Consider the following 72,089-nt stretch of genomic DNA (forward strand, 5'->3'; position numbering starts at 1 on the left):
GAACATCAGACAATGAAGACAAAGTATTTCAACTTGAAAAGAACATAGACAGCTCAGCAAGTCTGCTAAGAAACCATGAACAGAACACCCAAGAAATATGGGATAACATTAAAAGACCAAACTTAAGAGTCATTGGGATACAGGAAGGCATAGAGCTCCAAACCAAAGGAATAAACAATCTATTCAATGAAATAATATGAGAAAACTTCCCAGACTTGAAGAATGAGACAGAATCCCAAATCCTAGAAGCCTACAGGACTCCGAATGTGCAAAATCATAAGAGATCCACACCTAGACACATTATAATGAAGATGTCCAACATACAGAATAAGGAGAGAATTTTAAAAGCTACAAGAGAAAGGAAGCAGATTACATTTAGGGGTAAACCAATCAGGATAACAGCTGATCTCTCAACACAGACTCTGAAAGCTAGAAGATCCTGGAATAACATATTTCAAACACTGAAAGGAAATGGGTTCCAACCAAGAATTGTGTATCAGGCGAAATTAAGCTTCAGGATGGAAGATGAAATTAAAACCTTCCACAATAAACAAAAGTTAAAAGAATTCGCAGCTAGAAAACCATCTCTTCAAAAAATCCTTGGCAAAACATTACAGGAAGAGGAAATGGAAAATAACATTGAAAACCAATAGTGGGAGGTAGGACAGTAAAGGGGGGAAAGTAATCAAAGAGGAAAACAAATCAGGTTTAGTAACATTAGTAAACAAATATGGCTAGAAGAACAAACCATATCTCAATAAAAACCCTAAATGTTAATGGCTTAAACTCACCAATAAAGAGACACAGGCTAAAAAAAAAAAAAAAAAAAAAAAAAAAAAAAAAAAAAAAAAAAAAAAAAAAAAAAAAAAAAAAACAACAACAACAACAATAAAAAAGACTAATAAATGCCATCTTAGAGTTTGATTAACTTCTCTTCCACTAGGTGGCGATGTGCCCCCCAGGTCAAGTCTTTCCCGTCAGTACGCAGGAACCAATCACTGTGCAGCAGCTCCTCCCAGACTGGGCGAGTCTCCAATCCTGAGTGCCTAGGGCCTCCTCTTGTGTCCAAACACTTCCACTTTTCCTCTAGCCAGGCCCCTCTCACCACAATACTGGCTACAGGCCAGGTCTGCTGCTCCCGGGAGCCCTGTTTTCATGAACGCCTGGGCTCACTCCTCCAGATTGCCATTCCCTCAGACCCTAAGCTTGTAGAGCTTGGTGCTGAGAATCCTCAGCAAATTTTGCTTGCGCTCCGGTAGCCACACCCCCGTAGCTGGTGCAAGAGACCTCAGCAGCCAGCCCTGGCTTGATTGGGGGTTTTTCTTTCATCTTCATTTTTCTATCTTGTTTTTTCTTTCTTTTCTCTTTTTTTTCTTCTTTCTCTTCTAATATCAATTTTGATTTTTTTAAATTATTATTAATATATTTTTTTAATTTTTGTTCTTTTTTAGTTCCTATTTCTTTCTTCTTTTTTCTTTTCATTTTTCTTATCCCCCCTTCCTTGAATTCTACCTGCCTACTCTCATTCTCCTTAGTGACTTCTTCCCTTCCCTTCTAATACCTTTCCTCCCTAGCATCAAATAAATTTATAGGAATAAACAGTAACCCAGCAGTCAACCAGAACAAGAAGCAACATGAGCAGCTTCAAGAAGCAAGGAAGAAGAGGAGTACAAGCAATGCAGGACAGCCTAAATATTCAGGAGGACCTAGCGTCATCAGAAAAATGGTCATATAAAGACCTCAAGGAACACCTTAGACAGATGGAATGGAACCTCAAAGAGGATACAAGACAGCAAATTCAAGCAGCGAAAGAACACATTGAGAATGAGTTACATAAACAGCTAAAAGAAGAAGTTAAGCATCTTTATAAGGAGATAGAGATTATAAAAAATAATCAAACAATAATTCTAGAAATGAAGGAAATGATAAACCAAATTAAAAACTCAATTGAGAGTATCACTAACAGAGTGGAACAAGTAGAAACCAGAACGTCAGATAATGAAGACAAAATATACCATCTTGAAAAGAGTCTAGCCAACTCAGAAAGGCTGGTAAAAAATCACGAGAAAATCATCCAAGAGTTATGCGATAACATAAACAAACCAAACTTACGAGTCATCGGGATAGAGGAAGGTACAGAGATTCACACCAAGGGAATGAGAAACCTGCTGAATGAAATAATTACAGAAAACTTTCCAGAAATAAAAAAGGAAACAGATATACAAATTGAAGATGCATACAGGACACCGAGCACACAAAATCACAGTAGACCAACGCCAAGACACATTGTTATGAAGATATCCAATATACAGAACAAAGAGAAAATATTAAAAGCTACAAGAGAAAGGAGACAGATTACATTTAGGGGTAAACCAATACGGTTAACAACGGACTTTTCATCACAGACACTAAAAGCAAGAAGGTCATGGAACAATGTATTTCAAACACTGAAAGACAATGGATGCCAACCAAGAATTCTGTATCCAGCAAAATTAAGCTTCAGGTATGACAACGAAATAAAGATCTTTCATGATAAACAAAAGTTAAAAGAATTTGCAGCCAGAAAACCTGCATTGCAAAGCATTTTGAGCAAAATACTACACGAGGAAGAAATGAAAAACAATAACCAAAACCATCAGTGGGAAGTGCCTCAGTAAAGACAGAGGGTGAGGGGAAAGATAATCACGGAAAAACAAACTAAATATTTAAAAAAAAAAAAAAAAGATAAGCATTCAAACATGGATGGAAGTTCAAACCATATATCAATAGTAACTCTGAATGTTAACGGCCTAAACTCTCCAATAAAGCGACATAGGCTGGTATCATGGATTAAAAAGACAAATCCAACAATATGCTGCCTCCAGGAGACACATCTGATTGGAAAAGACATACACAGGCTGAAGGTGAAAGGATGGGAAAAAATATACCACGCACACAGTTCTCGTAAGCAAGCAGGAGTGGCCATCCTCATATCGAATAAAATCGACTTCAAGACTAAGTTAATCAAAAGGGATAAAGAAGGTCATTATATACTGTTAAAAGGATCCATTCACCAACAAGACATAACAATTATCAATATTTATGCACCAAACAATGGTGCTGCGACATTCATAAAACAAACTCTCCTCAAGTTCAATAATCAAATAGACCACAACACAATAATTATGGGTGACTTCAACACTCCTCTTTCACCGTTGGACAGATCCTCCAAACAAAAATTGAATAAAGAAACTATAGAACTCAATATCACAATCAACAACCTAGACTTAACTGACATATATCATCAAATGGATATACCTTTTTCTCAGCAGCACATGGATCCTTCTCAAAAATAGACCATATATTATGCCATAGGGCAACCCTCAGTAAATATAAAGGGGTGGAGATAATACCATGCATTTTATCTGATCATAATGGAATGAAACTGGAAATCAATGATAAAAGAAGGAAGGAAAAATCCTACATCACATGGAAAATGAACAATATGTTACTGAATGATCAATGGGTTACAGAAGACATAAAGGAGGAAATTAAAAAATTCTTAGAGATAAATGAAAATACAGACACAACATATCGGAATCTATGGGACACAATGAAAGCAGTTTTAAGAGGAAAATTCATCGCCTGGTGGTCATTCCTCAAAAAAAGAAAAAAACAACAAATAAATGAGCTCACACTTCATCTCAAAGCCCTAGAAAAGGAAGAGCAAAACAACAGCAAATGTAGCAGAAGACTAGAAATAATTAAAATTAGAGCGGAAATCAATGAAATTGAAACAAAAGAAACTATTGAAAAAATTAACAAAACTTAAAGTTGGTTCTTCGAAAAAATAAATAAGATCGACAGACCTTTAGCCATGCTAACGAAGAGAAGAAGAGAGAGAACTCAAATTACTAACATACGGGATGAAAAAGGCAATATTACAACAGATCCTACAGAAATACAGAAGACAATTAGAAATTATTTTGAAAACCTATATTCCAACAAAATAGAAGATATTGAAGACATCGATAAATTTCTTAAGTCATATGATTTGCCCAGACTGAGTCAGGAGGATACACACAATTTGAACAGACCAATATCAATGGATGAAATTGAAGAAGCCATCAAAAGACTACCAACCAAGAAAAGCCCAGAACCGGATGGATATACAGCGAAGTTTTACAAAACCTTTAAAGAAGAATTAAAACCAATACTTTTCAAGTTATTTCAGGAAATAGAAAAAGAGGGAGCTCTTCCAAATTCATTCTATGAGGCCAACATCACCCTGATTCCGAAACCAGACAAAGACACCTCAAAGAAAGAAAACTACAGACCAATATCTCTAATGAACCTAGATGCAAAAATCCTCAATAAAATTCTGGCGAATCGAATACAAAAACACATCAAAAAAATTGTGCACCATGACCAAGTAGGATTCATCCCTGGGATGCAAGGATGGTTCAACATACGGAAATCAATAAATGTTATTCACCACATCAATAGACTTAAAGATAAGAACCATATGATCATCTCGATAGATGCAGAGAAAGCATTTGACAAAGTACAGCATCCCTTTATGTTCAAAACATTAGAAAAATTAGGGATAACAGGAACCTATCTTGACATTGTAAAAGCTATCTATGCTAAGCCTCAGGCTAGCATCATTCTGAATGGACAAAAGTTGAAGGCATTCCCTCTAAAATCCGGAACAAGACAGGGATGCCCTCTATCTCCACTTCTATTCAATATAGTTCTTGAAACACTGGCCAGAGCAATTAGACAGACGAAAGAAATTAAAGGCATAAAAATTGGAAAAGAAGAACTTAAATTATCACTATTTGCAGATGACATGATTCTATACCTAGAAGACCCAAAAGGGTCTACAAAGAAACTACTAGAACTAATAAATGAATTCAGCAAAGTGGCAGGATATAAAATCAACACGCATAAATCAAAGGCATTCCTGTATATCAGTGACAAATCTGAAATGGAAATGAGGAAAACCACCCGATTCACAATATCCTCAAAAACAAAAATAAAACACTTGGGAATCAACCTAACAAAAGAGGTGAAAGATTTATACAATGAAAACTACAGAACCCTAAAGAGAGAAATAGAAGAAGACCTTAGAAGATGGAAAAATATACCCTGTTCATGGATAGGCAGAACTAACATCATCAAAATGGCGATATTACCAAAAGTTCTCTATAAGTTCAATGCAATGCCAATCAAAATCCCAACAGCATTTCTTGTAGAAATAGATAAAACAATCATGAAATTCATATGGAATAATAAAAGAACCAGAATAGCAAAAACAATGCTAAGCCGGAAGTGTGAATCAGGCGGTATAGCCATACCAGACTTCAAACTATACTACAGAGCAATAGTAACAAAAACAGCATGGTACTGGTACCAAAACAGGCGGGTGGACCAATGGTACAGAATAGAGGACACAGTAACCAATCCACAAAACTACAACTATCTTATATTTGATAAAGGGGCTAAAAGCATGCAATGGAGGAAGGATAGCATCTTTAACAAATGGTGCTGGGAAAACTGGAAATCCATTTGCATCAAAATGAAACTGAATCCCTTTCTCTCGCCATGCACAAAAGTTAACTCAAATGGATCAAGGAGCTTGATATTAAATCAGAGACACGGCATCTGATAGAAGAAAAAGTTGGCTATGATCTACATACTGTGGGGTCGGGCTCCAAATTCCTCAATAGGACACCCATAGTGCAAGAGTTAACAACTAGAATCAACAAATGGGACTTACTCAAACTAAAAAGTTTTTTCTCAGCAAAAGAAACAATAAGAGAGATAAACAGGGAGCCTACATCCTGGGAACAAATCTTTACTCCACACACTTCAGATAGAGCCCTAATTTCCAGAGTATACAAAGAACTCAAAAAATTAGACAATAAGATAACAAATAACCCAATCAACAAATGGACCAAGGACCTGAACAGACACTTCTCAGAGGAGGACATACAATCAGTCAATAAGTACATGAAAAAATGCTCACCATCGCTAGCAATCAGAGAAATGCAAATCAAAACCACCCTAAGATACCATCTCACTCCAGTAAGATTGGCAGCCATTATGAAGTCCAACAACAACAAGTGCTGGAGAGGATGCGGGGAAAAGGGTACACTTGTTCATTGTTGGTGGGACTGCAAATTGGTGCAGCCAATTTGGAAAGCAGTATGGAGATTTCTTGGAAATCTGGGAATGGAACCACCATTTGACCCAGCTATTCCCCTTCTCGGTCTATTCCCTAAAGACCTAATAAGAGCATGCTGCAGGGACACTGCTACATCGATGTTCATAGCAGCACAATTCACGATAGCAAGATTGTGGAACCAACCTAGATGCCCTTCAATAGATGAATGGATAAAAAAAATGTGGCATTTATACACAATGGAGTATTACTCTGCATTAAAAAATGACAAAATCATAGAATTTGGAGGGAAATGGATGGCATTAGAGCAGATTATGCTAAGTGAAGCTAGCCAATCCTTAAAAACAAATGCCAAATGACTGCTTTGATATAAGGGGAGTAACCAAGGACAGGGTAGGGACGAAGAGCTTGAGAAGAAGATTAACATTAAACAGGGATGAGAGGCGGGAGGGAAAGGGAGTGAGAAGGGAAATCGCATGGAAATGGAAGGTGATCCTCAGGGTTATACAAAATTACATATAAGAGGAAAGGAGGGGTAAGAGAAGAATAATACAAGTGGAAGAAATGATTTACAGTAGAGGGGGTAGAGAGAGAAAAGGGGAGGGGAGGGGAGGGGAGGGGAGGGGGGATAGTAGAGAATAGGAAAGACAGCAGAATACATCAGACACTAGAATGGCAATATGTAAATCAATGAAAGTGTAACTGATGTGATACAGCAATCTGTATATGGGGTAAAAATGGGAGTTCATACCCCACTTGAATCAAACTGTGAAATATGATATATTAAGAACTATGTAATGTTTTGAACGACCAACAATAAAAAAATAAATAAAAATAAAGTTATTTATGGAACTGGCTATTGTTCCTTATTAGAGTATTTCAACAAAACTGTCTATTGCTGGTAGTGGGATTTCACTTTCAAATTAATATTTCACATTCAATGAAAAGCAATTAAGATTTAAATCAAAATATACTGTTTTGAATCATTCATAAACAATATCTCTCATACACTATGTGACACGTACAGTAATTAAAGTTGGCATTCCTGAAAGTATTGTTGGTAAGATAGACCTGAGGCACTAGCAGAGACATTGCCTCGTTGTTTCAGCCCATGGTCTGTTGGCATCAGTGCTCCTGGGCCTGTGGTGTGGCAGGGCATCTTGTCAGGGAGCACTTGGTGGAGGAGCCTCATCACCTCATGGCAGCCAGGAAGTGAGAGAGAAAAGGGCGGGCCTTGCTTGCTCCACCCCTCCAAGGGCACACCCCAGTGGCCCACCTCCCACCATCCCCACCCCTCACAGTAGTGCACAGGCAGGTGACAAAGGCCTCTCGGGACACACCCATGTAGGTCCATAGCCCTGGCCCCATAGCAGGGCTGGGATTTCAGGTTTCAATACAAAATGGTGTGTTTCTCGCACCTGCTTGGGTCCAACCTTGACTCTGCCAAGTGTTTATCTCAGAATGCGGAGCTTTATATACCATCTCCATTTTATACGATGAAGGTAGAGAGTTTATCATGCACAGATGTTTATGTTTTTAAAATGTTCAGATTAGACACATAGGAACTGTAGGTGATCCTGGGGTGGAAAATGAATAATGCTGTGTTTTCTTCTCTGAAAAACTGTTGTCATTGCCAAGAGATAAATATGGGTTGGGGGAACGTAAGGAAGCTGCTTGGATACTTCTGGAGTGTCGTGGGCCTCCCTTGCTCTATGGCCTGTTGGTCAAGGTGTCTTTGGCTGCTGTTGTGTTTTGGGGGTCCTATGTCTCTGTGCTGTTCACACAGTTGCAGAGACAGCCAGCTTCTGGTCTGACAGAGGCTCCTTGGCAGGCTGGACCTGCACTATGAAGGTTTCCCGTGGTTCTGGGTGGACGACCCTGAGCAACCCCACCTGTCTTCCATTCTCTGGGAGGCTGGGCTGCTGCCCTCACTCTGAGTTCTGGCAGAGCAGTTGGCCAGGCTCTGCTGCCCAGCAGAACTGGCGAGCTCTGCACTCGGGCCAAGCTGCTGGTGGGTACTGAAGTCACCTGATTTAACTCACAGGTGGAGTCCCTGTGTAGACGATGCAAACACCACACCAGTATGTGTTTTCTGGTGTTTTTTTTTTTAAGACCCACATGCTGCTTACAAGAGACTCTCCTTGCCTGTAAGGACGTGCTCAGACTGAAAGGGAAGCCAGGGGAAAAGACAGTCCACACAAACGGGAAACAGAAAGAAGCAGGAGGAGCCACACACATACCAGATTTAAAAAAAAATCTATAAAAACAGGTGAACTCTAAAACAGGACCAAGTTAAATATATAAAACTGTCAAACCAGCAAGAGGACAAAACAATTGTAAATGCATTATTCCTCTAAAATCAGAACACAAACAAAGCAAATATTAACAGGTCTGGAGGGAGTAGTAGAAACTAACTACAGACTTTTAACATGTACTTTTGGTGTGTAAAGATCATCCAGATAGCAAATAAATGAGGAAACATTCCACTTAATCTATATCAAAATCATCTACATATTCAATGTACTCATTATCAAAATGTTGATTGTATTAGTATTCAAGAGCTGGGAAAAACCTAAACTCCATGTCTAAACTCCAAGGCAAGTATAATCTTGTGAAAAAAACAACAAAGCTGAAAGCATAACATTTCCTGACTTCAAAACACGTTTCAAAGCTGTGCTAACCCACACAGCAGGATGCCAGGAAAAAATCAGGCACATGGACCAATGGACAGAACAGAGAATCCAGAAGTGAATCCACACATTTACAGCAACTGGTATTTGATAAAGTTGTCAAGGCCTCACAGAGAAAAGAATAGTTTCCTCAATAAATGGTACTGGGAAAACTGGTTATCCACACAGAGGGTGGAAATAGACCAGTAGCCATCATCATATGCAAAACCATCCCCCAATAGATGAAAGGGTTAAAACATAAGACCCCAAGCTATGAATCTACCAGGAGAAAACACAGAGAGAATCTCCATAATGTTGGTCTAGACAATGATTTTTGAGGGAAAGTGGCCTCAAGGAAACAAAGCAAAAAGAGAAAAAATGAAATCGCATCAAACTAAAAAGTGTACACACACAGAAAAGAAAACAGCAGAGTAAAGGGACAATTACAGAATAGGAGAAGAGCTTTTCAACTGTCCCTCCAACAAAGGGCTAGTGTATAAAAGGTACTTAAGTACTCGGTAGCAAGAAAGTACAGCACCTGACTAGAAATGAGCAAGACCTGCTTAGATGTTTCCCACAAGGAGTCAGATGAATGGCAAATAGGTCAATGTGAAGGTCTCCAGCAGCACTGACCATCAAGGAAATGCAAATCAAAACCCAAATGAGTATCTCTTCACTTCTTTTAGAGCGGCTGCTATTTACAGACAGCTAGGGCAGCGGGCGTGTGGAGGGAGGGGACCTTGCACACTGTTGGTGGGAAGGCACACACCTTCACGGAAGTTGGCATGGTTCTTCTTCCTAAAGTGGAAGTCAGGCTCCTGAGCCTGCAACCCCTGCGCTGATTCAAAATGAAATCAATCTTGCCAGTCCCAGACAAAATCATAACCAGAAGCTACGAAGGGGGCAATTTATTGCTGCCTATCTGAAATAAATACTTTCTCAAAGATTTTCTCCAACCCCATGAGAAATGCCTTCCTGTTCTATGTGCATCCTGTGCTCTGTGTGCCTTGTGTGATACACCTATTTCTGTCAGGATGTTCGTCTTTTATGTTCCTAAGATGCAGCCATTTGGACAGGACGCTCTGTGAGGAGCACTTGCCCAGCCATGGCACTAACGAGCATGGTCCCAGCATTTATGCCAACACTCTCTGCTTTGTGCTGCCAAGCATGTCCCGGCGGGCCTCAATCTCCCAGACCTTGAACCCAGTGCCTCTGGCACAGGTATTTCCACTTCGATGCTCTGCATTGTCAAGTTAATCTTTAGGGAATCTTTCTCTTCATGTTAGGTAGGTCTACATGATTTTGCATGTCAATAAAAGTAACATTCAAAAATATGTTGAGGCTTGGGGAAGGTGAGATACTAAAGAAAGAATAGTGCTATGGGCAGAATACTCACTGCGGTGACAGGAAAGAGAGGAGGAGCTAAGGGAACCTGCCTTACCCCAGGGTTTCTGTGGGGAAATCAACACTCCTCCTCGTGTGGGCTGACATGGAGCTAAATCAGCCAATACATTCTAGGATTTCCATGTTTTCCCGAGTATATTGAATGTTTTGCCAAATGGGTAACGTTTGTTAGTTTATTTATTTATTTATTTTGCCATGGGGGAGATCCTAGCCTCACTTTTTAGGTTTATGAATAAGTAAAACTTGTGTGCAAACTCTAAGTAATTAAATAGCTTTTTGAGAATTTAAAGAACTAGACAGTTTCAACACTAAATAAAATAGTCAATTATATTTTCAGTGCAATAGTAATTTCACTCTAAATGCTGTACAAGGAAGAAGGTAAGTTATGAATCTGGAGTTAAGTTCTGCAGATACCAAAATCAGCAGTCGCATGGGGGAAATAGACTCATCCTAGAAGTCAATATTTATTGCATCAGGAAAAAAATCATGGACTGATGAGTCCCATGAAGCACAAACACAGGGATTAAATGAGCCCTATCAAGGGACTCCACATCAGAAGCCCCATGTCCATCCTGATCCCAGCTAATGAGCCCCCCACTGCCTCCTTTCTCAGCCTAACAGACAGAACCTGCTGCATAATCAGCAAGGCTCCTGCGCTGTGTTTGGAATTGCACTAGGCCCAGGGAAACCCGAGTTCCTCTTGGATCTCACTGTCCCCAAGCTCCCCTGGAGTGAACTTGGGCTTCATTACTGTCCACAATGCTGGGGGAGCTGACTGGAACCCCAGGGATGCAACCGCCGTCGTCCTTCTCCTGAGATCCGTGCAGATGCAAGCGCTCGAAATTCCTTCTATTCAATTATAAGTTTTTAATTGCTACATTGTAACACTCTAACAAGTCCCTTGTCGCCTGCAGCAGAGGTGGAACTGGCAGGGATCCCAGACCCTGAAGTTGCCAAGTGAGGAAAACAAAGGCTGTCAGGTCACCCAACTCCTCTGTGTTCTACGAGGGACCATGTACCAGGTCGCTCCTCCCCACGTTTTTAATAAGCCCCAATCTTTGTTTAAAAAAAGTTCTGTCTTGGAGGCCCCTTGATGCTCCAGGTAGAGAAATGAGGCTGCCCGGTAACAGCGCTGTGGCCATGGTGTCCCCAGAACATAGCAGTAGGTGGCACACCAGTTAGAACCCGTGGGGACACTGCTGCTTGGCCCTGTATCCCTTTGGGAATGAGAACAAGACGAGACTGCCACATTACTTTCATATTATAAGATCATACAAATAATAAGATAGCATCCTGGAAAGACCAGCCCCGTCCCCCTACCCTGCCATCTTTGATATGGGCATACAGTACAAGCTATGTAAATCATGGATGTGTGGCTTTTCTGGAGTCTGTTCAAGTGGTCTGTGTGTCTACACAGCAATAATTTTGTTAGTGGCTCCTGGGTCATGAATGGAGAGCAGGAGGACAGTGCAGGGCCACTGAAAGCCATAGGGAGCCTCATCTGACAGGCAGGCACCTGGTGGACAGGCCTGGTGCGTCTGGCCTCCCCAGCCTTAATGGAGACAAACCACGTTTCCAGGACCATGTCAGGACCCTCCCTTTTCACCAAAACTATGTCACAGCCAAAACACCAAAACCCTCAATAAGAAAGCCCAATGGGGTTCTTCAAAGGGCTATGACTAAGGAGGCAGGAAATTGAGGCAAAAGAGGGGGAATCAATTTTCTTAAAAACTCCAGCTCTGGGGCCACACCACCCTCTCCTGGAGGAGGTCCATGCAGTGCCATGCTGTCAGGCAAGAGTCAAGAGGTGGACCAGGTAGGACTTCAAGGCCCCAGTGAAACTGGAAGGCAGAAGAGGCACTCTGTCCCTCTCCTTTCTGAGAGGACTCGCTCTCCTTGAGAGTGTCCTCTTTCCCCTGTCCCTTCAAAAAACTCGTGCCCGTCACTTTGAGCAATAGGTCTGAAGTCTGTCTGGGGGCCTTGGCCTGCCTCAGCAGTGCAGAGGTCCAGCCTGTAGCAAGTCCACCCACCACCCCCGGCACCCCGAGAGCTGGTCTTCAGTGCACTTTACCCCCTGCTTAGTTCTTCCTAACTGGACTCTCTAAGAACTGCTCCTTTCTTTGAGGATCTGGCTCTCAATGCAGAAAAACAAACTTAAGGAGTTTCAGCTAGATCTGCAGCTACGGAAAACTGGGGACAGAGATTTCTGATTTCCAGAATGTGAACTCCTCTGACCCACCACGTGGTATATTCTTCTATTTATCTAAGTCACCTTAAATTTCTCTCCATAATATTTTCCAGTTTTCCTAATACAGTTTGTATGTATCACTTGTTGGATTTCTTACAATTTTTGAAGGAATTCTAAATTATATCTCAAACTAAATTTTGTTTTCTCTTTATTTTTCTCAAATAATAATTTTACATTTCTCAGTTAAATTGATGATTTCTCAAGTATATTTTAAACTACATTTCATTTTGTTTCTTTCTCATATGACTATCTTAGTTTCTTCTCATAGTTATCTGTAGATTCATTTAGAAGTTCTACATTAAAAGTCATGTTGTCTATGAATAATGATGATTTTTTTCCTTCTGTTTTGCATCTTTAATGCTTTTATTTTTTATTCTTGCTTTATTGAAATTATTTCAACTTCCAACAAAATGCTGAATAGAAATAGAGACCAGGGGTGTCTTCATTTATTTCTCAAACTCTGGAGGAAGATGCTGCAATATGTCACCATTGTGTAAACTTCACTAAAGTTTTTAAAGGTATTCCTTATTATGCTCTCAAGATTTCTAAGGGTCTGTGTCATTAATAAGCGCTCGGATTTTGCGTTTTGAAGAGATGCTGACATACATGAAATTCCATGCTGAGGTACGGTTTCACTGTCTTAAATATCTTTATTAAGTTTAGGCAGGGGTTATTTTGGCTTCAGAAGAGAAGTGGAAGTGTTTTCTCATTTTTTATTCCATCTGTGAAAGATTGGAGTAATTTCTTGAACAATTCATTAAGGGTTTATAATTTAATCAATGTGTTCACATTTTACATAGCCATCAGAGGACACAACTTTGCTACATTTTTTTTGCAATTTTGATACTTTCTGTTACTTGAAAAGTTGATCCACATTGTCTGGGATGTAAAGTCTATTGTCATAGGCTTTTAATTTTAAATTTTTTTTTTTAGTTTTAGGTGGCACAGTACCTTTATTTTTGTTTTATTTGTATGTGAATCCAGGGCCCTACCTGTGCTAGGCAAGTGCTCTGCCACTGAGCCTCGCCCCGCCCTTCACCACAGGTTTTAACAACATCTTTTCATCAACTTTTTGATGACTAAAGTTTCCTTTTCTGGTTGTGTTACTTGCTATTTGTTGGTTTTCTCTGTCTTTTTAATCATCATGATTGGTTTATCAATTTTATTAATGTTCTAAAGGAGCCCAGCTTTTGTTCTATTGATATTATTTATTGTGATCTTGTGATTTTACTTGGTTTTTTTTTCTTTCTCTACGTTTTTGTGTTCTTCATGTGTTGTTGCTATTTTTTGGTATAATTTCTGCAGCATTTGCCACTTTAGATACCTAACATTCTTATAATTTGAGTAAATATATTTATAATTTATGCATTTTTGATTCAGTGACCATGTAAAAGTATATTGTTTAATTTCCCAGCAGGTGAGAATTTTGTTTTTAAATTACTGATTTCTGGATGAATTCCATTTGGGTCATTAAAACATGCTCTCCTAATCTCTCACCCTTTGAAAGCGTTGGGGGGTGTTACCATCCGTGGCTCAAGTCGAAGGCCCATTCTTTGTGTGGATCAACCTACTTTCTGGAGCATGGTGCGCGTTCTCCTCACCCTTGGGATCTCGACTGGCTCGTCCTTGTCCTTGACCCACCACAGGGCATTCAGGTCCCACCTTAGGTGTGGATTTGCTCATCTACTTCTCCTCTCTCTGCTTGTGGACACAGTTGGGGCTGTGTTGGGCTGTGCTGACCCTGTAGGCCCATCTGTTCTTGTCCAGCCCACTCATCTGCCCCTGCGCCTTCTTGGTCACACAGTAACCGACCCTGTGGGATTTTCCACATGGTGTCTCCATGGCTTGTCTTTTCCCATCCTTTTCCAACCAACCTTCTATGTCTTTATTTTGTGTAATTAAGAAAGGTCTCTTGTGAGAGGAGTGCAGTTGAGATTGACGCTCTCACTTGCTCTGGCAACCATGGACGCTTACGTGACAGGGTGGCTATCCCATGGCGTCTCTGTGTGTGTGCATGCGTGTGCATGTGCGTGTGCATGTGTGTGTGTGTGTGTGTGTACTATTTCCCTGCCTTATTTTGGGAAGCTCACGTTTACACTGTTTGATTGTGATCAATTCGTTCCTTGTACATCATCTGACATAATTCTAGAAAGTCTGCCGTTCACATTCCTGGGACAGGAAACATCGTCAGTTCCACTTGTATAACAGAATCAAAACTCATCTATTCAGCACTTAAAGACTCAAAGTTAGGCTGAAACAAAAGCCCTGTTTGGAAAAAGCTTGAACATAAAATCAGAGTAGAGCCAAAACCTTTCTCTGTGCATTAAAAACGTGTATGAATAAGAGCAAGAAGTCTGACATGTTGAACCCGAGGCTCTGTCCTGAAACGGAGCACCACAGACCTCCGCGTGTCAACAGTGCCTGGGATTTGCACCACGTGCTGTGTTGTAGAGCTGACTTCTAATTCACAAGTTTGCACATACGTAAGGACTAGTGTGATGGTGTGACGCGTGGACTCTGGGTGAGAGAACCCAGTCAGTCAGATGGACTAGCACATCCATCCCCTCCAGCGGGCATCAGGTCTTTGTGAGGAGGACATCGAATCCTTTCTTCCCACAGTACTGCACCATGGACGGTGCCGTAGAACCCCGGGGCCCATCCCTCCCAACTGCAGCGTTGTTGATTGACCAACCCCACCTTCCCCAGCCTCAGATTCGCCATTCCATTCTGTGAGATGACCTCATATAGAACGAGAGTGTGTGGTGTCTGTCCCTCTGTCTCTGCACAGTGCATTTTGCATACCATCCATAGGCCTATCCATCATCCAATCGACAGGACTTGGCTCCTTTTGGTGGCTGACCGGCATCCCACTTCGTGCACACAGCAGAACTTTAAAAGTCCCACGTGTGTCGGCTTCAGGGTGAGAGAGCAGTCGTTCTGCTCTGGGGTTGCGCAGCTTTCTAGCTCTCAGAACATCTTGGTGCCCTCCTGGTTAGCTGCTTTTTGTTACCACCTCTTCTAAAGTAGGTTAGGAGGATCACGGTTTCTGAAAATACATCAGCTCTGTGAGCAGAATGATTAGTCACTCAACACAGTACTCCAGGTTCAAATTCTTATCATCATTCTTCACAACACTTCTCTAATGTTACTGATATGGTTGACCTGGTTTGTTTGAAAGTGTTTGGAAAATTCTCTCAATTTCTGAAATTCTGTGGTTGTGTGTGTGTGTGGCATGGTCTACTGATATATTTTGACACTTTAAAGAACCTTTTAAGTCAGTCACGTGTCTACTGTTGTTTCTGAGTTAGGCCTGTTTTCAGATCTTTAAATATTTCCCCGTTTGCTTCCATGGGTTTCTGAGGGACGGATGTTACTATTTCCATTTCTGCACCAATGCTTCATATTTTCCCCTGTGGTGCTGGAGATGGAACTCGGGGCCTTACACATGCCAGGCAAATGCTCTGCCTCCGAGCCCCATCCAAGCCCCCAAAGCTTAAACGCAAAAAATCCCTCTTATGCTTGGTGCACCAAGAGCAGCCGGCACAGCATGGTGACAGGTGCCGGTGACAGATGCCAGTCCTTGTGCCTGTCCCCGTGACTCCGTGCCACCGTTCACTCCACAGGCCTTCCTGCTCCCTGTGAGCTTGTGCTCCCGGGCTGAGAGCCCTCTCCTCACCTGGAATTCCAGCCCAACACTGGCATGTTTACTTCTGGCCGTTCAGGCTTGATTCTGTTCACTGGTCTTTAAGTGTTTCTGTGTTGCTAGTTTGTCCTGGTGCATTGTAATCCCTCACGGCAGGGGACTTCACTGAGACACCTTCACACATATCACATGATCTGCTCCATTCACTGTGGTGGTTCTGTTTTGATGCTGAAGAAAGTAGAATTCTGAAATGTCCTCCATTAAGTTACAGGAGGGAGGAAAGAGACAAGAGGAGGCCCTTGGGTTAACCACAGCTTCAAGCTAAATCGATTTTTTTTTTAAAAGAGAGGAAAAAAGAAAAACTGCTCACATTCCTCTTCTGTATGCTGAAGATCACCATCAAGGCCACACTGCATTCTGGTTTTGCAGACAAATCTCCAAGAAGTGGCAGAAATGTCTCTGGGGACTGAACCCTATCCCAAGACGTCACCCCTTTGGCTGGAGTATGTGGGATCACTGAACTTTGGGACTTTCCAGTTCCCTGTAGGTTTTTTGGAATGTTGCAAAGCAGGAACAAAACCTCAAGACATCCTGAGGAAGGAGACTGAGCAGATGACATTAAGTGCATGTAGGAATAAGGCATAGGAACCGTACTATTAGGTCAAATTTTAATACACCAATAAATAGTTATAAAGTGTGGAAAGAAAAACAAAGAGAATGAGACCATCAACCTCCTGAGCATAGGGCCTCCCATTTGATTGGTCCATGACCCCCTGGCTCAGTCACCAGCTGGACCACCCCACCCCTGGACACAGACAGAGCCTACATACCAGACCAGGGTCCTGAGACTGAGAAGGCACGGCCTGGCTCAGAATGCCCATCCCCTTGGGATCACATATGTCCGACCTCGTGTGCACCCTAAGAAACCCAAGCCCAGCCTTCTTCCTGGACACTGAGACCTGAATCTTCCTTAAATTTTTTTCTGCAGTGAGTTAAGGACCTGAAAAGTCCAAGTACAGTCTTCTCTGCCTCTAGAGAGACTTCCTACCCCTGGAGGGTGATAAGAGGAACTAAGTTCTTCCGGCTTTGGACAACTGCTTATAGAAACCAGAGTCACTACAAAATAACAGCTGCCCAGCAGCCAGGGTTTTAAAGAGCTGAGCACAGACGTTACATGGCCAGTGTCTCCACTCTAACCTGCTAGAGTCTCAGCCATCCTTGTTGCCCACCACACTGGAGAGGTTGTGTGGCAGAGGGGACAGCCGCTCGCTGTCACAGCAAAGGAAGCCGCTAGTGTTCCTAGTCAGGCTTTCTACTGCCCAGTGCTCGAAGCTGTGTGACAGACGCACTTGCCCTCAGAGCTGATGTAGAAGAGAAGTCAACAGTGAATTTTGTAGCCTCAGCAGAACAGAAAAGGTGAAGCATTTTCCACACAACAGTAAGGAATGAGCAGTTCTTGTTCCACAGAGGACGGAAACTGGAAGCCAGACATCCTCTGCAAGCTGGGATGATGCCCAGAGATAGAGGCTGGCACGGCATGGTGAGGCTAGACCCAAGGGGTGCCCTTGGGACACCTTTGCATTCCAAAATGAGGTCACAAAACATTTTATGGTTTTCTCTTAAATTACTAAGAAGCTGGGACCCATTAATCTGTCTTTCAGAAAACCTCAATATAGCACTGAATGAATGGTGCAAGCTGTCAGGGGGTGAGTGATCAGCTAACAGCTTTGCTAGCAATTGACTCATTTATCCCCAATGGAGTCACACAAACCCATGGGTGAGCTTCCTGGATTAACTAGCACAGGAAACAAGCTTTGGTAAATTCCAAACTGCTGGGACGTGATCCTTAGTTTCACATCTAGAAAGAGTGAATATTTGCCATGTTCAGTTAACGTGCACGGGACTGTCACAGGCTGACCAATTGCTTGCCCTGATTCATGCAGAATTAATAACCTATTGGAATAGTGTAGCTTCAATACGGTGCAGGTGATCCTGGCAGCCCAGAAGTTAAAAGATGGACTTGGGACTCAGCAGTCTTGAAATGTGGATGGGGTTTAAGAAATTTGCTTTTAGGAGCAGCCCCATCTAACTTAAGTTTCTATCACTTGGTACTTGAGCAACTAAAATTAAAAAAAAAAAAAAGAAGTAAAGATGTTAGAGTCTGTAAACAAGTCTGGATGGCACCTGGCATATTGCCAGAGGGAGTGGTTTGTGAAGTAACGCCAGCGAGCCATTAAGTGTGGAGATTCCTTATTGGTTGACTCCTGTATCTAGGTTATGTTAATTAAGATAAGCTGTGTGGAATGTATAAATACCGCTCCTGTCCTACAATAAACGGCTCCCACTCCTGCTGTATCAATCTACACAAGTTCCTCGTCACCCCCTGGCTATTTTGCTGCAGCCGGACTGCGGCATAAAGAAAGAAGGGGAAGAAAAAAATGAGTCAAAATTTATAAAATAAATCACTTTTGATGTGGAGATTGTCATGGTGAGGCTACTGATGTGACCTAACTATGTGGGATACAGAGCATCCATTGGGATTGATCGAATCATCCGTTCACATTACAGTGGATTTATATGCAACAGATGTTTTAGATGGTGAACATGATAAGTGAATAAAGTTAGTGTAGCTTGATTTAAATAAAGGAATGATAGAACAGAGACAATGAAACTCCTGCCCTGCAGGGCAGAGCTGAGGGGTGCGCCTGGGTGAATTCTGGGTTGAGGCATTTGGGTCCAGGCACCTGCATTTCAAGGAGGAAGGGGACCTGGACACTTGGGGCGTCTCTTTACTGCCACGGTGCTGAGTTAGGGGCACCTCCTGAGAGGAAGGGAGGATGGTGGGCTTCTATTTCCAAACCCTGGTCACAGGGAAGTTGACCTTCCTCTTGTGTTGCCGGAAGCAGGGCTGGCAAGGGGTGGACCAGTGCATGCTGTGAAGCACTTGGGCAGACCCCGTCTCTGGTCCAGATGCCTTATTACCTGACGGGTAGCAGGACCAAAGTTGAACCTGTCACTTGGCTGCATGGAATCACTTCCTCCTGTGCCCTCCCAGGGCCCTGTCCCTGGAAGAAGCCTGAAGCCTGCATTGGGTTGGCATGGTCCCATTCACCTTCAAACCTCCAGATTTTTCCTGATTTTTTTTTTCTTTTAACTTTGTGTTTTTGGATTTAAATCAAGATTCTCAGACTTCTCCATTCTTGGTTACTGATTTTACTGAATATTTGAAAATGTTCCTGTCACCTCATTTCATGACTTAAATGTTTTCTGTTTCTTTCTCTTCCTTGCTCCCATCTGGGCTTGGTCCAGCGTCATTTTCTTCACCCTGATGTTCCCGAGGGCTTTACTGTGACGCAGTTGCCCTGTGTGCTTCTTGTCTAGCATAGCTGTGGAGTCCTGCACCTCTACCACAGTCAAGTTCAGAACTTTGTGTGACTTGCCAGAGAAACTCCACACCCAAGTCACCACCAGCTGGGTCCAGTGCTGATCCGATGCGGAGCAGAAGTTCTCTTGCCTTGCTGGTGAAGGAGGGAGGTCGCAGGCTGATGCTGCCCGAGGCTGCCCCCTAGTGCTGTTTTCCGGGAACTGTGAGAGGATGTACTCAGGGATGGTCCTCATCCGCAAGAGAGCAGTTGCCCATTTCCAGGTCTGCAGCTGGGCAGTAGGGTGGGCAGTGAGGGAAAGGACAGGCAGCTTGGCTCAGGACAGACAGAGGCTCACCTGCTCTCCCTGCAGCCATGAAGTGGGAAAGAGAGAACAGGAAGGGGCAATGTCCCCATGGGCAAGCAGCAAGGTTGACACTCAGACACAAAGTGGTGCCTGTTACACCCCTGGGCTAGTACTCCCAAGCCCTGGAGCCCACATTCTCCCAGTCCTAAGGTACGCTGGCCACACTGACCCTGAATGATCCCTCATGCCCAGTCGCTGGTGCTCTTTGTTTCTGTTTGTTTATTTTTTTGTATTTTGGTATCAGGTATTGAGTCCAGGGGGCACTTTAGCACTGAGCCACATCCCAGAACTTCTTATTTTTTTATTTTGAGACAGGGACTCACTGAATTGTTTAGGTCCTCATGGAATTGCTGAGGCTGGCCTTGAGACCCTCCTGCCTCAGCCTCCTGAGCTTCTGTGATGGCGAGGGTGCAACGTCATGCCCAGTGTTTGCTGGGGCTGTCTTGCAGCCACAGCTACTGCTCTCATCAGCTCAGGTCAGCTGACCTTGCCTGGCCCAATGGCCTGGCTTTCGTGTTCCCGGTCTGGGTGATAGGCCAGGCACAGCAGCAGCAGTGTCTCTTGCCCTGCCCAGCCCTCTCTGTGCCCATGTTTACTGCTGGGACTTGGGTGACCCCTCAGTCATGCCAAGAGCCACACTGGCCTCATGGCTCTTTAGTTAGCAGACTAGTGTCCACGGGGGTCTCGAGCATGCAGCAATGCTGGGCACTGCAGGTGTGTCTGGAAGATGGAGACCTCATATTCTAGGGGAAAAGTGGGAAATAAATGCTGGGATCATGGAGTCGGTGAGGCAGTGTCAAGGGCCCACAGGAGTGTGGGGGTGAGGCGTTGGTGAGGAAGGCCTCGGCGGCATGAGGAGGGGGCGAGCCACGGAGATGGTGGAGAGGACCTAGGCCACCAGGACCATGAGCGTGAAGCCTTCCCTAGTGACAACGAGCGTGAGAACTAAGGCAGTCCAGCCGCGCGGGCAAGGTGGGGGTGAGTCCAGGACACTGAGTTCAGGCCTGGGAGTCGGTTGCTCATGAAGCACGTGGGCTTGGCACAGGATGACACTGGAAGTCCTGTCCTGAATATGGGGACGCTTGTCAGGACGTGCACAGCTGCATTGCGGAGAAGCACACTGAGGAGAATGGTGAAGTTGGGGGGTGGCCTCAGTGATGCACCCAGAAGCTGCAGCCATGGGAGGGAGCACTGAGTTTCTGGCTGGGTCTGCAGAAGAGGGCGCTGCATCTGTGGACGATGAGGACAGGACGCCACACCTGAGGCGTTACGTAACAAATTCCTCCAGTCCTGGAGCCTGGTTGTGGGGGTCACACCGGGCTCTTGGTGGGGTCTGCCACCTGGGGTGTGGTGGCACCACCTCATTATAGCCACACATGGCTGGGAGACTGAGGCGGGTCTCCTGTCCCTCATGTGGCCTCTGAGTCCACTTTCGAGGGCTCAACTGCGGGTCCTTGCTTTCTCCCAGAGGCCCCCCTCCAGATGCCATCCCACTGGGGTCTAGGTGTCGGCATAGGCGCTTCAGGGGACACTCAGGTTCAGATAGTAGCAAGGCGACTCTGTGCTCTGACCTGTACACCCTGAAGCATGAGGCGGTGTAAATTGGGATGGGGAAGATGGTGGGCAGAGAGGTTTTCAGCAGGAGGTGAGGAATCTGCTTACGCAGACTGTTGAGACCCCACAGGGGACAAGCCTTCCTCCTCCTGACAGACGGCAGCACCCTGTGCAGGGGAGACGTGACTTCTGTCACAGTGCCCACCGGCCGGGCGTGAAAAATGCTCCACCTGAGGGTTTTACTAAGGTGTGGAACTACGTTCTTGGAAAGATGTGGATTCATGCTAGAAAATAAGAAGGGAATTTGAACAAATCAATGCAAACCCAAGCCAAATCCCAACCACCTGGGAAGGTGGCCTGAGAGCACCACACTGTGTCTGGTGGACCCAGGCTTCAGGGCCAAAGGCTCTTGCCCCCAGCACTCCCCTGATTTAAAATTCCTCACTTGGAGGGAAATGAAGACCTTTATGCTAAATGAATAAGCGTATGTTACCACATGAATACCGTATGTTACCACATGAATACCGTATGTTACAATATATACACCGTATATTACCATATGTATACCATATGTTCTTAACTCACACGTGGAACCTGAATAAATTGAACTCAAAGAAAGGAGAGAGAGGAGGGTGGGTCACCAGGGAGGGAGAGAGTGGTAGATGAGTGCTCAGGGCTTGGAGCCTCAACACACAGGCCAGGTATTCCTGTCCCCGAGACCTGCTGCAGCGCATGATGAGCATGGCCAGTAACACAGCGCGCATTTCAAACTCGTCACGCAAGTCCGTGTCAAGAGCTCCCACCACAGGACAGTGCAGGGCGATGAGGAGAGGGCTGTGTAAGGATGCAGCTCAGTTAACACATGTGTGTGCACCTTAACTTCACTTAGAACCTCCTAAGTGTTCATGCCACAGCTTGTCCATTTTCAGCTAAAAATACAGAAATGAGGAGTTTAAATGGAAGATCTACAGAGAGACGGTTGGATGTTGATTAAAAAAGGAAATAAGACAGATGACATAGTCTAACTCTGTTAGGGCTCAGACAGGCTGGATATGGGATGGGCATAGGAAAGGTAGCAGACAGTCCATTAGAACGTCAAAGAATTCTAATTTTGGATGACAAATTTTAATTCCTAATAAAGAATGAGATACATAAATATGTACAGCTAAAGGTGCACCTACATGTATGTCTATGAATTTCTGTGTGTACAGAGCTTTACCCCAAATCTTGAGAGAAAACCGTTTTCCCATGACTTCACTCTGGGCAGAGCACGGAGTCACTCTGTTCTAATGCTCTGCTTGCTGTGAACGTGCTCCTCCACACAGGACCCTTGTGAGTGCTCCCTTGACCTCCGAGTTTCTCAGGCTGTAGATGAGGGGGTTCAGCATCGGGGTGATCACCCCATAGAGCATAGAGATGAGTCTGTCTCTGGCAGGGGAATGTTGGATGGAAGAGGGGCGGATGTAGGTGAAGATGGTTGTGCCGTAGAAGAGGCAGACTACCAGGAGGTGGGACGCACAGGTGGAGAAGGCTCTGCGCTTGCCTTCTGCTGACCGGATCCTGAGGATGGTGCAGATGATGTACACGTAAGAGACCAGGGTGGTCAGGAAGGCACTGATTCCCAGTGTGCCTCCTACCACTAAAACAAGCATCTCTGCCACGTACGTGGAGGAGCAGGAGAGGGCCACAACCTGTGGGATGTCACAGTAGTACTGGTTGACCAGGTTGGACTTGCAGAAAGACAGGCGGAAGGTGGACACAGTGTGCAGGAGAGAGTTGAGGAACCCAGCTGCCCAGGTCCCACACACCAGCTGGACACAGTGCACCTTGGTCATGATGAGGGCATAACGCAGAGGAAAGCATATGGCCACGTAGCGGTCATAAGCCATGACGGCCAGCAGGAAGACTTCACTCCCAGCTAGGGCCACCAGGAAATAGAGCTGCACTGCACACCTGAGGAAAGAAATGCTGTTCTCCCCGCTCAAGAGGTTGTGCAGCATCTTGGGGACAGTGGCTGATGGGCAGAAGATGTCCAGGAGGGACAAATTTGCCAGAAGGTAATACATGGGAGTGTGCAGCTTTCTCTCCGTGCAAAGGGCCAAGAGAATGGCCCCGTTTCCCACCAAGGTGATCTGGTAGATGATGGCAAAGACCATGAAGAGAGGGTAGCGCACCTCGGGGAGGTCAGAGAGCCCCATGAGCACAAACTGCGTCACTGTGCTGAGGTTGCCCACGTCCATCTGCTCCCTGAACAGGGCCTTCCTGGAGGGAAGGAAGCCAACAAGCCAGGTTATGTCTAGAGAGCAGGGAGCCCGGGGCTGGGGAGCTCTGGGAAGCAGTGGGCATGTGGTGGACATGACCTGTCAGCCCTACTGACCAGGAGGTGTAGCTATTTGAACCAGGAGGTGCAGCTATTTAAACACCTGTTGGACACAGCTGTACTCTTGCCATTTCTTGAAATAGTCCTGCTAGGTTCCTTTTCCAGAGGACGCTGCCTGAGCACCTGGGGACTCTGGTGCCAGCCTTCACCACCCTGAAGTCGCAGTGGAGCGAGCTCTGAGCAGGGCTCTGTCTTCTGCTGGGACACTTGCCTCGTGCTGCCCTGGGTGGTACTATCCTTGGTACTAGATTCCTTAGAATGTCCTGGACATTCATATTACCTGTTATAGGTGTCTATGTCTCATATATTATCATTCTGATTAGGGGTGCAATCATTGATACGTGCACTTAAATCAGAATCAGCAGACATATGGAGAAACATGAGCTGAAGAAGTGGATTGCACTAGAAGTACCCAGACCTGGAAGAAGTCAGCAGGAGCATCCCCACACAACTTCCAGAGCAGCCTCCCGGGTCAGCATGGCCCTGCCCGGCCCACAGAAGCCCAGTCACCGCCTCTTTACAGGAAGCTTCGTTCAATGCCACAAGTAAGCCCTGTGGATTTTTTCCCTCTAACACTACATGCATGCAGTGGAAAATTCAAAGATAAAACTGGTCAGAAAATAAAATCCAAAAGTTACTTTCTCTGGTCCTCATATGATCTATTTAGCCGGGTGGCAGCTGGGAATGCTTTCTTTCTCAGAGAACATGGGTGTTACCACTTAGACACAAGGATACGTTTCCTACCTGGCAAGAAATGCTTTTCAGTCTGCTTTTCTATTTCCTGAAAGACTTGGGTAAGAATTGCAAGAGTTCTATTTTTCCCTCCTCAAGTAACACCAGGTTTGTTAACACTGTTCTTTGGGAAAAAACAAAACAAAACAGTTTTTAGTGATATCTTAAAATCAAAACCTAGGGAAGAAAATTGTTATAAGTCATGGATTGGCAGTGATTGTTCTTCATCTGAGGCGGGATGTGTAATGAGGGAGAGAATGGTTCAGGGAAAAGCTACCTGTCATCTCAACTCTTAGGTCTGGAATGCTCTCAATTCCACCAAGTTTAAAACTCCTGTCTGCATCTTTATGTATGAATATCTTTAAAACGTACTTGTATGTTGAGAACCATCCATGGGCTGAGTGTGGATTGTGTTGCACGTCACAGCCAGTGAGGGGATGGGTCTGGCACTGGAATGTCCCATGGCCCCCCACAGGGATAGACTGCCTGGTGCAGGTGAACTTCCCCCTCAGCTCTGCCAAAGGTCCCACATAGCACTGGAGATGGGGTGACCTGCTGTAGCCGCACAGCCCCTCTGAGATGGGTGTGACCGGCCAAGATGCCAATCAACCTGCGGACTGCAAGACCTAAGGAAGCAAGACTCCACCCTGAAACCTTATCCCTGCCTTTGATGTGCCCCATCAGTCAACATGGGAGCCATTCCTAACTGTCTGGCTCCAGCTCCTCTGTGGACTGGACCTATCAGGGACTCCCCTGGTGAATCTGTCTTTCTGATCTTGTCTTTTGTTCTTCACCAATTATTCTAGGCTTTAATTTCTCAGGTGGCTTATATCCTCCTTGGCAGGAAGAACCCCCAAACGAGGCTCTGACAGCCTGGCCATATTAGTACATTTAAGTGAATAAATAAGGCACTTTTCTAACCCGGGGAGCAGTAACTTGAGAAAGTGAACACTAACTTCCAAGATAGTTACTCATTTTCTTTTTACATTTGCAAATTTGACTTTAAAAAAAAAAACAACACTATGAGGAATGAGTATCATTCAGACTGATAACACACTCCGTTCCTTCCTCAAAGCTACATAATCAACAATTATCCTCCAAAAACTGTTGCATTTTCATTAAATTTTGCACTTGATTGTTTAAAACTCAATAAAATTTCCTGATTTGACATGTGGAACGTAGAATTTGCTCATGTGGTACGTAGAATTTGCTCATGTGGTGAGGGAACTTGTGTTTGGAGTAGCAATCTCCTTCTACTAAACTTAATTAAATCCTGTTTAATCAGCCATCTAATTAGAAAAATAAGAGTCATATTTTTTCAGTGTTTTGCTGAGGAAGAAGTTCCAGAACCTTCCTTGTCAATGTGAGGAATCAGGAGTTGATGGACTAGAGATTAAGAAGAGTGCTCATGAAATGCAGCCTTATAGGTGCTCTAGGTGGCCGCCTGGTCACACACACCATGGGAACCCACATGGGGGCTGGCGGGCATCATCTCCTTGGGAAATCACCCAGATGTCCCACCCTCCAGTGTTTGACTTACCCCTCTGCCTATGGCCCAAGGCACGTACACCGCACAGGAAGCTTTTCTCTTCACAAAAGTTATTTCAAGTTTCCACTAGCTAGAGAACAAGAGAAGAAAATCATGAAGCACAAATAGCCCACATATAACCTAAACTTCATGCAATTAAAATTACTTATTTTACCATATGCATATCAAGGCAATATGACATTTAAGTATTCTTTTGTAGGAGGTTATATTACCCATAAAAATACTCAACCAGGAGGCCAGATGATCTGGACAGCACATCACATCAGGAAAGAAATGCAAACTCATAGATTGCATTTGGATGCAGTCAGGAATTTAGCCTGGCTTATATTGCACCCCTTTTCCCCTAGGAAAAATGACAGTAACGATAATGACCCTAGGGGGAATACTCTTCTCTTGCACATGATCCAAATTGAAACCAACTGACTAACAGAAACTCATAGATAATCAATCTCAGGAAGTTTAAAAATGAGTCTAAATCCTGTGAGTGCCATCTTTGATTCTAATGATGGTCCTGGGTGAGGTAAAGCAAGACATTTCCTGCTAATGCACTTGTCATCAAGAGCAAAGAGTGTAGTTGTCAAGGTGTCTGTATTCATAGCAATCATCCCTCCAAAGTAGGATTATATCATCAGATACTGACACACGTGCAGCTCCATGGCAAACTCCACACGTTGTCCATGCACCACTCCACGTCTCCTCTGTGAAGCTGTGTGCCACCCACACGACACCTGCGTGTGCAGGGTCAGACCCGTGAGTGTTAGTGCACCCCGTTCCAATGGTGACCCCAACTTGATTTCCTAGTTGGGTATTGATTGAGCAATAGAAGAATCTTTGTCTGAAAGTCAGATAGATGGCAGACGGATGACTGAAGGACAAATGGATGATAGGTAGAGAGCGTTTGCAATGACTGAATGTGGTGAGGGCAACAAGTAAATGTTAACCCATTTCACTGTTTCAATAACTCATTTCAGACTCAACAGGACCAAGTCAGACACAAACATCAAAAGGAACAGAAATACAAGTCCCCACGGCTTCTGTCTGCTCTATGGGGAGGGAGCCACGGATGCGCGGACACAGCTTCTACCTGAAGCAGCCTGATTCCCATCAAAATGGGGTGCGCTGCATGGGCGCCACATGTGTGCGTCGGCCTGGGAACGCTCCTGGACTGGACCTCAGGACACTCCCTCTCTCTTCAGGTCTCACACTGGGATCTCTTGGTACCTCTTTCTCTCACAAGCCAGGGTTGTGATAAGAGTCTCCCAAGCTGCCATGGACATTCCCGTACAGTTATTCCAGCTTTTCAGAAGGGATGTTCTTGTAGAAGAGGGTGGTTCTGCCGCTCCTGAGTGGAATGGTCTGTGGTTCCCCCTGGGTGCCTCTGCTCTCCGCAGGCCAGATGGCCAGATGGTCTTCCTGAACGGAAAGAAGGTTCTACTGCAAAGTCCCTCCCGTGTCAGCTGGCTTTCCTTGGCCGTCAAATGCTGGCGGTCAATCAGCTTAACGAGAGAAAGGCTTTGTTTTGGCTCCTGGTGTAGGAGCTTTCCCCAGTGGTCATTTGTCCCTGTGGCTTCGGGGCCTGTGGTGAGGTACATCATGGCAGGGCTTGAGGTGGTCGAATCTGCTCACTCCTAGCATCTGGGAAGCATGGGGATGCAGGAAGGGACAGGGCCAGCATCTTCAGGGCATGTCCAGGGTGGTGACCCTGCTTCCACTGGCCCTTCTCCACTACCCAAGCAGGCCACACTGCAGCCCAGGCTTTTACCATGCAGGCCCTGGGACAACCCAGGTCCAGTCTGAGCGCCGACCTTTACTTCACTGCTCTTGACGTTTGTGTTCAGGTGTGTCCATGTTCCTACACAGCCCTTTCCTGTAGTGGGTGCATGTGTATTTAAAATTGCTGTGCCTCCTCTTGACAGGAGCCTTCTGTCGGGACAGAAAGACGCTGTCTCCAGAGACGGTTGTAATCCAAAGTCTGTGGTGTCCAAGGCACAGGATCACCCTGCTGCCCTGACCATTAGGGCGTCCTCTCCTTCCACCTCTATAATGGTGCCGTACAGAGCTCAGGTCTCAATACGTCCATCTGTCTGCTCACGGTCAGTTTCCCCAGGCCTGCTCCAGGTAATTAAGCAAAGTGGACACTTGTCCTTTCTCCACCATGTTCTCCTGCAATGACCACATCTTTCTACTCCTCAGTATTTATTGCCTGTCGATTTTTTAGTGATCTGCTTTGGTCTTTTCCTCTTTCTCTTTTGCATATCTATTTAAGGTTTATTCTGTTTTCCTGACAATGTTCAGTTATCCACAAGTGTGTTTAAATATATCTCACTTATTGTCCTTAGAACGGTTACTTTTAGGCTGTTTGTCGAAACCCCCCACCCCGGCTTTTTCTGATTACTTGCAGGGAATTGCTGTGTTCTGGGTTATTTTGCTTGATTCCAGTTTTGGGCTGGTGTAAGGGCCACGCAGTCACAGCTTCTGACCTCGAGGCCGGTGTCTGCTTCTTACTCTTTCATCACTTCTGGTGTGTTTGAATCACAATTAGCATTAATTTTTATTCATATACTTGAATAAATTTAATGATAATAATAATTCATGGTAGTTATAGTATTAGATATAACGCATTTATTATTTTCAATAAAACATGGAATAATTAGATCAAGCTAAAGTATCTATCATGTCAAATATTTAACCTTTGGAAGGGGACATTTAAAGAAATATTGGAAGACATAAAACTCAAATTTTAGCAATACTCACCACACTTTCCAATTGATCTCAACAAAAAAATTGAACTTTTTCCTTAAACTAACTCCAGCTTTGTGTTATTCCTCCTGTTTTGTTATTTTTACCCATAATTTCCTTGGCTTCTCAAGGTTTTTGTGGTTTTATATAAAATTTAATCTATAAAAATGACATTAGAAATTTGTAGGGATTACATTGTATCTGCAGATTTTTAAATATGGTAATTTTAACAATATTAATTCTTCCTTTAATTCACAGAACATTTTAATTATGTAATCCTGAACTCCTTCTCTGTCATTCCTTCTGCTGTGCTGGCCATGGGTTCAAATCACGTGGCATCTTGATTGGTTTGGGGCACTCTCTTCCCTTGTCTTTTCATGTTGCTGTGTGTCTTCCCTTCTAGCTCTGTGGATCTTAGATGTTACTCTTTTACCCTATAGGCTTATTCCCTGTAGGGATACCTCTCCTTTGAGGTGAAGGACAGTGTTATCAGATCCCAATATAAACAATATACACCCTAAAAACTGATGCTTGCCATTAAGACACTTACAGTTTGGTCACAATGTCCAGAAATGGTGAATTCAATTGTTATCTACAATATACTCAGTAGATTTGTAAAAGGGTTTACAGTTTCTGATGGTGGACAAAGAACCAGGGGCGAGGAGTAGGATGATATGCTGAGGAGGTAGGGGGTGAGGAGATAGAGTTGTTGTATCTTAGGAAGTGTGAAAGAAAAATCTAAAGAGGAAGGTTAGTAGCAGGAGAAGGGAGAGGAAGTAAATTTGGGTAGTCAAGTAAGTGGGAAGACAGAAGAGTACATAAAACAAACACACATTCATATTAAGAAAAATAAAAATGTTAAGATAGTAGAAACTGATGGGAAAAAAGAAATAAAGAGTATACTACACAGGTGTAATATGCTAGTCAGAAGTCCCAGTCTGCGGTATCCTAATTCATGCAAAGCACTTGGTTTCACATATGTTGGGGATGTGAGGGTGGGAGAATAGAGAGGGAGAGGAAAAAAAATCTTGAAGGAAGACACAGGGATTGTTTGGTGGAGATCAGTATCTTTCCTGCTTCCCTTCTCATCCAATAGGGGAGGGTCGTCTGTTGTTAACTGGTATCTCCACCCTCTGAATGGTGAAGAAACTGAGTAGAAACTGGGTCCCTGGCCAGCCAGAGTTCTAAACTGGGAGTTGCCCCTACTGAAGATGGTGATGAAGGTGACCCAAGATGGAGGCGCCTGCTTTCAGCAGTGGGCTGTCGGGGTATGTGGGGGGAGCCATGATGGCATCGGACGACGAGTTCAGAAATGACTCTGTGGTGTGAAGTGTGTGGCTGTTGGCTGACTTCAGAGCCTGTGGGAAGTTCTTGGGAGCAGGCCACTACGTGTAGGGGACTATCTCTGCTGTGATGGGGCAGCCCCACGTTGGTAGATGGGGGTCCACACAGGAGTGGTGGCCAGATTCCTGCATGTGAGAAGCTGCCAGGTGTCCTGAGGGGGAGTGGCATCAGTGATTTCTGCTCGGGTGAGTGGCTGAGAGTTCTGTGCGGGTGCTGATGGTCCCACTTGGTTGCCCAGTAGTCCTGTGTGGGCCAGTAATTGGGAGACCTACTCTGATATGGAGGCCTAGAGCCCTGTATGGGCATGGTGGCCGTGTTTCCCGTCAGGGAGCAGGAATATTGCTTGCAGAGAAGCAGTATTCTTACTACTTGAGACCTAAGTCAGGGAGCGACACAGAATGCTGCCTCCCTTCGGCCCACCATCTTGGATCTCGCCCCATATTAATTCTTCCAAGCAAAGAACACAGGATACTTTGCAATGCATTTTTTTATTGTTAAATTTTATTTTGGGTTGACACATCACAATCGTACACCAGAACTTCAGGGAGACACTTTATTTCCAAACCATAACAAGTAGTCTACTTTTCTCTTTTGTGGAACTTCCATAGTCATTCATAAGAGTCATGCTGCTAATTTACTTTTCTGAGAAGAGGCTGATTGGGACATAATTGGGATTCTCAGAATTGGAACAAGTATTTTAAAAAATAAATAATTGCAGACCCAAAGTGGTGTAATTAATATAAGTAGTAGTCTGGAAAGAAAGCTGTCCTGTTTCTACAGATGACAGAAGGACAGAATGAAGCAGAAATGACAGCTCTCTAGTCACAGTCCATGAAAATGCTGAGACTCGGGGATGGGGAAAGCATGATGACAAAGTCACACAGGCGCACATGGTGGAAGAGTGTGGCAGATGATGACCAGGAAGCAGAGAGAGAGAGAGAGAGAGAGACTCCACTTACCAGACAAAAATATATACCCCAAAGCCACGGCCCCAGTGCCCCAATCCTCCAGCCACACCCACCTGCATCAGTTACCACTCAATTAATCCCATCAGGTGATTGATTCACTGAGGTGGTTAGGGCTCTCACAATCCAATCATTTCCCCTCTGAACCCTCTCCTATGGTCTCCCACATGAGCTTTTGGTAGACAGCTCACATCCAAACCGTAACAGGGAGAATGGCAGGGTGAGCAGGTGAACGGCCAAGGGGAATGGGTGGAAGGAAGACACATAGATGGATGGTTAGGATTCAGACTCAGGAGCAGGTGGAGGCTGAGGTATGAGTACATGCACGGTGGGCAAGGGTCCAGGTGAACTTAGGATAGACCAGCTTTCGTCCTGTCCACTCAGGATCAACAGTCCTCCTTTCCCCTCCAAGACGTTCACTATTGGATGCCAAATGTTAGGGTCCCAAAGTTTTGAGATGGAGATACACATAAATGGATAGGTCAGCTGAAGTTACATGTGGGTGCACAGACAGGGATTGTACACGTTGAGGGGCAACTATTCTATGACTTCTTCCCATGACTTCACTCTGGGCAGAGCATGGAGTCACTTTGTTCTAATGCTCTGCTTGCTGTGAACGTGCTCCTCCACACAGGACCCTTGTGAGTGCTCCCTTGACCTCCGAGTTTCTCAGGCTGTAGATGAGGGGGTTCAGCATCGGGGTGATCACCCCACAGAGCATAGAGATGAGTCTGTCTCTGGAGAGGGAGTCTTGGCTGGAGGAGCGGCGCATGTAGGTGAAGATGGCTGTACCGTAGAAGAGGCAGACTACCAGGAGGTGGGACGCACAGGTGGAGAAGGCTCTGCGCTTGCCTTCTGCTGACCGGATCCTGAGGATGGTGCAGATGATGTACACATAAGAGACCAGGGTGGTCAGGAAGGCACTGATTCCCAGTGTGCCTCCTACCACTAAAACAAGCATCTCTGCCACGTACGTGGAGGAGCAGGAGAGGGCCACAACCTGTGGGATGTCACAGTAGTACTGGTTGACCAGGTTGGACTTGCAGAAAGACAGGCGGAAGGTGGACACAGTGTGCAGGAGAGAGTTGAGGAACCCAGCTGCCCAGGTCCCACACACCAGCTGGACACAGTGCACCTTGGTCATGATGAGGGCATAACGCAGAGGAAAGCATATGGCCACGTAGCGGTCATAAGCCATGACGGCCAGCAGGAAGACTTCGGTCCCCATCAGGGCCACCAGGAAATAGAGCTGCACTGCACACCCGAGGAAAGAAATGCTGTTCTCCCCGCTCAAGAGGTTGTGCAGCATCTTGGGGACAGTGGCTGATGGGCAGAAGATGTCCAGGAGGGACAAATTTGCCAGAAGGTAATACATGGGAGTGTGCAGCTTTCTCTCCGTGCAAAGGGCCAAGAGAATGGCCCCGTTTCCCACCAAGGTGATCTGGTAGATGATGGCAAAGACCATGAAGAGAGGGTAGCGCACCTCGGGGAGGTCAGAGAGCCCCATGAGCACAAACTGCGTCACTGTGCTGAGGTTGCCCACGTCCATCTGCTCCCTGAACAGGGCCTTCCTGGAGGGAAGGAAGCCAACAAGCCGGGTTATGTCTAGAGAGCAGGGAGCCCGGGGCTGGGGAGCTCTGGGAAGCAGTGGGCATGTGTCGCGACCCCCTTGCCCGCAAGGAAGACGCAACACCGGGAATCTTCTTACAGCTGTTTATTCAAGCTCTCGAGAGTTCTTCTAATCTCCCAGAAGTCCCTCCCAGCCTTAATAAAGTATCCAAACACCCAATGCGAAGCTGCCACGTGGAGCTTTCTCGTAGGGTGTCAAAGAACCATGTGCCAACTCTCCCAAAGAAGGAGTTGTTTATCACAGACCACCACAAGGCCAGCGCCATCTTGTAATGGTGACCACAGTCCGCAGAAGCGGCTCGCCACAGTTCCCCCTTTCGTTTACTAAAAACAAAACAGGCAAGAGTAGAGGTGAATCGCCATTACTCATACAAAGCCTTCAACCAGGAACCTCATCAGACCCAAGCAGGTCAGGACGTTCCCACATGACCGTTATTGGCTGAATATGAAAACAGACACCACAAAGCTGTTAAGGCCCTGTGAGCTGGCCTCCTTGACGTGCATACAAATCAGGGCTGGATCCAAGCCCTGGGGGCCGGGGGGAATCCACTGCCAGCAGTTTTTTCCTTCTGTTTATAGCACGTCAAAGGGAATCAAGTAGCCCCTGTCTTAGGTCGTTCACTGCCCTTACATTGCTTACCCGTCTTTGGGGAGGCCCCATTCCCCTGTCTTAGGTTGCAGTGCAAGCGTGAAAGTTGCCCGTCTCTGGGTACTACAAGATCAGCTCGTTGTTGCCAAGGCGTTTAATGGTATCTACTCAGCCAGTCATGATTAGGTCTCTGAGGCTGAACTGTGGCTGCATAGAAATACAACGACAAACAAGTTGGCAACACCCTAAAAGAAAGGCACGGGTCATAGAGCGATAGAAAAGTACTAGCGTGGAAACCCATCTGTGTGCAATGGCAGTAAAGCCGGCAGAGTGCAAGGGCTTTCCAACACTAGGAGAATAACAAGGAAGGACATGTCGTTCCCAGTGCAATGTCCGTAAAACTTGGGGTGCAACGACCATGTCAAAGGTTTACTGTTTAATTTGTGCAAGCCAAACTTGAGGTGAGTTGCCAGTTTCCAAAGCTGCAAGTGCTTGTATAATCATAGCTTTATCGCGAGCATTGCGGGCCTTAAGGCGGCAGAGAAACCACAAGCAGAGAACCATACCGAAGCAACACATTGCGCCAAAAATGCCTACCCCCACCCACTCTTTAAAAAAGGAAAAGGCAGAAGATATCCAATCAGTGAATTGACCCAACGTTATGGGATCAACGTGGGTACTATTCAAGACAGCTATCTGGGTTAGTTGAGACTGGATCATGTCTTCCGCTGCCATGGACCAATTTCCGGCCAAGTATTCTCCGATGATACGGGAGGCATTCCTGGAATCATTAAATCTGACAGAGGTTATGCATGAATGTGCACGTTGATCAACACAGCCCAAAAGCACCAAATCAGCCAATTCTTCTACCTGAGCTTGGAGTAAATCTATTCTTTGGTTGGCAGCTAAGATCCCTGACAAAATATGTTGATTAATTGCATTTTGGGACTCAAGTATCATAGAAGTTTGTTGAACAACTTGATTAACGGAGGCAGCAGTCTGCACTTGATTGGCCATGGCCACTCCGGCCGCGACCGCTGCAGCAGCAGATACCGCCACGGCTGTCACTATAGCAGCTGTGATTCCAAAATCCCTGCGGACTCTAAGTAGCTCAACAATGGGGAATTTATCAGGGTCCGCAATAACTGGGATTGGAACAAAGGTTGGAATTTTCATAACCACTGCTACAGCCGAAGAACCATCCCAACATTCAGATAAGAAACAATTAACATTAAAACAATCCAGCATTTCTGACGAGGTGTCATTAGCCAAAAGGAGTAAGAACGGAGATTGAACACAAACCGCTGCAGGGGGCAATGTGGCATTATCCAACAGAGAGTTGAACGAAACAGATGTGAGTCTACTACCTCGCTCACTCTCGTAAACAGTGCCAGAAACATTAGCCAACCAACTTTTGGCTCCCAGCAATTGAGCCAGTGCAGAAATATCAGCTGAAGCCCCCTTTGTGTTGGAAATCAGCCATTGAAACCAGGACCAACCCACTCCTGTAGAGGAGTTGGCACTGTTGCTAAAGTCATAAACATACCTCTTAAGAGAGGGGGAAAGGGAGAAACCTTTAGCAACTTGACGTTTCTCCCAAGAATAATCCTGACAAGGCGTGAATGTTGGGGGGAAACCAAGATTAGGGGTACAGTAAGGAGAAGCCTTAAAATGAGTGGCATAAGGAAGTCCACTAGAATATGGGGGCATTGGAATTAGTACCTCGGAGATACTAGCCAAGGTAATTATGGTTAAAGCAGAGCTATTTACGGAGGTTCCTGAGCCTGATTGTTCCCCTGAGACTACTTGGCCCAATACAGTACTGAGAATGCTCCCTGAGACTTGACTGGACTGCAATGGATTGTCCCAGTTAGTCAAATTCTTGGTCTTAAGACGGATACAATGAGCGTTCCCAAGGCTAAAACAAAACACTCCTGTGAGATTAACTTGAGATTGATTGTAAATGCGTTCCACGTCCCCTCTAGGAGAGGCACAGGGCGCAGACATCTCACACGAGGTAGAGAAAAGAGTGGGAAGGACACTGGAATTACCGAGAACCGGCATCGGCATTGGCCAAGCCCGTGCCACCGCCCACCATTGCATTGGTGTCGTCTGTGTCATCGGCATCAGCACCAGAGCCAGAGCACTCAGCAGAATGAAGATCCTCATCACGGGATTGCTGTGGTAATTCTTGTTGCTGAGTAGCTGGCGTCAGGACTCTTCTTGTCAGGCGTTCAGGGACCCACAATGGTTCCGTGCGATCCTGGGGAAAAACACATACGGATACTCGTGCCCATGTCAGCACGGGGTCGGGGCCGTTCCATTGGCCCGTAAGAACATCTTTCCACTTAACATAGCCAATCACAGAGGGCTGAGGGAACACATGTCTATCGGCCGCAGAGCGACCATGAATATCCAAATTCAAAAAATTAATAGTAAAGAGAGCTAAGGACAAGCATTCTTTAGGAGTATGTCCAGCTCCTATTCCCCCTTTTTGTTTTTGTAAAGTTTCCTTTAAGGTGCGATGAGCACGCTCAACAATGCCTTGTCCTTGAGGATTGTAAGGCAGACCATGAGTAAGTTGCACTCCCATAGTAGAACAAAAGGACGTGAATTGTCTGCCAGTATAAGCAGGTCCATTGTCAGTCTTAAGGGACGTGGGCGCACCCCACGCCGCCCAGGCTTCCAGGCAATGAGTGATGACATTACGTGCCTTTTCTCCTGATAACGCAGAAGCATGAATAACTCCAGAGTACGTATCAACAGAAACATGGACATACTTGAGGTTACCAAAGTCAGGTATATGTGTCACATCCATTTGCCAGACAACCAGTGGCTTCAACCCCCGTGGGTTCACTCCATAAGTAGGGGGATGAAGAAATGTGACACAATGGGGACAGTGCAATACTATCTGCCGAGCATCTGCTCTAGAAATGGAAAAACGCCTGCGCAGTGTTAAAGCATTAACATGGAAATTTTGGTGAAACAATTTAGCCTCTTCTAAGGAGGAAGCCAAACAGATCAACTGACCTCGAGTGGCTGAGTCCGCACAGGCATTACCCTGTGATAATGGACCAGGGAGAGAGGTGTGAGCCCGGATGTGCATTGGATAAAAGGGAGCAGTGCGGCTACAGATAAGCCGTCGAAGCTGATTAAAGTAAGCAGATACATTACGGGCATCACTAATAGCTCCCACAGCCTCTAGGATTTTTAGTGCTTGCACCACATAGATGGAGTCCGAAATGAGATTAAAAGGAAAAGAACACTGTTTAAACACCTCAATAACAATTTGCAGTTCTACCCATTGTGGATTTCCAGGAGCAAATTGATGCTGGACAGGGGGAGAATCATTAATGACATAAGCTCCCATTCCAGACTTGGAACCATCAGTAAAAATATTAACAGCCCCCGGAATTGGACTGGATGAAGTTACTTTAGGGAAAATAATAGGATGTTCCTTAACAAAATGGAGTAACGGATGAGAAGGGTAATGATTATCAATATCCCCTTGAAACGAACAACATAGAATAGCCCAGTTATCTAGAGTAGCACACAAAACATTAAGTTGAGCTTTAGTATAGGGTATAATAAGAGAAGAAGGTGATTGTCCGAAAAATTGAATGCTTTGTTGAATCCCTTTAAGTGCTAATGCTGCAACAGCATCAGGATAATATTCTAAGGATTTTCCTGGGGATACATGTGGGTGTATCCATAGCAAAGGTCCATCTTGCCATAGTACTCCAGTAGGCTGCCGCATAGTGGCAAGCACACATAATTGAAAAGGTTTATCACTCTGGAGCCTGCATAAAGTGGCATGTTGTATAGCTTCTTCTACTGTCATAAGGGCCGCTCTAGCCTCTTTGGTGAGGCTACGAGGGGAAGTAAGATCTGGATCACCTTTAAGAGTAGCATACAAAGGCTGTAGTACAACATTAGAAATATGTAAATATCCTCGTATCCAATTAATATCTCCCAGCAGTTTCTGAAAATCATTTAGAGTTTGAAGATCCTGAGTTCGTATGGTGATTTTTTGTGGTTGTAATTTGTCATACCCAATTGTTGCTCCCAAATACTTAATATAATCTCCTGTTTGAACCTTTTCAGGTGCTATATGCAGCCCACATTGTGCTAACAACTTCACGAGGTCGTCATAGGCCTCATGAACTGTTTGTTCTGATTTAGCAGCCAATAATACATCATCCATATAATGAATGATCTTGATGGAGGAGTACTTTTGTCTGAGGGGCACAAGTGTCTTCCCTACATACATCTGACACATTGTGGGACTATTAGCCATTCCCTGCGGCAACACTATCCACTCAAACCTTTGATCTGGTTCCTCGTGGTTACACGAGGGAAGGGTAAAGGCAAAACGCTGCGAGTCTTTAGGATGTAAAGGAATAGAAAAGAAACAGTCTTTAATGTCAATAACAATAATGTGCCAGCCTTGAGGAACAGAAGAGAGCAGAGGCAGCCCTCTCTGAATGGGCCCCATAGGTTGCATTTGAGCATTAACCGCTCGTAGATCATGCAGTAGGCGCCACTTCCCTGATTTTTTCCTAATGACAAATATGGGAGTATTCCATGGAGAAGTAGAGGGTTGGATGTGACCCAAGTCAAGTTGTTCTTTAACTAGAGCATGGGCTGCTGCCAGTTTAACCGAGGGAAGAGGCCACTGAGGCACCCAAACAGGCTCCTCGGTGAGCCATGTTATGGGTATTTGAGCCTCAGCGGCCCCTAGGAAAAACCCAGACCAAATCTGTCAAGCTTTTGATGACCTTGTACAGGATGCTTACGTCCCTGTAAATGTTTTCCTAGTCCTAAACCTGGCCTATACCCCATATTGTGCATAATTTGTTGGGACACTGGGGAATAGTCATTACTAAGAGTGAACCCCATGTCTTTCATCAGGTCACGGCCCCATAAAGAGATAGGTAAATTAAGTACATAAGGCTGAAAAGTACCATGATGTCCTTCCGGGTCCTTCCAGGAAAGATGTCTACAGCTAACCTGAGGAGCCTGGGCATATCCAAGTCCTCTCAGAGATTGATCAGAAGTCTGCACTGGCCATCCCTTAGACCAGTCCTTAAGTGCAATGATGCTACGATCTGCACCTGTATCAAGTAAGCCCACAATTGATTTACCTTCTATGCTTAATTCCAAAGTAGGGCGATTACTCATATCTAGTGACAAATAAGCACAATTCCCTCCGGTGGTACCAATCTCATTCCCTGTCCGTGACTTCGAGTCTGCAGGGAAATGATCATGTAAACTAGGCAAAACCAGTAATTGAGCAATCCGATCTCCTGGGGAGATGGACACAATGCCTTTTGGAGCTTCCACCATAACCTTTACTATCCCTACAGTATCAGGGCTTATGACTCCAGGGAAAACATGAAGACCTTGCAAAATGGAAGATGCACGTCCAATTAGCAAACCTACAGTGCCAGGTGGTAGAGGCCCTTTGAACTCAGTTTCCACCAATTGGACTCCCATCTTAGGTGTTAACACGAGTCTGGAGGTGGAACAGAGGTCCAATCCCGCGGCACCTGTAGTGGCTCTCCGCGTTTCATGGGATGGCGTAGAGATGGCCATGTCTCGGGTTCGGGTGTGACATTCTCCACTGCCCCATATATTTGCGGGCCCTGGGGTCGGGGGCCCCGTCGGCCGTTTTTTGGCCCAGCTGAAATAAGCTGTCCATGGATGTCCCTCACTGATGTACACTCTTTTGCCCAATGCTTCCCCCTTTTGCACCTTGGACACAATCCCGGTGATCGAAGGCCAGTGGAAGGGCCACCGTGAGGAGGTCCAGTAAAATTGACATTTTTGGGACACTCACGTCTGATATGACCGGGTTGACCACAATGGAAGCATGTTCTGGCGGCAGGATTGCCCCCTTTTGCAATCCGAAGGACAGCAGCTGCAAGACCTGCATTAGTTAAAGGCCCTCCAATCTCTCTACACACTTTCATCCATACTTCTATGCCTTTGTTCTTATAAGGAGCGATTGCTGCTTTACATTCCTTGGTGCATTGCTCAAAGACCAATTGCTTAACAAGGGGCATGGCTCTATCAGGATCCCCAAAAATCTTTCCAGCAGCATCCACCATCCTTGCTACGAAATCTGAAAAGGGTTCTGTAGGGCCTTGTAAAATCTTGGTCAAATTACCAGACACTTCTCCTCTATTTGGAAGTGACTTCCATGCCCGAATGCAAATGTTATTAATTTGATCATATACCTCAGGAGGGAATCCTGTCTGTTGATTAGCAAATCTACCTTGCCCCAAAAGCATGTCCTTATCCCAATGAGGATGTCCTGCTGCATGGTTTTGGGCGGCCTGCTCTATTGCGCCCTCTAGCATAAATGCTCTCCAGTCCAAATACTTGCCCGGAGAAACACAAGCCCGAACAAGGCTAGCCCAATCAGAGGGAGTCATACAGAATCTAGACAGACTCTCCACCTGAGTTAATGTGAAGGCGGCATCCACCCCATAAGTGCGTACAGACTCTGCCAGGGTCTTCACAATTTTGAAATCTAAAGGCTCCGAAAATCTTCCCCTATTCTCATCCTGAAAAACTGGATAAGCAAGACCCATCTCAGCGTTAACAGCCTTCCATGTTTGAGCATGGAAAGCTCTCCCCGAAACACCCCCACCATACGGCGGTGGGTCCGGAGGATCACATTTCTTGAGCCCCGGTCTATCTTCGTTCCCTTCTCCAGCAGCTAAACTCCCTAGCTGGCGAGACAGCCTCCCAAGCTCCTCCTCCTCATCCTCCTCTTCTTCTGACCCGCTTCCACATGGGGGTGTGCGCAGCGCACTGAGATCTGGATACAAGCGTTTCCTCCCCTGCTTCTCGCTCCGCACGCTCCCATCCTCCCGAGATACCTCACCTTTTGTCAGAGATAATCGTCTCCTCCCCTGTTTCACGCTCCGCACACTCCCATCCTCCTGAGATATCGCACTGCCTGCTGTCTCCGATTTCTCCTCATGTAACTTTTCTAAAACCTCCTGTCCTTTAGCAAGTGCGTCATGACATCTGCCATCTGTGAGGCAACTACGGACTATCTTCCAAAGGGGAATCACCCCACCCTCCAATATGCCCTGCTCACAAGCAAAGTCAAGATCCTTGCCCAATTTATCCCAACAAGGCATAGTAAGGCTGCCCGAATATGCAAACCACGGTGCAGCAACATCTACTTTCTGCAAAAATCTCTGTAAGATACTATGTTTCACTTTCAGGCCTTTGGAACGTAACAGGCCGTCTAGTGCCAGAAGAAGCGGGCTTGAAGATGTGACACCCATGACACAGCAACAGAACAGATACAGAGGACAAAACGAAAGTACACAGAAACAAAAGAAAAGTACACAGTGCAGCTGCAATAAAATATGAGGCTCTCTCTGTCTTTGTAGAGGAGCTGACTCCGCTTTGATTGCGGGTCCCACTAACCGGGACTATCAGGTCCCGCCCACCGGGACTATCGGGTCCCACTCACCGGGACTGTCGGGTCCCACCCACGGGGACTATGGGGTCCCACTTACCGGGACTATGGGGTCCCACTTACCGGGACTGTTCAGTGCACCACCTCTGACGACTTGCAAGTTTTGATTCTCCCGGGTTTCGGCACCACTTGTCGCGACCCCCTTGCCCGCAAGGAAGACGCAACACCGGGAATCTTCTTACAGCTGTTTATTCAAGCTCTCGAGAGTTCTTCTAATCTCCCAGAAGTCCCTCCCAGCCTTAATAAAGTATCCAAACACCCAATGCGAAGCTGCCACGTGGAGCTTTCTCGTAGGGTGTCAAAGAACCATGTGCCAACTCTCCCAAAGAAGGAGTTGTTTATCACAGACCACCACAAGGCCAGCGCCATCTTGTAATGGTGACCACAGTCCGCAGAAGCGGCTCGCCACAGGCATGTGGTGGACATGACCTGTCAACCCTACTGACCAGGAGGTGTAGCTATTTGAACCCCTGTTGGACACATGTCCTTTACATTACTTACGATATTTCTTAAAATATTCACCCTTGGTTCCTTACCAAGAGGAAATATTCTGAATAGATGGAGAAATTTAAAATCTACCTTCTCCATCAAACATTTGTGGGGTTTCTGCTGTTCTGGGTATTGTAGAATTCAGTGGAAATCCACCTTTCCTTTGACACCTGCTTTGTTCTGCTTTGTATTATTTCCAAGTGTTTATTTTTATAGTTCGTCTCAATACTAAGACCTTGACATAGAAGCTGTGCTTTGTTCCTAGGTGTGTGCACTTCTGTAGACACTAGGAATTAGCACTTGAAAGGATGGAGAGAGGGTGGGGTGATAAGTGGTGCACACCCTGCTCTGACAGGCTCTTCCCATTCTGAAGAAATCAAAGGAAGGATGATTCTTCATCTACAAGTCATCATCACTCAAACATAAACATAATTCAATAAAATTAAACTCACCCTGAAGACATAAACTGACTTGTTTGAAAGTGTCTGTCTGTCCCCATTCAGGAAATTATATCATATATATATATATATATATATATATATATATATATATATATATATGTATATATGTGTGTGTGTGTGTGTGTGTGTGTAAACACATATATACTCACATTGTTTACACGTACCTTTTGAATGTAAAACTTGCATACTTAGCCACATGCTTAATATATTTAGGGAAATAAGGTGGTTTAAATTACATATGCTAGAACATGTTAGTTTTATTTATTCTTATTTAATTTTCTAGTTTCACTAGTGTGTCTCATCAGAGTTCACATAATTGCAATTCTTAAAACTATTTACAACATGACTTTAAATGAAGGTCTACGTGTTTACACTTGTGTGGGATTTTTCTATCCCTTTGAAAACTGGTTGTTTTTATTGTTTTCTTTGTTTTTTAAATTAATTAATTAATTTTTAATATTTTTAGTTGTAGATGAACACGATACCTTTATTTTATTTATTTATTTTTATGTGGTGCTGAGGATTGAACCCAGTGCTTCACATGTGCTAGGCAAGCACTTTACTGCTGAGCTACAACCCCAGCCCCTTTCATTTATTTTTTAACACACACATTTGACTAGAAATTCAGAAAAGACCGCTAGAACACAAAGTGCAGAAGTCCTTGTCTGTGACCCCCCTTCTTTCTGCATTGCCTGATAAGACGATTGATGACTTCTTTGCTCAGGTAAAATGCATAATTAAGGCAGCTCATACACAGTGATTTATTTATACAAACGGAATGAAACTACCTCCTCACCCTTTCTCCCTGCAGGATTTAAACAGGAATCATGGGTCCTACTTAACACATCAGTCCTCCCTCCTCATGGAGCATCCACAGTGAACCATACATACATAGCACTCTCCATGATGAGCTCTCTGTCTCGTGGAACATACTGAAGAACATTGCTGTGATAACCATAAAGTCCTTGTGTATCATTATGCAGCTTTGAAAAAAAAAAGAATTCCACTAAATGAAAGAAAATGTTAAAACAGGAAACACCTACTGGCTAGGGTTGTGGCTCAGAGGGTGAGTGCTTGCCTAGCACTTGGGAGGCACTGGGGCCCACCCTCAGCACCACATAAAATAAATAAATAAAATAAAGGTATTTGTGTCCAAATACAACTAAAAATATGTATTAGAAAAAGAGACCATCTACTGTGACAATTCTAAAATTCTCCAATGTCCATGACTCTATAGAGATAATGTAGTTTCAGCTGGCCCACCTTTTTATATGTAACACTTTGAAAACAAAATAGAAACATAAATTAAATGAAGTACTTTTTTATTTCAAGAAAATCAGTGTCTTCAGAGAGTAAATATTCATTTTGTATTAAATACTTGTTTTTCTTTATATACACACTGAACAATTTGACTGGTTTTAAAACTCAGGGTTATGAGACATGAGTCTATAATATCTTCATAACCATGAACCAACTTTCAGTTACACACTCAGCTTGTCCTCGCAAAGATAATAAATCTCCTTAAATTTTGTACTTGAATGTTTAAAATGTGTTTAAGCTCATGATATAGAGTTCAGATTTTTTCCTGTGAGGATCTTCCTACTAAATTAAACACAGTTCAATCCTAGGCATTTGCCATCTGATCAGAAGCACAACTTACAGGTTGCTAATAATAATGGCTGGGGATGAAGCTCAGCGAACTTTCCCACTTACCTGAGGATTCCAGAGCCCTGCACACAGAATCGGGTTCGTCCTCAGGACGGGCATGCATGTGTGGTCTGTGGTCACTTGGTGAAGCAGGGGCGGGCGAGAGTGTGAAGGACACAGGCAGAGATGGGCTTGTTGGAGTCAGAGCCAGGGGCGTGGTGGCTGTCAGGGAGAGGACGTGCAGCCAGGGTCAGTCCACCAGGAGCTACCCAGAAGCCTGTCACCTTAGCAGTTCTCAGCCTGCCCTTGGGCACATGCGGTCAGAGCACCGTGAACCATACGTATACAGCTTTTCTCTTCAGCCTGGGGTTACTTTTGTTTTCCAATTTATATAGAAAAGAAAAGCATTGACTAAGCACAAACAACCACTGACAGATGCTAAGGTAATTTAAAACATATAATTTTTAGTATAATGATATCAGAAAACATTACATTTAAACTTTCTTTAGCAAAGAAGAATTTTCTTTAAAGCTTTATTGCCAAGCAACAAGTTATATAGCTTCCCTTTTGACGCCGTGGGTTTGTACCCAGAAAAAAAATTTAAAAACACTTCTAAAGACTACCTGCCCCCTGGTTGGTGGCATCTCAGTGCCTGTTAACTCTCCTGGTCCCACTTCACAGGGACACACACTCAGGACCTTGGGTCAGAAACAGTATCTAGAGACCTCTGTGCCTTACATGCAAAGGTGGTGGAAATGCACAGTGTGGGCATGTTTTATGAGCTGAGCTGAACTATTTTTACACATGTATTTAGGTACTCTAAATAATTGAAAATGTTCTTTTTGCTTGTTTAATGCTGTTTTAACCGGCTTCTTAAATGTGTGCATTTTCACCCTATATTATCTTCACAAAATCCAACGGCTTACCATTCAACGTCCAGAATTGAACACTCAATTTTCCTGCCTTTCCTGGTCCACAGGTGTCTTCAGCAATACCAAATTTCAGGAATAAAGCCAGGTGACCAGAGAACTAAAAGCACATCAGTTAACCCAAGCCACTCCTCAGCTCTACGTGAGGCTCCTGTTCAAAGTCACACTGTAGTTTATAGTGTCCCCACCTCCCCTATGACGACAGTGCAGACCCAGGTGGGAATACCTGCACAAGCCCCAGTTACTAATGCAGTCGTGGGCACTCACAGCTGAGCAATTTCACATAGGTGTGAAAATGGACCTGAACTGTGGAGGGTGACGAAGGGTTTGTTTTAATTGCCTAGAGTGAGAGAAAACAAAACTTTCCCCACTGATTGTATGACCAGACAAAAGTGAAGAGGAAATTGATGTTTCCACAATAGTTTGCTGTAATCAGAGTAATCATTCCTGTAAAATATCATTTCACTACTAAATTGGTATATATTTCATTCATGTCAGATAGGGTGAACTTTAATACAATCTTATGCACAAACATTCATTTTTATGTTGTTAAGATTATTTACCATAAGCATGGAAAACTGTTGTTAGAGACAAAGTGGTTGGAATTTCAAATTGATTTAAGCCTGTAATCAATAAATCAATTTTCTTATAGTATACTGATTAGACATTAAAAGAATCCACATGAATAAATTTTGTATCCACATGTATACAGGTAAATGCATAGAAAAATCAATATATTACAGTTAGTAAGTCCAGGTAAAGGAAATATAGGTGTTTGCTGTATCATTTCATTTTTTAATCTAACTTTGAAACTTTTCAAAATACAGTACTATTAAAAAATCAAACACAAACATGAAAATAATACAGGGAAAAATCTGTCTTGCATTCCACCTGCATGACCACGTTCTTAGTAACTAAACTGCTGACTAGTGTGAAAAGAGCCCACTCTGAGCTCTATGCCATGGGTGGGGCGTGTGTGTGTGTGTGTGTGTGTAGAGACATATACACATGTATTTTATCCCACATGCTTTCCTTCACTGAAGAGTTAAATCTCAGTTTTAATATTGGTCAGGAACTGGAAAATAATGAACTGTTCTGAATTATAAATTATATTCTGAATAACCTAGCCAAATTCTTAGCGACAGAAGAGGGAGCGGAGGTTGGTGAAGGCCTGTGGAGGGAGGAATCAAAAGTTGTTGAGGGTTTGGGCTTTCTGTCTTGCAAACTGAAGAGTGTTTGCACTTCCCAGTGTGCATAACTCTAGTGATCTTTAGACTTAAAACTGACAAAGACAGAATGTTTTATTTTAGGTGCATTTAATCATAATTCAAAAATTAAATTGAAAACACAATCCACATAGTGGAAAAAAATTGCAAAATACCTGGCTGATAAGGGAGTGGCAATTAAGGTACACGGAAATTCTCATAACTTATAACTCAAAATGCCCAGCTAAAAGTAGGCAAAGATCTGGATGGGCGTTTTTCAAAGGAAGGTTTACAAATAGTTAAAAGCACATGAAAAGATGCTGCACTTGATTTACAGAGGACTGCAAATAGAAACCAGGATGAGGTGTCCCTCCACACCCAGGAGAATGGTGAGAATCAAGTGAGATGACAGAAGCTCTGGCAAGATGTGGAGAAACTGGAACCACACCCCGCCTCCCACAGTGACCTCAAATAGCTCCTCCATTTGGGAAAATAATGTAGCAGTTTCTCAAATGATTAAATGTAGAGTTATCATGAAAGAAACTCAAGAAGTCCACTAGTAGTGAGGAATCCCACTCCCAAGAGGAGGGGAAAGAGGTCCACACAAAGACCCATACGTGAGTGTGTACAGCAATGTCATTCACAGTGCTGACGACTGGAAAGCAGGCAAGTGTCAGCAGTAGATCAGTGGATAAACGAGTACCCTACACGCACGCAATGGAGTAATGCTTGCAAGCTACACCTCTGATGAGGTATCACGAACCCATTCCTAAGAAAGAAATAATCCCACAAATGGGCTAAGGCCTGGTCAGCCATTTCTGAAATGAGACACTCAAATGGCCGACAGATGCACAAGAAAGAGAAGCTCACCACCACTGACAATGTCGTCGGCTGCAAATCGAATCCCCCGGACACTCCCTCACGCAGGGCAAAACCGCTGACACCAGGAGGAAACAGCTTCCGTGTGCTCAGAGGTGAGCGCTTGCCTAGCACAAGAGAGGCCCTGGGCTCCATCCCCAGCACTGTGAACAAACAGAGAGACCATATGTGTCCTCAAGTGGAAGAAGGAGCCCTTGGGTCCTGTTGGTGAGAAGACACCTTAAGACAGTCGTAATGGAAAACAGCACGGAAGTTCCTCAGGAAGCCTCAGCCAGGAGCACACCAGGTCCAGTAACCCCACTCCTGTGGGAGCCAGAAGGAGCTGAAATCAGTCTGGGAGAGGACGTCTGCCCTCCGCGCTCACCTCAGTGTGTTCACGACAGAGAAGGTACAGATGGACCTCGGCCTCCACCATCCAATGAACACGTGGACCTGAGGTGTAAACACACAGTGGAGAACCTCCAGCCTCAAAAATCCGGAAATCTGTCACGACAGCACCGTGACCCTGGAGGACACCATGCTGACCGAGGCAAACCAGGCACAGAAAGGCCAAGCTGTAGATTCTGCTATGTGAAATCCGGAAGCGTTAGATCCCAGGAGAAGGTAGGACAGGAGATGGAGGAGGGTGCCATGTGATGTGACATCCAGGCATTTTAGTCAAGGTTTGCAAACACTCAGATGCACAAAACTTAACCACACCATCATGAGACTTGACAAACAAGCCATCCTGTAACTAGTTAACTCCCCAGGAGAGTTTTATGCAAAATGCATTGTATCCAAGAACCAAAATTAGTAGAAGAGAGAAACTATTATTTTCTTCTGAAAATATCTTTAATTTCTGCCTTAGGACAATACCATGAATTCTTGTATACTTCCCTTGCTCATTCTGCTATTCTGGGCTGGTTTGGCTGAATTATAAGAAAAATATTGCTTTGCACTTATACCCGATTCAAAAGGGAAGGACTATTTTAATCATACTTTTATAGAATTGCTAGCATTCTTCATCGACCCTATGCCAACATGCAACAATTATGATTTCTAAAAGAATGGTTGCAATTTGGAAACTGAGTGTGTTCACGATTAATGAACTTTCTGTGATCTGTTTTAAGTTTATTTAGCTTTTGAAACAACCCATGCAGAATAAAGAGAATAAATTAATTTTATAGCCAGACATGAATTGGAAAATTTATTGAATCTCTTGCGATATACAAAACATTTTTAGCACTTCCCTTTATTAAGTGTCACACACAAAGTGTTTCTAAAAATATTAGGAATTTAATGACCCTCAGTGGTATGGCCACGGAATCCTTGCCAGTTAACAGCTGGAGGAAACTCCGCCTCCTTGGAGGTTGAGACAGGTCTCCAGAGGTCAGCAGAAGCATGAACCTGGCTGTTCTTATTAAAGACCTGGTGTCCCTATACATCATTCAGCAGCAGGGCTGTCCTTGGGATCTGCGCATGAGTCTCACTGAGAAGCAGCTTCTATATTTCACTCCCTGACCTCATCCCTCTCCTTAAATTATGCAAAAGCAGTATTTCTGCAAGGGAAGTCAGCTACGTGGTCCTGGTTCACAGGTAAGCTTGTGTCTGTCATTTGTGCACTTCTCTTGGCAAGTAAATGACAGAAATAGCTTGGTAGACTCCAAAATCTAAAGCATACTTAAATGTTTCCATTTCACAGATTCACAGATGTATGTGCGTTCACAGAATAGAGTTTTAGATTTCTGTGTTTATTTTAGGCAACTAGCTCTCTCTCTCTTTCTCTCTCTCTCTCTCTCTCTCTCTCTCTCTCTCTTTCTTTTTTGTATCAGAGATTGAACTCAGGGGTTCTAGGGCCTCTTTTAGTTGCTGAGGCTGACCTTGAACTTGCCATCCTCCTGCCTCACCCTCCAAGCCATTAGCATTACAGGCATGCACCACTGTGCCTGGCAGAGGCAACTCGTTCTTATTGCTCCCTGAAGGCCTTGTACGTGCACTGTCCAGGTCAAGCAGACTAAGCCAAAGTGATTGAAAAATTCCCTTGGAATAGAGCAGCAGGCCCCATGAAGGAAAAATTTCCTGAGCTTGATTCAGAAGGCCAACCAGGAAATCTACATGCAGAAGAAAGTTATGATGCCATTTCATGGAGGTCTAGTCATACAAGCAAAAGTAGTGTTTAAAATGGCAAAAAAAAGAGAGAGAGAGAGAGAGAGAGAGAGAGAGAGAGAGATTATTCCGAGGTACCTAGTGTGGCTATTATGATGAATGATTTTTATAAAGGCTGGATTTATGAGGCATTAACAGGATAATGCAGGTAATTTATATATCCTGTTGTGTTCAAGTGTTAACAGTGGTGGGGAATTAGCAACCCGGTGTATTCTATTGCCCTTATTTTAAAATTAGCAACCCAGTGTATTCTATTGCCCTTATTTTGAACCAAGTAATTTCCAAGTATCACTGCACACATGCAGGGGAGTGGGCACCCTGAACTTTCTGTACTGCGCAGTAGTCAGGAGGCCGTGCAGGTGCACCTTGAAGGGTAGAATGTGAGGTGAGGTTAGCACGGGCAAATGTGAGCATTCACCTGGACCAAAGAGACAGCGGACACTCTGAAGAACCAATAGCATGACAAGACTTCTACTGGCCCCTGCTAGGGTGTCACCTGGTGAAGGACACTGAGAACAGAGTGTGGTTTGCAGCTGCGACCTACGGGGCTGTCGGTATCCACCTCACCCACCCACGTGGGCTTCTGGCTAAGAACATTCTCTGATCGTGGACTCTCTTCACCTGGTAAAAGGAGGCTGATGGAGAAACTGTGTACAATCAAAGCAATTAGCATAAAATATTTGCTAAAACACTAAAAAATCATATCAATATATCGGGGTATGCAAGTCGTTACTTTTAGGCATATAAAGGTAGAAAAATCATAAATGTTTTTCTGATGGCAAATAAGTTACATATAAAGTGTTTTAAAAAGGCAAATGCTAACATTTTTATTAGTATTATCTCTCAATCCTGGATTTTTTAATTGATGAAAATAGAGTCATGCTGTGATCAGATCTTACCAAATAACTAATTTTAGTCTTGAGAAGATAAGGTTTAAACAGATTGTTTATGATTTGAAATGCTTCAGAAGGAGTGCAGGTAATAAATTGAATTTGAGATGGTTCCTTGAGAACAAGCGTAGTTAGCAAAAGCCATGAAACAGGAGGAGCAAGGTCTGGAGGAGAGCTGCCCCCAGGGGACTAGATTCCTGGCCCAGGACTCCCTGGTGAAGGTGCAGAGGAGGGGTAGGCAAGGGAGCTGGCCACACCTTGGCAACCAGAAGCAGACATTAGGTGCTGGATCAGACCAGCTCTTCAGGGTGATGGGGTCAAGCCTGGGTTCAAGGACAGTGGAAGTGAAGGGGCTGCACCTCCTACCTGGTCTCCCTCAGATCCACTCACCTCCAGGGGAAGCTCAGATCCATCCCCTGAGCTGGCTATGGAACTGCTTTCCAGAGCAGCCAGCCACTGCTCAGGTGCTCAGGGCATGCTCAAGGCAGAGGGCGACCCAGCAGCTTTTGAGAATGTCTGGGATAACCCCTCAGATAGAGGGAAGGGGGATCCTGATCACGCCCCGCCTCAGGGTGAGGGTTTAGAAAGCCGTTCTACACGACAGAGTAGATGTATCAACAAGTGGAAGGGGCGTGGGACTGGGTTTCATTTTGAATACTTCATGTGCTTGGTTCTCTCATCCTAGGAGGATTAGAAAGAGTAGGGTATCAGTAGATTCAGGGAAGAAAATCCAGGCAGAAGTAGAGCATTCACCTGACCTCAATGCCTTACTCCACCCACCTAGGTTGTGTGTCTTCGGCTGTGGCATCCTCCCCTTGGCCTGTGGCTCTGAGGACAGCTCACTAGCAGGCATGGACAACGTCACCTCCTTCACCTACTTCCTCCTTGTTGGCGTCTCCAGCTCCCAGGAGCTCCAGGTTTTGCAAGGTCTGCTGTTCCTGGTGATCTATCTGGGAGCCTTGACGGGGAATCTTATCACCGTTGCTCTTATTGTGACAGACACACGCCTTCACACTCCGATGTACTTCTTCATAAGCAATCTGTCCCTCTTAGACCTTGGCAGCATCTCAGTGATTGTTCCCAAATCCATTGTTAATTCCTTGACAGGCCGTAGGACCATCTCACTGCAGGAATGTGCTGCACAGATCTTCTTTTACATACTTTTTGCCACTGTAGAGTTTGCGCTCCTTGTGGTCATGTCCTATGACCGATACATTGCCATCTGCCACTCTCTGCACTACGGGCTGGTGGTCACGCCGCGCACGTGCATTCAGGCCGCGGGTGGCTCCTGGGCCTGCGGGCTCGTCTACTCTGCCATCCACACAGGCTCCATGTTCAGGCTTCCCTTTACAAAGACCAACCGGATCCACCAGTATTTCTGTGATATGCCTCAGATTTTGAGGCTCTCATCTCCCGACGTCCAGTTTTCTGAGTTCGTCATCATCGCCGCAAGTGTTGGCCTCGTGGTGGTGTGTGTCGTCTTCATCTTGATGTCATATATCAACATATTCTCAACCGCGCTCAAGATCTGTTCAGCGGAAGCCCGCAGCAAAGCCTTATCCACCTGTGTCCCACAGCTGGCGATTCTCCTCCTGTTTGTGATTTCTGGGTCAGTGGCTGTCTTAGGGCCCGTGGCAATGGAAGGATCCCTTAAAAATCTGCTGACATCCATGTTCTACACCATGGTCCCCCCCTTCACAAACCCCATCCTCTACAGTCTGAGGAACAGGGAGATTAATGCTGCTCTCCGTAGAATGTTCAACAGGCATACCAAGTTCCCAATCAAAGATTTTCTTAGCTAACAACAAATATCAATTTATCACTAGAAAGCAGTCTGACTTATGTTTGATTCTCGTCAGTTGTGTTCTATGTTTGCTGTTTACACTTGTGATGGTGAACTACACAGTTAGGTCTTCATTTTCTTGCTCAACGCTATATTGTAAGTGCAGCTTCCTGAAACACTGAGGCCAGGCCTTGTGAATGCCCACGTGAGCAGGTACACGTGCTTTTCAGAGAACCCTGGGCACTGGGTATTGCCACCCTGGAAGAGCATGTGAGAGGCTGGGTGGGGAACTCCCACTATTCACCCTCACACTGCGGCTGGAACAGAGATAAGTGATTAGAGCAGGTGACAGTGGCAGGTCGACAGAGTGCCAGAGAAATGGACGGCGATGGTTGATCCAAAAGGGCACACTTGCTAACTCCCAGCTTGGTTTTGGTTTCTGATTGTCAGATAGTTCATATAAAGTCACCCTGATCCTGCTCTGACTCAAGGTAATGGGATGTCTGGCAATCGGTGCCAAGGTGCCTTGTTCTCAGGGTGGAGGAGCATTGGTCAGGATAATAACACAGACCTCCCTGGCCGGAGACTACAGAAGCCAACACCCTCCAGGGCTGGGTAGCTCGTCCAGTTAGGACCTGTGTGCACAGGCCAAGATGGCCCAAGGGTGCCTCTAGGTCCTCAGCATGTCACAGACTTTCACTGTGACTGTGAATCTTCTCCAAATCTGGGCTTTGCTCAGACACTTATGGGTAGAATCATACGGTAGGGATTTAGGGGTCTGATCCAGAGCTCAGAGGTGGTGCATAGGTGGGACTCCCCAGAAACGTCTCCTTAAACCCCAGTTAAAACCTGGGACTCAAAGGAGTCAGAGCCATCAGTCTCCTCTCTGAGCCAACCTACGCTCTCCTTGCTTTGTTACTTTCTTTTCTAATAAGCTTTGTTATACTGTTACCAACTCTTGTATCTTGGTCAAAATCTTCTCTTGTGAGAAAACAAGCACCCACAACACAAAGCCCTTGCTGGTAACGCAGGGAGACCCCTAAGCAGGGAGGAGATCAACACCGAGACCCTTTCCAGACCCCTGAAGTCGGCTTGCCCCAGGCTCCCAAATCCATATTGCTTTGCTCAATGAAAAACAGGACATAAACAACCCACCCTTAGAGAGATTGTAGTTGAGAAGCTTTTGGTTTCTTCCTGAGCTCTGAATGAAAAGATGCCCTGCTCCTTTCATTCAAACATGTGAGTAATGAGGAAAAAGGATTCAGAACATAGAACAGAGACAGATGAACCCTGGGATTGGAATTAACCTGGAGAGCAGCAGATAAGGAATGCTCGCCCAGCTGGGTGTGCTCTTCTCGTTAGGTGGGACACACAAATCCATGCTCTCCAGATGGATGTAGTTCTACTTTTCTGATGCCCAAGAGCTGAGCCTGCGTCCTGATGACTAAAATGCATATTAAGGACTTTTTGTTTCCAACTGAATCAGCAAGTGTCCTCTTTGTAGTTCAGAAGCATACGGAAAGACTCGGCATATAAGAACCCAGCTCAGTTAACGCAGCCTGGGACCTGACAGCCGGCCCTCCAGGACTGTGTTGACTCAGAACTTATTCTTCAGTGTGGAAGCCACAGCAAGAATGTGGGCCTCATGAACCTCTCGGCATCCAGATGCGACCCTAGTGACCATCTGAGTTTGGTTCACACTCCTCTAATCCCTGAAATAGCCCCACACTTTCAATTTCATAATCGAGGATTCTACAAATGCTTTTTCTGCAGCTTTATTTATATATACATGACAATTAAAATTGCATGCATGTGATTGTAGAACTTATGTTCATTGTGAAATATTCACCACAATCAAGCTAATCAACATAACCATATTTGTTCTCTAAATCCATTTGTACCTGGGTCATTTGAAGAGATTTCCAAAGAAAACACATCACTATCAATTACAGTCAAGTAACAGTCTTACAAAGTTTGGGTTTTATCTTTATGATTCTTTGCATGTGTGGATTTGCATTAGCTTTACCCCCATTTCTTCCTTTCTATTTAAATGTTTATGTAGATTCTTCCACCCAGGTTTATTCTCCTCCAGATATCTGAATATACAGATAGATGGATTTCTAATCCCCAGGGTTAATAAAAAAAAGAAAAATTCTATTCTGATGACCCTTCCTTTTGACTCTAGCCCTAGGACACAGTAGTATTGTGTTGGTGGGTTTGTGAAATGCCACATTAGTATTTCTGATTGTGTTTTCAGTTATTGTAACATCACAATTTAGGTTTCATCTATGTTGAAATTCAAGCCTTCTGGGGAAATTTTTCCTAGATATATTTTTTTTTACTTGTTTATTTAATTTTTAGTTGACAAATAGCAAGTATACATGTATTTGTGGGATGTGATTTATCCACCAAATCCTGCTGTATTTACCCTTTGGGGGAGTGAAACATTCAAGATGTACTTTTTCAGCAATTTAAAAATAAATTACAAATGAACTTGAATACATGAACTCATCAAAGTGACCCTTATTATCCACAAACCGTTGCCATCCCTCCCTCTGGCCACACAAGCCTTGGTGACACCCCTAGACTCTCTCCCCACAGGTGGTCCAGGAGCCTCTTGTCCTACAGCTCCTGCCCAGCATGTGCCCCTTGCCTCCGTCCACAGCAGGGGCCACCTTCACCCTCCAGCCCTGGCTGTCCCTATACGTGAGGTCAACCAAGCTCCTAGCTTCTCTCCCATGATTCAGCCTCCCACGGATTCAGCCTCTGATCCAGCGGTGCCCACGGGAACCCGGGGTGCTGGGGGCCCACACCCTGCACCTCTCACCTGACTCCCGCTTCCCGGGACCTCGTCCTTATTCCTGGATGTGAGACCAGGTCTTTTTCTCTGCTTTCTTTCCTTGGGCAGAATCACCAGGATCATCCTGAACGTGGGCTCTTTCCAGGGCAGCTCCCTGGAGGGTGTGGACCGGCAGCACCCTGCCCGGCAGGTCCCCTGCTTCCTCCTCGGCTCTCCTTTTCCAAAATTATTGTGCAAGTTTAGCACTAAGGGTGGTGGCTTTGGAACTCAGGCACTTTTGGTTAAGTTGGTTTAGATTGGAGAATGAAATGCCCAGACCCTGTGTTACTTATTTATTAGCTGGATTATGTTGCACACGTTTTTAGATAGATTTATTTAGTCATTGAATTACCACTCCAGAAACCTTTATGGAGAACATGCTCTCTTCCGAGTCTTTAAGATTCATATCCTAAGGTTTTCTCTTACAAAAGACTTTCAAAATAATAGATCTCTCTGGACTGGGGAAAAAAATATGTGGAAGCCGGTTACTGAAGGGGTCAGCTTCACAGAAGAGGCTAGGAACTCGCTGCCTGGGGAGCTTCAGAGGCACCGCAGTGCCGGCAGGAGGAGGAGGGCGAGGCCCGTGGCCTGGTCCCCACCCCCCCCCACACACACACACCGTGCTTGAGAAGACCCTGGGCTGTGGGCTCAGTCAGCGGGAGAGCCGTGGTGTGCAGAGAGCCACATCCAGTCCTCAGGTGCACTTGTCATCTGTCATCTGTCGCTCATTCCTTTGTGATCTTGTATTTTAATGTTTGTATTTATATTATATTTGGGATATTTCATATCCCACTGGAAGAAAGCTCTATTTTCTAAGGTGTGGTGCACCAGGCAATGCTGTTAGCATCTCTGTTTTCCCCTACATCCTGACTTTTCAGCTGGCATCCAGGGCCTCACCCATCCTAGGCAAGAATGTTGCAACCAGGCTCACCTCCAGTCCTCCTCATTCCTTTTGACCAGCCCTTGGGGTTAGCACATTAAATTACACTGTATGTGGGGCCTGTGTCCCCAGCCAGCCTACCCACTCACTGCCCAGGTTTCCCCCAGCCAACCTACCCACTCACCGCCCAGGTTTCACTCCCTACAGGTGAGGACGATCTCCCTCTTATTTGTGGCATCATCTTATCACTGGGTCAGTTGACTTCAGGCTCTAAGAGCCCACCAGCCGGCCACCCCACCTTCTTCACGGACTTCCTTCTGGGGGACATCTCAAGCTCCTGGGAGTCCAGAACTTTTGCAAGGTCTGCTGTTCCTAGTGATCCATGTGGGAGCTCTGCCTGGGAATCTTCTAACCTTTGCCGTCATTTGACGGAACATGAAGCCGTGGAGCTTGAGATACTCTTTATAGGCAATCTATCCCTTTTAGATTTTTTTAAAAAATTTTATTTGTTCTACTTAGATGTACATGACAGTAGAGTGTATTTTGACATATTATACATACACGGAGCATAACTTCCCATTCCTGTGATTGTACATGATGTGGAGTTACACTGGTTGTGTGTTCATATATGAACATAGGAAAGATATGTCTGGTTCACTCTACTGTCTTCCTATTGCTATCCCTTCTCCCTTCCCTTCATTCCCCTTTGTCTAATTCAATGAATTTCTATTCTCCTCCTCCCTTTTATTGTGTATTAGCCTCCACATATCAGAGAGAACATTTGGCCTTTGGTTTTCTGCAATTGGTTTATTTCATTAGCACGATAGTCTCTGGTTCCATCTATTTACCTGCAAATGCCATAATTTTATTTGTCTTTATGACTGAGTAATACTCCACTGTGTATATATACCACATTTTCTTTACCCATTCATCTGTTGAAGGGTTGGTTCATAGTTTAGTTTATTCATCTAGGTTGGTTCCATAGTTTAGTTACTGTGTATTGAGCTGCTATAAACATTGATGTGGCTACATTACTGCAGTATACTGATTTTAGGTCCTTTGTGTATATGCTGAGGAGTGGGATATCTAGGTCAAATGGTGGTTCCATTCCTGGTTTTCTGAGGAATCTCCATATTGCTTTCCAGATTGGTTGCACCAAGTTGCAGTCCTACCAGCAATATGAGTGTACCTTTTTCTCCACCTTCTCATCATCATTTATTGTTACTTGAGTTCTTTTTTTGGGAGGAAGGTACCAGGGATTGAACTAAGGGGCCCTTGACCCCTGAGCCACATTCTCAGCCCTATTTTGTATTTGATTTAGAGACAGGGTCTCACTGAGTTGCTTAGCACCTTGCTGTTGCCGAGGCTGACTTTGAACTCTCTATTCTCCTGCCTCAGCCTATGGAGCCACTGGGATTATAGGCGTGTGCCACCACGACCGGCAACTTATATTCTTATTTCCCCCTTTTTATTGGCACATTATAATTATACATAACAGTGGGAAACTATGGAGCCAACCTAGATGCCCTTCAACAAATGAATGGATAAAGAAAGTGTGGTGTATATACACAAAGGAATATTACTCAGCCTTCAAATTAATGAAATCATGGCATTTGCAGGTAAGTGAATGGAATTAGAGAATATCATGCTAAGTGAAATAAGCCAAACCCAAAATCCAAAGGCCAAATGTTTTCTGTTAAACAGATGCTGATCCATAGTGGGGGGTGGGGTAGTGAAGAAAGGAGGAACTTTGGATTATGTAGAGGGGAGAGAGAAGAAGGGTGGGCTGTGGGGAGGGGAAGGCGGTGGAATGAGACAGACACTATTACCCTACATACACGTGTGATCACACTACTGGAGTAACTCTGCACCATTATAGCCAGAGGAAGGAGAGTTGTGCTCTGTGGGTACAGTGTATCAAAAGCAGTCTACTGTCATCTATAACTAATTAGAACAAATTAAAAACAAACAGAAGGGAGACCAGTAGGACAGAGGAAGGGGACGGGGGAGGGAGGGGAGGGAGGGAAGGGACTGGGAATGGAATTGATCAAATCATGCTGTTTCATTGTGTGCGTGTATTATGACCAACCCCCTTTAGGTGCTGGTCACATTTCTGTTCACCATTCCAATCAATCATAAACTCTGTGACAGGAAGGAAACAGATCTCCCATCCAGCCCGTGCCACCCAAACTTGCCTATTTATCTTCTGGTCCTGAGAGTTCTCGCTGTGGTCATGTCCTGCACCGCTACCTTGCCATTTGCTGCTGGCTGTGCTGGGGGCTCACCATGACCCCTGTCTGTGCATGCAGGCAGCAGGTGGCTCCTGGGCCATCCACACTGCTCTCCAGACTCCCTTCACGGAGGCCAGTGGGAGCCCCCAGTTCTTCTGTGATGTGCCTCGAGACTGAGCATCTCCTCCCGGGCTGTGTGGCTCTCTGAGCCGGTGGCCCTGGCTGTGAGTGTCCGCATGGCTCTGCTGCGTTCACCTCCTATGTCAACATCTTGTCAACTGAGCTGCAGATGTGCTCCTCAGAAGTTCAAAAAAAGTGCTGCCCGCCTGCTCCCCCAGATGGCCACTTCACTCTCTCTGTCATTTCTTCCCTGTCACTTATCTGAGTCTGGCTGCACAGGCATCCACCCTCAGACCCACCCCGCAGCTGCGTCCTACACCCTGGCATCCCCTTCCTCTTGAGACAAGATTTAGCAGTCACCGTTTCGCCTCTGCACACAGCTCCTACCGGGCACAGCTGCCAACTGGAACAGGCCCAGCATGAGGATCAGGGGTCACTCCCTTTTGGTTCTCATAGGGCAAATTTGGTGGTCACTTGGCACCTCGTCTTCTGTTTCTTTGGGAAAGACTTAACTCCTTCATTTTTTGAGGGATGCTTTTGCTGGAGGTAGAATTCTGAGTGACAGTTGTCAGCAGCATGTTCAGTGGGCAGACAACCCTCTGTATCTGTCCCTGGACAAAGCTCTCCTGTGGTGAAGCTTGGGATTCAGCCAGAGGGAGCTGAAGCCCTGGGGGAGCCCAGAGAGGGCTGTCCTGGGAATGGAGACTCACCCACGGCAGACTCCGTTCCCAGGAGGGTTTGGCTATACCCCCTTGACCTTGAGGCTGCCTCCAAAACCATGCTCTAAGGGCTCTGAGAGGAATCACACACACTGTTTCTTTGGCTGATGGGATTGTCTCTCCACTGACCTCAGCTGCAGACATGGGAGAGAGTTGGAGAACATGTGATGGAAGGTAAGGTAGCATCCACCTCAGTTTGGACGCGAGGACTGCAAGATGTTTAACACTAGCCTCCATGAGCACAAAGAAAAGCCCCCACAGATACCCAGAAGAGAGAAAGCAAGGCTGCAGAGCAGGTCAACACAAGACCACAGCAACTCCCAAAGAGGAAATCAAGATCAGAAGACAAAAATTAGACAACCATGAAACAGAGAGACTTCACTCAATGCCAACGGCAGGTCCTCACCTCTCAATGATGACTTCATAGAGACTTGAACCAAACTACCCATAAAATGAGACAGAGTGTGGCTGGATGAGAAAAATCCAAAACTACCCTGCTTACAGGGACACACTTAAGCCCAGAAGACACTGACCAGGGGCTAAGAGCACCTTGCCAGGGCATCTGAGGGAGTGGTGGCCAGAGCAGTGGTGAGCAGACTTCAAGACAGAACAAAGAAGTTCACCATCTAGTGAAGAGGGGCGGAGCCACAAGGAGGTACAGGTCCAGGAGCATCCAACAGTGCAACATTTAGACCTGTAGGTGACAGCAGGGGGCCCCCACAGCACGCACCATCCACAGGGAAGGTCCTCTCGACAGAGCAGGAGGGAAATGGTGGGCTGGGACCGGGGCTTAGACCCAGCAGGTAGAGGCAGGACAGAAGACTTCCCGAGGGAAGAGAGGGCCACTGTCCTCCAGGGTCACAGAACGTTCTGCAGGCTGGATCCTGTGGCCGGCCACACATCGACTCCCACAAGATTAACAAGGTTGGAGTCCTACCAGGCATATTGTCTGGCCATAGTAGAATTAAGCTAGACATCAGTAATAGGAAACATTTTGGAAGATTCACAAATACATGAAACTATACAGTAGGCTCCTGCAGGAGTGATGAAGAAATTAATAAAGTCTAAAAGTATCTTGAGAAAGATGGAACCAGGGCATGCCCAGATCTTGAGATGTAGCAAACCCATTTCTAAGAGAAGCTTACAGCCATAGATGCCTCCACCAAAAGTGAACCAATAAATAACTCAAATAAACACTTTGATGCTTCTCTTCAAGAAAGTAGAGGAGAAAGAGGAAACGAAACACCAAATCAAGAAAAGGAAGGAAATAATAATGACTAGAAATGAAGTATAGACTAGAAAGACTCCTTTGAGCAGTCACATACCAACAAGTTAAACCACCTACAAGAAATAGGTAAATGCCCAGGAATACACAACCTGGGAAAACCCAATTAAGAAGAAACAGAAAATCCAGACAGACAAGTAGTGGGTAAGGAGATAAAGTCAGTAATGAAATTCTCCCATCAAAGTTGAGCCTGGAACCACACAGTTTCATGGAAGAAGTCAGGAAAATGTCCAGGGAGACCTGAGACCAATTCTTCTCACTCTCCCCCAAAATTGGAATGAAATGGAGGACTTACACCTCGCTCAATGGGGCCAGCTTTGTCCTGATACCAAGGCCAACTAAGGATGCTACCAGAAAAGAGTAGCTCAACAACACTGAAATGCACAGATGCAAAAACAATCAATCCAGCAGCAGGTAGGGTCAGACACAGAAACACTGTTGGAATTATCCTCCATGAAACAGATGTCTGTGGCATTTGCTTGATTTCCTTCTGAGGTTGGTCGCTGTGTTAACAAAGGAGGAAAGTAAACCCAGATGGAGAGAAAGGGCTGGTACTGCTCCTATCTGTGCCATAGACGGATGTGGAAGCCTAACAGTTGCTGCTCTTGAGGGGTGGTCTGCAGCACATCTCAGCTTTGTGACAGTGGGAGTGAGTGGGTTCTGTGACCTTCTGTACAGAAAAGGCAACCATGGTCAGCCCTTTCAGAGAGCACCGAATTCCTCCATGCCCCACCAAGGGGCACACCACAAGCTCCCAGGGCTCAGTGCCACCTCAGAAGCAGCTCCTGAACTCTGAACTTGGACATGGCATGTCCAGTGTCTTAGGAATCTTGAGCAACCCAGAGATGGGAGAGGCTTAACTCCTCTTTTATTTTTTGAGGGATGCTTTTGCTGGAGGTAGAATTCTGAGTGACAGATGTCAGCAGCATGGTAGTGGGCAGACAACTCTGTATCCAGGGAAGGTTTACACAGAGCACCTGTAAGTGCTTCAGCTGTGGCCCATTGGACAGAGGACTGAGCATCCTGGGCATGACATCCCCAGGGGCCCTGGAACCAGACCACACAGATACCGAGGGAGTGTCAGTCACATTAACACACACTCACGTGTATATCATGAACTCCAGGGAACCACATATAACACACATGCTCCCTTTCTGTCACCTACAGAGGTCCTTGTGGGATGCAGCTCCTCACCGAGTCAAAGAACAGAGAAGACATTGTAAGACAGGAGATGATAAAGGGAATGTGTGGCCAGGCACTTAAAGAGGGGTTGACTTTCGATGAGTAGAGGGCCAAAGAGGCCAGCTGAAGAAAAAGAGCTGGCCTACAGAGATGGGCTGTGCCTCGCAGGACAAGTTTATAATGACACTAGACATAGTTCATGAGGAATATAAAACAGCATCAAGTGTGCCTTGCCTGTTGTCAAAGCTCCCCAGACTGAAGGTAAACACATAAAAGGTGCTGCCCTTGTTAAAAGGTTTTGCCCTCTTCTCCTACGTGGTAGATCCACGAGGTCACTCACATCACAGAAGTTTAAATATCACTGATGACGGGACTTAACCAATAAGAGAACGCCAGGTATAGTCATGAAAATGCAGTCTTTCATGAAAATAGAGTATTCGCCAAAACAGACCCTGTGGTGGGCCATAAATCATGTTTTAATCCATTTAAAATTATGGATCATTTGTAGAACATTCTCTCTGGCAGTAGCAATATTAAATCAGAAATCAGTATCCAGAGATCAGAAAAACTCCACAACATTTGCAAATTAAACATTATTGCTTCAGTGAACACTTGTAAACACGGCTGAGAGAAATTGAAGATGACGTACACAGATAGAAAGACCTGTGTGTGTGTGTGTGTGTGTGTGTGTGTGAATAGTAACTGTATCCATCATGAAAAACATAAATATATAACCATAAGGTGCATATTTAGGGAGAGAGGGTGTGGGCATTTTTGTCCCACTGGATTAAGTAATGTTATTATTCAATTCCGTTTGTCTGCAGCACTCCAGTGGTGGTTTTCACAGTGTCCTGTTTCAGAGAAAAGACTTTTAATATTTTTCACAGGATTTGATGATTTTTCTAGGATCTCAAAACCTCGACTCTAACAATAGATCTTCTGGTTTGCGGAAGTGATTTTTCTCCCTTGGTGTGTTAATGTGAAGATGTGCTTTTTACTATACCACTTTTAAGTAAGAAGGAAAAATGTGGCTAGCAGAGATCCTGTTTTTTGGGTATCATTTCCTCACTTTTGACAAGAGAAATACTTTGCATCAAGTAATCTCCTATTTTACATAGAACACTTTGGTAAATAATGATATACCATGATATGTACACAGTGATAAATTACTGGTATAAGAATAAACTATGTCAGTTTATTTTCTCTATTTCACACTTACTATGTTTCAAACTTCACTAAGGAGAAATAAATAATACTGAGCAGCAACTTATTTTTTTTTTTTTTGCCATTAGTATCTTGCAACACAAGCCTTCTCTGATGTTTATACATTCACAGGACAGAACGGTGGATGGGCACTAGAAGCAGAGGTGGAAGGCTTGGATAAAATCTCACAACTTGGGGCTGGGGTTGTGGCTCAGAAATAGAGTGCTCACCTAGCACAGGTGAGGCCCTAGGTTTGCTCCTCAGCACCACATAAGTAAACAAATAGATAGATAAAGGTATTTAAAAAATATCACTACTTGCCTATATTTTTGGCCCCACCCTGCTTTCCAGAACTGTGTTTATTGATAAACATGCATATTCTAAGTGCTGACCCTAGTTCTATCATTTATTAGTGTGTGCAAATCTCATATCATAACTGGTGCTGAGGGCCATTACCAAGTAGAAATGACGCATCAAAATTTCCTTGCTAGCGTACCCCATGTTAATTTCGCTGTTGACCTTGCATGTGTGTTTGAGAAAGGTGACCCTGCTCAACGACCAGGGTGGATCCAGGATTAGGGTGTGTCCTGCAGTTTGAGGAAGTATCCCGCTCCTTGGGTTAAGGGCGTTCCCGGATTAAGACCTTGAATTTAGGGAAGTTCGATGTTGAGGATTATTGCTGCTGGAATTAGGGCGTTCCTGCTGCCTGAGCTCCCATTGAGTTCTTGTGAGATTCAGAGAGAATTTTGGGAAAAAAGCCTCGTGGAGTAGGTGAATTGGGTGGCAGCAGAACTGGGATTGCCCCAGAACGTGTGTGGAGGCCGGTGTGAGTTCGGGAATAAAGATTGCTGTTTGAATCTACAAAGCTGTGTGGTGGTTCGTGATTCTGTGCCCAGCCAAGACTGCGGCATTTGGTGGCCCGTACGCGGAACGTCTGAAACTTGGAGGTAAGTGAAATTGCTCGCCCCTGAGGGAAGGCGAGAGAATGGGTGACCATTTCATAAAGCAATGTGTTCTTGTTTTGATTTATTTCGTTTTTGTTTCAAGCTGCCTGTCCCTAGAAATTTCTCAGGCAAACTGGGAAAAATGGATGACTCAAGGTTTGAAGTTTGTCAGCCCAGAGAAAGAGAAAATTGATACAGCGAATTTTTATTCAGTTTTTGTTTCATTCAGTTGCGGTTTTGTTTTGTGTTATCTTATTGGGTTGCATTATTTTTATAGAAGATTAGAAATTAGTAAAAAAGAAACCGAAAAGGTGTTAAGCAAAGTGTTAGAGATTCAGACCATTCAAGCAAAAGAGAAGGTCTCTCGAGCTAGTCAGACAGAGGAAGAAAATTTAAAGGAAAAGGGGTTATTAGGAAAAAGGCCACAACAAGAGGCTGTTACTAACTCCGTTTTATTACCAGAGGGCGTAATTCAACCAACAGCTCCACCAATGGAAACAGCTGAGTGGCCCTCAAACCCCGTAGTTGATAAGTGGGATCCTGAGACAGGACCTCAAAGATTAGCATGCCCTGTACTTGAACAGGTAGGAGGGCAGCGAATTCACCATGCTTTAGATTTTAAAACAGTGAAGCAGTTAAAGGAGGCTGTAACAACCTACGGTCCCCAAGCTCCCTTCACGGTAAGCATGGTCGAATCCATTACTAACTTGGACATGACGCCAGCAGATTGGGCTAGCATGTGTAAATCTGTGCTAAATGGAGGACAATATTTGTTATGGAAAGTTGCCAATGAGGAATTTTGCATGGAGACAGCTAGGCGAAATGCAGCAGCCAGTTACCCTCAAAGAAATCTAGATATGCTTTTAGGAAAAGGACCTTATGAGGGTCAACGGCAACAAATTGAATATGATCCTGCTATATATGCACAAATTGCTGCAGACGCAGTTAGGGCATGGAAGACTTTACAAGGACATGGAGATTCACAAGGTCAGCTATCTAAGGTAATACAGAGACCTAATGAACCATACGCTGACTTTGTAGATAGGCTTATTCAAACAGCCGCCAAAATTTTTGGGGATACAGATCAAGCAATGCCATTAATAAAACAACTTGCTTATGACCAAGCGAATCGTTGCTGCAGAGAGGTTATTAGACCATGGAGACATGAAGACTTAAATACATATATTAAACTATGTAGAGATATTAATGAACAAGGGCAAGTCTTGGCAGCTGCAGTACAACAGGCTTTAGATGCCAGGCCAGAAACATGCTATAATTGCGAACAAACAGGACATTTTAAAAGGAGTTGCCCTATAAGAGGAGGTTTTAACAAAACTAGAAATCAAAGGAATAGAATACCGGGTATTTGCCCACGATGCCGTAGAGGGAGACATTGGGCTAATGAATGCCGTTCTCAAACCACCATAGAAGGTACTCCGTTATCAAAAAATGGACAAGGATCAGGTATTTACCCACGATATCGTGGAGAAAGGCATCAGGCTTCATTGCCAAAAAACGGAGTGAGGGGCCCAATGCTCCGGGGCCCAAAACCACAAATATACGGGGCAGTGGAGGAACCCAGCAACACCATCAGGGTGGTGCCCAGGACATATTGTCCATTAAATCCCTCATCAGACAAACCCGAGGGAGCGCAGGGTTGGACATCTGCGCCTCTGCCAGAGCAGTATTAACTCCAGAGATGGGAGTTCAAATCATTCCTACAGGAGTAAAAGGACCTCTTCCCCAAGGAACAGTAGGCTTATTATTGGGACGTAGTTCATCTACATTAAAAGGACTTATGATAAGTCCTGGGGTAATTGATCCCGATTATGTAGGTGAAATAAAAATTATAGCTAGTTCTCCAGGAGGTATATCAGTAATTTCACCTGGAGATAGAATAGCACAATTGTTAATAATACCCAGCCTACATAATAAGTTCTCTAGTCATAATGTAGAAAGAGGTTCTAAGGGATTAGGCTCCACAGGTGTAGATTGGGCTATGTTGTCTTTAAATTTAGATTCTCGCCCAATGCTAAAACTAAATATTCAAGGTCACGAGTTTAATGGGCTACTGGACACAGGTGCTGACCTTAGCATCATATCTCGTCGAGAATGGCCAAAACATTGGTCATTACAACAAGCCACTCAAACGCTTCGAGGCCTAGGAGTGGCGACTAATCCCCATAGAAGTTCTATGGTATTAGATTGGAAGGATCCTGAAGGATGTGAAGGAACTATACAACCATATGTTTTGGATCACCTTCCTATTAATCTATGGGGACGAGATGTCCTGGATCAACTAGGTTTGATGTTAACAAATAACATCAATTCTAATGTGCCCACTACTAGGGCTAGACAAGGTGTTAAGAAAGAAAAAAGATTAGGAAAACAAGAACAACGTTTAGCAGCACCAGTCCAATTAGATCTAGGAACAGACAGACATGGGTCGGATTTTCAGAAAGGGCCACTGAGACAATCAAAATTACTTGGAAATCAGAAAGACCAGTGTGGGTTCCTCAGTGGCCCTTGACTAAAGAAAAGATACAAGTAGCCCACGATCTGGTCAAACAACAATTAGCGGAAGGACATTTACAACCTTCCGTATCTCCCCATAATACTCCCATTTTTGTCATCAAAAAGAAATCAGGTAAATGGAGATTATTGCAAGATTTAAGAGCCATTAATAATGAGATGGTTATTATGGGACCTGCTCAATCAGGGATTCCTCAATTGTCTGCTTTACCAAAAACATGGCATGTTTTAGCCATAGATATTAAAGATTGTTTTTTTTCGATTCCAATTCATCCCGAGGATAGTCCAAGTTTTGCATTTACTATCCCTGCATTAAATCATGAAGGTCCTGATGAGAGATATGAGTGGAAAGTACTCCCTCAAGGTATGGCTAACAGTCCAACTATGTGTTAAATCTATGTAAATAAAGCAATCCAACCACTTAGAAATCAAAATCCTGAACTAAAAATATTTCACTATATGGATGATGTATTATTAGCACATAAAGATAAAAACATATTGCTGGAATGTTATGCCACACTTACGAACTTATTAAAAAATTATAATCTAGAGATAGGAATAGATAAAGTACAATTAAATTTTCCAATTAATTATTTAGGAGTTCTATTATCCTCAACCATGGTCCGTCCGCCGAAAATTCAAATACGAGTAGATCAACTCAAATCACTCAACGATTTTCAAAAGTTATTGGGAGACATAAATTGGATAAGGCCTTATCTAGGCATACCAACAGGAGAGTTGGGACCTTTATTTGATATTCTAAAAGGTCCATCAGATCCAAATTCACCCTGAATGTTAACTCCTAAAGCTAGAAAGGCATTAAAAATTATTGAAACATATATGGAAAATATGCATCTAGATAGAATTGATATAAGTTTGCCTTTATTATTTATTGTACTACCAACAAAAAAATATTCCTACAGGAGTATTTTGGCAAGAAGGTCCATTATTGTGGATACATTTATCTTATTCTCCTAACACTATTCTTACTAGGTATCCTGAGGCTGTAGGACAATTAATACTCAAAGGAATAAGAGCAGCAAAGGGAGTGTTTGGAATTTCTCCCAATAAAATTATTACTCCATATACTATGGATCAAATTGATGAGTTAGCTAATGAGATAAATACTTGGGCAATAATCATGTGTAAATCTAATGTTTCATTTGATAATCATTTGCCATCGAATCCTTTGTTGTCTTTTTGGTCTAAGCATCCTGTAGTTTTTCCTAAAATGACAAGGAAAACACCTATCATGAATGCTCCAAATATATTCACTGATGGGTCTAATAATGGTACAGCAGCAGTAGTTACCCCTGATCAAACTTTTACATTTTTAGTACCCAAACAATCAGCTCAAAAGGTAGAGCTTAATGCAGTTTTACAAGCTTTTGTGATGTTCAAAGATTCTGTATTTAATTTATTTTCTGATAGTCAATATATAGTTAATGCTATTAATTCCCTTGAAGAAGCTGGTAGGATTTCCCCTTCTTCTACTGTTTTTTCTTTGTTTTCCACTATACAAAGTCTAATATGGGACAGAAAAGATCCATTCTTTATAGGACATATTAGGGTACATACAGGATTGCCTGGAGCCCTTAGTTTGGGCAATGATTTAGCAGATAAAACTACACATGATGTACATACTTTCTCTACATTAGAAGAAGCTACAAATTTTCATAAAAGGTTTCATGTCAATGCTAATACTTTACAAAAGCATTTTAAAATAACTAAGGAACAAGCCAGGCATATAATAAAACAATGTCAAAATTGTGTGACCTTTCTACCACAAGTTAATCTTGGAGTCAATCCTAGAGGACTGATACCTAACCATATTTGGCAGATGGACGTCACACACTTGCCAGAATTTGGAAAATTAAAATATTTACATGTTACAGTTGATACTTCTTCTGGATTTTTGATGGGCTCCCTTCATGCCGGAGAGAAAACTAAAGATGTTATAGCTCATTGCTTACAAAATTTTGCCACTGTGGGTGTTCCTAAACAGTTAAAAACTGATAACGGTCCTGGTTATACTTCTGCCTCTTTTAAACAATTTTGCTCATCATTTGGTATTACTCATATAACAGGAATCCCATACAATCCACAGGGACAAGGCATAGTTGAAAGAGCTCATCAAACTATTAAAACGTACCTATTAAAGCAAAAAGAGGGAATTGGAAAGGGGTATATATCCCCCAAAGATAAACTTAAAATAACCCTTTTTACTCTAAACTTTCTAAATTTGGATTCATCAGGACTTAGTGCTGCAGAAAGACATATGTATCTGAAAAATGTACATAAGCCTAAGGTACTTTGGAAAGATATTCTAACAGGACAATGGAAAGGTCCCGACCCAGTTATTGTCTGGAATCGGGGTTCCGTTTGTGTTTTTCCACAGGGAGAACAGCAGCCGATTTGGATTCCAGAGAGATTAACTAAAGCAATTTCTACAGAAAAAGAAGATGATTTAACTCAAATCCATAACAGCTGATATCCAGAGCTCCAGCTTGGCTATTCTTACATCTGCGACAGTGATTAACCACGGTGCTTTTTTCAATATCTACTTTATTATTGCATTTTTCCCACATCGTAAAGTTCTATTTTATTTTTTGAGCTCATACAAACCTAGGTTAATGTTTTTCTAATCAGTTTTATTTTTTGACTGTGTTTTATTTTTTGACTGTGGAGTTTTTAAACATTGCAATGGAGATTTCACCTAGGTATAGCTACAAGGCCTTTATTTACTATTGTCTTATGTGTTGTATGTTGTGTGCACATTCCTGTTTTGTGTTGTATGTCTGTATGTGTGTATGTCCATATTTCATATATGAGGAGCGCTCATGAAAAAATGGATCAGAATTTTTTTTATTCATGTGATTTAAATGGTTTAATTTAATTTAGGTAAACAGCTGTTAAGGATTGTTTTTAAAGGTGGTTAACAGATCTGTTTGCTTACTAATTTAAATTAGGTAAGCAGCTGTTAAGGATTGTTTTTTAGGAGGTTAACAGATCTGTTTGTTTACTTTCACCTTTCCTTTTCATTATATTTAATAATTCTGTTCAGGATAATGTCTCTTTAGCGTCATTGCCAGAATTCCCATCTCCATCCCAGTGCCGGTGAAGACTAAGATAAAACCAAACTACAGCTTCTATGATAGCTATCACAGTAAAATGTATAAACTGATGCATCAATGAATATAACTCAACAAGTTATGCTCAATCAAGGACTCGATTTACTTTGGGAGGAAATGGACATATTGATAGACTCCTCCAATTTGAACTGCCTGCAGAACTTGCCTGGACTATATATCAGTTGCATGCATTGTGAAATATTGTCTGATGCAGCGAATTATGGTACTGCTGGCATATCTTTGCTGATGGTGTCACCAGTGACGCAATTTTTCCAAAAGAGCCGTCAATTGCCTTGGTGTCGTGGCATTTCTGTATCTTCCTCCCTTCTACTAGTGATGGTCTAAAATTTGGGGGGCCAACAGAGGTGAGGCAAAGAACCTCACCCCCCCACTGGCACCAAGGCTATTTTGGGGGCCAACAGAGGTGAGGCAAGAACCTCACCCCCCCACTGGTGCATAGGCCTATCCACAAGCATGGCTGAATGCTGGACCAGTAGTCAGTGATGGGTTGATCTGATTGCAGTGGATTCAACCTAAGACAGGAGGCTGATGCCTAAAGGTCAGTTTTCCCATGACGGGTAAGAACCATATGTTGAATTGGACAACCTACCAGGCACGGTCCTTAAGCCACATTGCTTGTTGTTTAATTAATCAGAAGGGGGGAGATGCTGAGGGCCATTACCAAGTAGAAATGATGCATCAAAATTTCCTTGCTAGAGTACCCCATGTTAATTTCGCTGTTGACCTTGCATGTGTGTTTGAGAAAGGTGACCCTGCTCAACGACCAGGGTGGATCCAGGATTAGGGTGTGTCCTGCAGTTTGAGGAAGTATCCCGCTCCTTGGGTTAAGGGCGTTCCCAGTTTAAGACCTTGGATTTTAGGGAAGTTCGATGTTGAGGATTATTGCTGCTGGAATTAGGGCGTTCCTGCTGCCTGAGCTCCCATTGAGTTCTTGTGAGATTCAGAGAGAATTTTGGGAAAAAAGCCTCGTGGAGTAGGTGAATTGGGTGGCAGCAGAACTGGGATTGCCCCAGAACGTGTGTGGAGGCCGGTGTGAGTTCGGGAATAAAGATTGCTGTTTGAATCTACAAAGCTGTATGGTGGCTCATGATTCTGTGCCCAGCCAAGACTGCGGCAAACTGGTATCCTGATCTTCCTTCCAAACAGGTTTCACAGTTGGAAAATACAACCAGTGACCTAGAAAATGAGATTGGTCAGAAAAGTGATAATCTCAGAGTAAGGACTTTGGTTTCAGAACAAGAAAAAAGACATACATATGAAAATGAACAAACGGAAATGAAAGAACACATTGGAAAGCAGGAATCTATTAGAGAGAGGAGAATATGTAGACTCCAAAGTGAAATTACACAGCTTCAACAAGAATTTCATGACCTGAAAAACAAAGCTGAAAATCAAATCGATACATTCACTCATAACCAAAACCAATCTTATGACACTATAAGAAGATTGCAGGCTGAGAATGAAAGATACCGACTCTTTCTGGAAAGCAGAAATATGAGGTTAATCCATGAAAATAGTCTTTCACAAAAAGATAGCAGTATGAAAAGAGAAAGCAGAAAATGAAGTAAGTATCAAGGAAGTAAACTATTTGAATTGTCTTTGAAGGAGCACTCAAAGTGATATTTGTGTATGGCTAAATGTTGCGTCTAGGTGAATGTAAAAATTCAAATATTATAAACACATTTTCTGTCTCAACACAGAAACATAACTGATTTCCAGCAAATACAACTTAGACCTCATTGAAGTGATAAGTCTTCCAATTTGCCTGATTTGATTGTTATACAGTGTGTGCCCATTTTGAAATAACACTCTACCTCATAAATGTGTACAGTTATAAGCCAATTAAACACAGAAGACTTAGAGTTACATAGAACTGATTTTAAAATTTAAGAAAGAAAAAATATTGAAAACCTTGGACCTAGTAGATGCTTCATTTTGAGTAAAGAATTGTAAAATTTTAAGAGGTTGAATTATAGATTTTTAGTAGGTATATATGCTGACATTCATAATATATTCTCAATAATGTTGAAACAATATTTATATTTGTTGCTGATAATTGAAACCCCAAAGCTTTGCACATGGTAATCACAGGATCTACCACTGGAATACACACCATCCCCATGTATTCCTATTGCCATACTTTAATACCATGAGAAAATAGATAAATGGAAATGCTTATACCTAATTGCAATGAACATTTCATTACAGATTTCCCAGCTGAACTGAAATGCAGAAGCTCTATTTCATTATATATTTCCTTAACTAAATGTTATATATTTCTTTGGTAGATTTAATTGTATTCATGTCAAATTGATTTAAATAAAAAATAGCTGTCTAGATTTCATTTGTCTTCATGACCTCTCAACTATTTAAAAGCATCTAATTCTCATGATCATAAATTGAGACAAGTGTGATAAATTGCAGCAAAACCATGGTTGATTAAATCTGTAATTTATTGATTATGTCCACAATATCTTGATCAGACTATTCTTCAAAACTCAATTGCTATCATGAAAAGGATATAGACTCATGCAGTACCAAGATAGTTGTACTCATCTATGATTCATTAATTTGAAACTGAATCTCCATTTCTAGACTATGAGGATGGCAGGATTCAGGTACAGCAGTAAAAGTATGAGGACAAATGAGATTTTTAAAAAAAAAAATGCATGTCATTTAGGAAAAGATTGAAATACTAAATAATTGGTTTGTGTAATCCTCAAAGAATCAAAAAGAGCCTACAGAAGGGTAATATAATACTAACAGATTCCTGATGGAGAAACAGCAGTGCCAAATGGCATATTGTCCTCTGTGAAAAAGTTCTGTCCGAATGTACCCTTGGATTACATATAATTGGTTACCTCACAAAAATTTTATACAAAGAGAAAATGTAGTGAATCCTACCGAAACTGTGTAGCTTCATGTCAAAGCATTGAGAAGTAACTGCTGAGATTAGTTACATTATATTTCTCTTTGGGGTTTCAGATTTGATTTCTGGTAATCTTGTTCTGTTTTGGTGAAATACTGAGTTGTTACGTTATGAATGTTAAGTAAAGGTCCTGTTAACCTATATTAAAAAAAAATATCTTACATATTTTTTTTAAAAAAATCACTGGAGGTCTCATTTTCTTTCTTTTTTTACCTCAAATTTATTTTATTTTATTTATTTTTTATTGGTGGTTCAAAACATTACAAAGTTCATAACATATAATCTTTCATACATTTGATTCAAGTGGGTTATGAACTCCCAATTTTCAGTTTTTCTCCATACAAATTGCAGAATCTGGTTACCCATTCACATTTTTCATAATGCCATATTAGTGACTGTAGTATTCTGCTACCATTCCTGTCCCCTACTATCCCCCCTCCACTCCCCTCCCATCTTCCCTCTCTAACTCATCTGCTGTTGATCAATTCTCTCCCTTGGTTCCCCCCCCCTTTCCCCTCACAACTTCTTATATGTAATTTTGTGTAACATTGAGGGTCTCCTTCCATTTCCATACAATTTCCCTTCTCTCTCCCTTTCCCTCCCCCCACTCTTCTCTGTTCAATGTAAATCTTTTCCTCATGCTCTTCCTCCCTGCTCTGTTCTTAGTTGCTCTCCTTATATCAAAAAAGACATTTGGCATTTGTTTTTTTAAGGATTGGCTAGCTTCACTTAGCATAATCTGCTCTAATGCCATCCTTTTCCCTGCAAATTCCACGATTTTGTCATTTTTTATTGCAAAGTAAT

At 44.0% G+C, this 72,089-nt stretch overlaps 3 protein-coding genes across 3 annotated transcripts; 1 reads left to right on the plus strand and 2 right to left on the minus strand.

Moving 5' to 3' along the window:
- Nucleotides 1–22,699: 22,699 nt before the first annotated feature.
- Nucleotides 22,700–23,653, minus strand: LOC308643871 (olfactory receptor 5V1-like; the record flags this gene model as incomplete). Its single annotated transcript, XM_081284244.1, has 1 exon — nt 22,700–23,653. The coding sequence occupies one exon, from the start codon at nt 23,651–23,653 to the stop codon at nt 22,700–22,702; it is 954 nt and encodes a 317-aa protein (XP_081140370.1).
- Nucleotides 23,654–31,717: 8,064 nt separating this feature from the next.
- Nucleotides 31,718–32,671, minus strand: LOC308643916 (olfactory receptor 5V1-like; the record flags this gene model as incomplete). The annotated part of the gene is made up of 1 exon (XM_081284391.1): nt 31,718–32,671. One exon carries the CDS (start codon nt 32,669–32,671, stop codon nt 31,718–31,720), a length of 954 nt encoding a protein of 317 aa, XP_081140517.1.
- Nucleotides 32,672–50,337: 17,666 nt separating this feature from the next.
- LOC308643961 (olfactory receptor 14I1-like) lies at nt 50,338–57,396 on the plus strand (the record flags this gene model as incomplete). The annotated part of the gene is made up of 3 exons (XM_081284521.1): nt 50,338–51,095; nt 54,178–54,259; nt 57,298–57,396. The coding sequence occupies 3 exons, from the start codon at nt 50,338–50,340 to the stop codon at nt 57,394–57,396; spliced, it is 939 nt and encodes a 312-aa protein (XP_081140647.1).
- Nucleotides 57,397–72,089: the final 14,693 nt, after the last annotated feature.

Source organism: Spermophilus citellus, assembly GCF_964194105.1.
Source record: "Spermophilus citellus genome assembly, chromosome: 1".
NCBI classification, from domain to species: Eukaryota; Metazoa; Chordata; class Mammalia; order Rodentia; family Sciuridae; genus Spermophilus; species Spermophilus citellus.